This window comes from Salvia miltiorrhiza, chromosome 5 (assembly GCF_028751815.1).
Source record: "Salvia miltiorrhiza cultivar Shanhuang (shh) chromosome 5, IMPLAD_Smil_shh, whole genome shotgun sequence".
NCBI classification, from domain to species: domain Eukaryota; kingdom Viridiplantae; phylum Streptophyta; class Magnoliopsida; order Lamiales; family Lamiaceae; genus Salvia; species Salvia miltiorrhiza.
Window position 1 is genome coordinate 8171334 of NC_080391.1, and position 72089 is coordinate 8243422.

Below are 72089 nucleotides of genomic sequence, written 5' to 3' on the forward strand. Positions count from 1 at the left end.
GACGAATCTCACTCTGCATGTATCAACACGGAGATGGCTTCGGCCTTCCCCATTCCGAAACCAAGAGAAATTTGGTCTCGCTCCTCGTTCAACCCTATGCCTTGAATTAATCCTACGCACCAGCTTTAAGTAAACCAATAAAGAGATGGGAGTCCCCATGCCCTGAGTTTATTAGATTAGTTATAAGGTTGTTAATCAAGTTAGTTAAGTGTTGATATGGCAGCTGATTAGGGAGTTAGTTAATTATGGTGTAACCGCCTATCTTATGCTTCTGTAATTGCTCTATAAAAGAGCTCAGTTTATGGAATGGAGATTAAGCTTTTCTTATCATTTTCATATTCTAGTTTACATTCAACATGGTATCGAGCTCATTTTTTCCGATCCAAAACTAATTTTTTGCTTTCTTCTCTTTAATCTCCATTCCACACCATGAATCAAACTACCCAAACTTCATCCACACTACCTGCTATGCACCCTATTACACTCAAATTGGACAGATCCAATTACAGTTTTTGGAAAATTCAAGTAATAGCTACAACTCGTGCTTATGGATTTGAAGATATACTTATTCACCATAAATCTCCTCCACAATTTCTGGAATTAGAATCAGCAACAACAGCATCCGAGTCAAATCCGGAGTATCTCAATTGGCTGCGTCGTGACCAGTTCATGTTTAGCTGGTTACTTTCCTCCATTTCTCCCCAAATGATGGGGTACATTGGTCGCTGCATTACTGCGGCTCAGATCTGGAGCACGTTTGAGACACTTTTCCATTCTCAATCCAAGGCGAGAGCTATGCAATTGCGTACTCAACTGCAACTCATGAAGAAAGGCGATTCATCCATTGATGAATATATTCTCAAAAATTCAGAGAACTCTCCGATCAACTCTTCAACATCGGTAAACCGATGTGACACCCAAATTCAATTTAAATTTAATGAAAACGCACGCGAAAAATCATGACTATAAATAAATATTTAATGTGAAAATAAAGAAATAAATATCTTATTTTAAAATACTTTACTAAACATAACATTTTTAAGTAAAACTAAATTTAAAATATTTGATTCGCCATTCGACCTTCCACGCGCCTTCGGCCTTTAAAACTTGAAAATGTTAAGTATGGTAATGGGATGAGCATACATGGTACACTCAGTGTGGGAACATGCAATCATTGTCCACTGTTCGCTAATATTTTCACCACGCCGCAAGTATACGGGTAGTTGTAATATATGGAAGCAAGGTCGTATCCCACAAGGATTAGTAGTTCAATCTAGTGATTATCCTAATTCATTATGCTAGAGCTATTTAGACTAAACAAGGAGGTGAGTGGTTTGATTAACTAACAAATTCAAAGACAAAATAAGAACAATCAAACAAAGTGGATTAATTAAGTGATGAAGGTGGTTTAGGGATTAGGCATCGATGGATTAGCAATGGACTTCAAATTAGCTCAATATTAGTCTTGATATTCCTATTTATCTAGAGTGATCTCCCCACTAGTTCTAGCCCCCTCCCGGACGACTAAAACGGTAGATTACGGGTCATAGTTGCCGTCCCCGGTCAACTTCTAACCTATAACTCCCAAAAGCACAAAGGATCGGTAAACTCTCACCCAACTCTCAACCTCCCGGTTTATTGAGTCAATATGTTTCAAGCTCCTAATCTATTATGATTATCCTCTCCCAATTCAAATCACAAATTAGAAATGCATAGAAAGTGACCAACAATCCATACAAGAATTAAAGCTAGGGCTTGAAAAGATAATAACAAGGAAATAATCAAGACATATATTAAGCATAATAATCAATCCATCACATAATCAACTAGCCTAATCCCCAAACCAATGGGGGATTTTATCCAAACATGTTCACAAACAACAAACCTAAATCAAAGAAATACATAAATGAAAGAGAGAGTAAGAAGTGACAAATCCTATTAATGAGCTTTCTCCAATCTTCTCTCCTCTTCAATGCATTCAATCTTGGTAAAAAGATGTGGTAATGGAGGCTAGGGTTTGGTGTGGAGGAATTGGGGAAGATGGAAAATGGGTGTGTTGAATGTTGGGGATGATGAATAATGTGAGGAAAAGGGGGAGAAAGGGGTTTAAGGGGTGAAAAACCCGACTGGGGCCCACTTGGGGAGGCTCCGCCCTTTTCCCGCGGTCCTGGCCCGCGCCCGCGGCCGGCAAACGTGGGGGAGAGTCAGGGGACCCGCGGTCCCACCCCGCGGCCGCGGGTGGTGACCGCGGGTGTCTCCTGAGTCGGGGGCAGCTGACCCGCGGTCCCACCCCGCGGCCGCGGGTGGTGACCGCGGGCTACTGGGCGTATTGCGCAGGCCGCTCGTTTTGCTCCGTTCTCCCTCGTCCGGACTCGGATTTGGTTGCCGTTTGCGCTCACGGATTCCTCTCGAGATGTACTTCAATCTCATATCTTCAAAATCCTCCAATTAATCATTGATGGTTCCTGAAATTACTCCAAAACTACACCAAGATATCAAATCTTCATAAAACTAAATATTCGGGCACAAACAAGCATTCACAAGCAAAACATGAAGGGAAATGACAACAAAACATGTGGAATTGAGGTACGAAAACCATGTTTGTCATCCACGTTAATAAAATGGAAACACATATGATCAAACATTCGTAACTGAAAGTCGCACGGCGGCATACCAAGGACCTTTCCGTCCTGGACCGATTCAGCAGGCCCCTGACGACTGGTTGCACCATAACTTTAACATGTATATCGCATTGTGGCATACCAAGGATCTTTACCATTCTGGACCCATTTAACGGGCCCCTGGCAATATAATTTAATGTAACTCACATATGGTAAACACATAATATTAAAATGGACAAAGATTAACCACAGCATGTACTGAAATAAATCCCACACCTGAAACTTGAGCTTTGAAAGATAATTCTGATAATTCAAATTAAAATCCATGTCCTAGTCGCGCCGCACCTAGTCAAATACATTCAAATAATCAATATAAGGGCCTAATTAAAATTTAGAAATAATATAAACATTAAGAATTTATTTTAAAAGATCATTAAAATCCTTTTATAAGATATCCTTTATTATAAATATTGGGTTCAATGTATAATAAAAATCTGAGGCCCAAATTACTAAATATAAATAAAGTCAAATTTTGGCTCAAACTATCCCATTAATCAAAATAAAAGCCTAGCCCAACTTTTTAATAGTCTAAGCCCAAGAATTTGCTCAAAACCCATTCTTTGTTTCTTAAATCTACATCTCATTCTCTCCCTCTCACATTCTGCACACACATGACACACCAGCCCCCAAACACACACTCACACCTCAAACACACACCAGCGCACCCTCTCTCCCTCCCTCGTCTTCCGCCGCCGCCGTCCGACGGCGGCGCTGCCCGGCGTCTCCCTCTCCTTCCCAGCCTCCCTTTCCCTCTCCCTGACCCCTTTCTTCCCAGCCTTCCTCTCTCCCCCAACCTCTCTCTCCGTCGCGGCCAGACAGCCATCTGACGCCGGCCCCCTGCTCCGGCGAGCAGCTAGCCGCTGCCGCCTCTACTCCGCCGTCAACAGCGCAGCTGTAGCGCCGCTGGGACAGCAGCACCGAAGCAGCCACCAGACGCCCTCTCTTCCCCTTCTAAACCCTATGCCCCAAATCCTCTTCAACTTCTTCTATTTTCTATTCTGCTGAAATAGAAATTTTATTAAAAAGAAAAGAAAAAAAAAAGAGACCAGAGACAAAGGAAACAAGCAAAAGCACCCGCAAGAAACCCCGGGTAACCAAAAAAAGAAACCAAGACTAAGAGAACATTTTAAGAGGGTCGTCCTCGTCTAAAACATCGTCATCTTCATCGTCCAACATATCGCCCCATTTTTTAGAGGCCACAACCGACATAGCATGGGCTGCATCGGTAGAGTTAGAGGAGTTGATCACAAAGTTTTGCAGAATCTGTCCTCTAGACTGAGCATACTTCACTTTATTCAGGAACTCCACAGGCGAAGAAGTGTCAAGACCTGGGCCCTGCATATCATCACGGCGTGCTGAGTTTTGGAAATCCGAGGACATGCCATTCATTATGATACGACGGAGCCTGTGCTTGATAGAAGAATCAGAAACTCTCCCCTTCTTGTTGATAGCCCCTTTCGGACGCCCTCGTCTACGAGAAATGGGTCATGTCGTCCCAGTCAAAGTTAGCAAATCGTTGTTGTCAGTCATCACAGCAAGCGGCTGAACAACCAAAGGTGCAGAAGTCCTCTCGTGTTCCTGGTCCACTACCTCAATTTGGCTCTTTTCGTCATCTGACTCAAGCTGTTCCATATCCTTTCTATCCTGATTGTCCTGATAGATGCAAGCATCTGAAGCTCGGCCTCCATCAGATGGCGGCTTTTCCATGTTATCATCACAAACAAGTCTATGTTCATCTTGCAACTCTAGAGAAACCAACACAGCAAAGGGATTGGATGAGGTAGGAGAGTCTGAAGAAGAGTTCAGTTTCTGTCCAACCTCAGCAAAAGCCTTTCCAGCCCTTGCTGGAGATTCCTGATTTCCGGTGTAGGGACGAGGATGAACCCTGTGGTCATCTACCTTGGACTGACCACGTTCCCGGCCCTGATGTTCCGTGAAGCCCTCCTCGGTCGTGTTTGTTTTCCTCCTTCTGCATTCGTTAGAAATATGTCCCACAACCTTGCAAACCGAGCAGTAATAAGGCAAATTCTCATATACAAACTTGACAGTAAAATCAATGTCGCCACACTTAATATCTAAAGCCTCAGGAATATCAGCCGAAACATCTAACTCAACAAGAATTCTAGCAAAGTGACCCACATGAGCCTGTGCAGACTGACCATCAATCAAGATAGGCGTACCCACTTCTCGTGCGACCCTGGAAAGAACCTCTGGGTGCCAATATTCATGTGGCAAGTTAAAGATTCTAATCCATACGTGAACAAGGGTTGAATTCGCTTTGTAGGGATCAAAATTCGGCACCCAAGCCTGGAGATGGAGTATACCTGAGCGTAGACGCCAAGTCATTTTAGCGAAGGCCGCTGCCCTATCCTCGTCGGTGGCGAAATTAAAAGTGAAGTAACCTTTTCCGAGAGGATGAATCGACCAACCAACAGACGGTTTCCAAAGCTGCTGAAGTTCCTGCCAAAGATCCGCTGCAAACCGAGGTGACTCACTTTTGCGGAGGATCAGCCGGCCGTGAACCGCATGGGCGAAACGCCAGACTTGTCGTTGGTGGAAAGAAGGCTCTAAAACAAGGCAACGTTTGAGATCCACCAACTCTGGCCGGAGGATTGTAAAGTCATGAGCGGGGACGTCCCTAGGCTTGGAAACTTGCTCTGTCGGACTGCCATCCCTAGCTTTCAGTTTATCTGCAAAAGAGACCGGCGACACCTTCGAAGCAGACGGTGGACTGACCACATTCGGATGGGCAGTCCCGATCGAGCGAGGTGGGATCAGGCCCTTAGGACCATCGGCCTGAGTAGAGACACCGACAGTATGGGCAGTCATCACCGCAGTGATTTCCGGGAACGAAACATCAGCAGTAGCTCTAGCATTCTCCGCCGAACTATCTGTGACAGTGATGCTCGGAGGCATCGTGATCCCAGACTCGGGGAAGAGAAGCGCCGTCATTACTGTCGTAGAGTTCATTGTCGTCTGATCAGTAGTGGTGAAATCCCTAGTAGAACTGTGGAGTGGCGATGATGATCGACTGACAGGAGCAAAGTTATTAGACACAATCGGGTAATTTTGGAGGGGAGGCTGGAGCGATGCCATTTCTCACAAACGGAGGCAATCTGTGACGAAGTCGCCGCTTTCCTTCGACGCAGCTTTGAGCCGCGAACGTCGAGGCCGCGCGACGTCGATGGCGTTGCTTCTCTCAAGCTGCGGTGAGGTTGCTCCGAGCGCCGGGCTGACGGGCACAGCAGCAGCGAACTGAGACGGCCGGTGTGCAGCGAGCGACGCCGGGCTGGTGGCACGGCGAACTCGCTGCTGCCCGGCGATGAGGCGGGAGCACCGCTGCTGGACGACTGCTGCTGGATCGGCGATGAGGCGGATCGGCGATGAGGCTGTATCTCCTGCTGGATTTCTCGAGCTCCGCCACGCCGAGCTCCGGACTGGAGGCGCTGCTTGAAAAGTCGTCGCTGAACAGTAAATGTTCGACTGCTGCTTGATCTCTCCGCCACGCCGAGCTCCGACTGGAGGCGCTGCTGGATCGGCGATGAGTCGGATCGGGCGGATCGGCGATGGGCGAAACGCCTGCGTGCGAAGTCGCTGAGTTAGGCAGAATACGTTGATTCCAAGTTTTCTAATTTCCTTTCTGGAAAAGTAGTAGAATTTTATTCTATTTGTTTTTCTCATGAATTAGGTGAATGATTTAGGAAAATTGTTTGATTTGAAGCATGTGTATGCTGAATTTGATTCAAGAACAAAATTATTTAGAAAGGCCTGTTATGTTTTTGTTCAATATAAAAGAGGAGAAACTAGAATTGCTTCGATGATTTAAAATCACAGAAAATAAATTTACCATCTGAAGTTCTATAGTGGGAGACCGAAGAGATTTGAGCAAATTTGAAGTTTCACAGGAATTTCAGAGATGAGATGAGGTAATTTAAATGAGATAAGAATTGGAGTGATACGTGGCTGAAAAATGTGGTGAATAAGATTGCTGGCTGATGTAATTGAGCAACACGTTAAAACCAATTTTACCAAAAAAAATAAGAGTGAAATGCTAATTATCTACACTACGTTAATGTTGGGCCGATAATATGCATTGGGCTTATAAAAAAAAATGTAAAGTTCTAATCCAAAATATAAAAAGGCCCAATGTTAATAAAGCCTAACATAATAGATTATTAGGCCCAAATTTAAATTAGAATTTAGAATATAAATTTTAATAATTATAGACATAATCTATAATTCAAAGTTTTATTCCTAACTAGGGGCGCGATTAGACAATTTCATAAATTCGACTCATAGATATATATATTAATAACTCGAAACTTTAATAATTTTCAAATAAAATTTGCAAAGGAAATAAATGGTTTTGGGCTGTGACAACCGATCTCATTTCCTATATTCTTGAAGGCTTAGGTGCAGAATTCGAAAGTATAAGTGTCTTACTATCCTCTAGATCTGATGAGATGTCTTTACATGAAGTGCAATTTGCATTGCAAACTCATGAACTACGCCTGCAGAATCAGGCTTTTGTGGTGACTAACACCATTTCTCAATCTATTGCTCCTCAAGCTAATGTTACTTATCAAAATTTTGGAGGAAGAGGAGGTAGATCTGGTAGAGGATCTAGCAACCGCGACAGAGGAGGAGGTAGGTACTCTTCAAACAACAAGCCGATCTGCCAACTTTGTGGCAAATCTAATCATGTAGCACTCAAGTGCTACAAACGGTTCGATGTGAGCTTTACTGGACCGGAGCCAAACTCAACTCAAACATCTCACCCTCAGGCTAACACTGCTCATGTTGATTCTTCATCTAATCAGTATTTGCAGCAAACTCCTTCCTCGCAGGTGGCTAGATCTATGCCTACTCACTCCACACCTACTGCATACACTATGAACTCAAACACTACTACAGCTTCCTCATCCGATTGGTATCTGGACTCTGGAGCCTCTGCTCACGTTACATCAGACCTGAGTAATCTCCAAATCCAAACTCCTTACACTGGCTCTGAATCCGTCACTGTAGGTAATGGATCTCAACTCCCCATCACTCATGTTGGATCCACTATTTTACCTTGCTCTCAGTCCACACAAACTCTTGCTCTTAATAACATCTTATATGTCCCTCATATTACTAAAAGCCTACTCAGTATATCTCAATTCACTCATGATAACAGTGTATATCTTGAATTTACGGTGAATAAACTGAGCCAATTCTTGCAAGCTCCGACCGAGCTTCAGTGGAAAGCATGCAAGCGCCTCTTACGCTATCTTAAAGGCTCTCTTCATTACTCTCTCAAGTTCACCTCCTCTCAATTTCTCCATTTTACTGCTTACTCTGATGCTGACTGGGCAGGGTCGATTGATGACCGCAAATCCACATGAGGTTACTTCATCTTTCTAGGCTCCAATCTTTTATCATGGAGTTCTAAGAAACAAGGTATTGTCTTTCGAAGTTCCACAGAGGCTGAGTATCGCTCGCTTGCAGACACTTCTATGGAATTGGTCTGGATAAGTTCGTTGCTTAAAGAAATAGGCTACACTACACCTCAACTCCCTGTCATCTGGTGCGACAACCGCAGTGTCACTGTCATGGCGTCTAATCCAGTTCTTCACGCTCGTACAAAACACATAGAAATTGATGTTCACTTTGTTCGTGACAAGGTCTTGAAGAAAGAACTGGATGTTCGTCACATATTTGCTGAAGATCAGCTTGCCGATATTCTTACTAAACCTGTTACTACTCTTTTATTTCAGAAACTATGTAGCAAACTTCCTTTTGAATTAATCCTAAGTCTATGTTCAGTGAGGGTTGTATCAGATTAGTTATAAAGTTGTTAATCAAGTTAGTTAAGTGTTGATGTGGCAGTTGACTAGGGAGTTAGTTAATTATGGTGTAACCGCCTATCTTAGGCTTCTGTAATTTCTCTATAAAAGAGCTCAGTTTATGGAATGGAGATTAAGCTTTTCTTATCATTTTCATATTCTAGTTTACATTCAACAAAGTTCAATGCATCAGACCTGAATAAGGATACTCGTTGCTCTTACTTTCCACATTAATTTTCATGTCATGCTCCTTAACTTGTACTCGGCCCTAGACACTTCTATGAACGGTAGTTTCTCTTGTCGCGTGAATTAAACAAAAATCTTTTATATGAAGAAGATTAACTAGTGCAGCCTTGCTATACTGAATCTTTCGTACGTGTAGAATTCTCTCAATGTCACCGCTCATGTTTGTACTACTCCATTTTAATTCTATAATTATAGTAAAACCTCTTTAAAATAATATTTATATAAATTAATAAACTCTATAAACTAATAAATTTCTTTCGTCCCGACTTAGGTCAGTTTAAAAAAATCAATTTAAATAAAATAATTAATTAATTTTTTTTATAGAATTCCTTTATAATATATAGGTCTTGTTAAATTGGATTTGCTTTGTCGGTTGTTGTGGTGAGCGGCAATGGGTTCCGGATGAATTTAGGGGCGATGGTCAGGCCGGAGCTCCTGAAGATGCATCCACCGTTTCTCACTGTGTGGTTTGCAGCTGTTTTCTTGAGCTGTTAGACGGGCACTCTTTTTCTTGCTAATAGTTTTTCCCACGGGGTTTTCCTTAGCAAGGTTTAAATGAGGACCGGCCCTTAGTCTGCTTTTTTCTGTGCTCTCAAGGGTTCTTTTTTAGGTTTATTTTTTCAATAAAATCTCATTTTAATATAGGTCTTGTTAAATTTCTTATTTAATACTGTTAATTTATATATAAATATATATATATATACTCCCTCCGTCCCTGAAATGGCTTCCTCTTTGGGGACGGCACGAGTTTTAATGAAAAGTTGTAAAGTGTATTGATAGTGGAGAAAAAGTGATATAATTATTATTGGAAGTTATGAAAAGTGTTATAATTAGTATTGGGGGTGGTGAAAAGTGAAAAGTAAGAATAAATAAAGTATTATTAGTGGTGAGGTAGGTGTCCAAAAATGGAAAGAAAGAAAGAGAAAGTTATTTGGGGGACGTCCCAAAATGGAAAAAGATGAAGTTATTTTAGAGACGGAGGGAGTATATATATATATATATATATATATATATATATATATATATATATATATATATATATATAGGTCTTGTTAATATTATAATTTATTAATTATTAAAATATAACAAATTGAATATTATATGATAACTTATTAAATATGAACCTAATAATCTTCAACTTTATTATCATTACGATCTCCAGTAATATCGGCCACAATGAATTGATAGATACATGTATTTATTTAATTTAAATAATATCTCTCATATATTTTTTCACGGGGTTATTGCCGGAAAATACTCATAGTTTGCCAATTTTCTGGTTTATAACATGACCTTATAATTTGATCAAAAAATACATCAATTTTTCAATTTAATCGCAATTAAAACATGACTTTGTAGCTTGACCAGAAAATACACTAATTTCATAGATGTTATAATTGAGATTAAATTGAAACTTGATGTATTTTCTGGTCAGACTATAAGAGCATGTTATAATTGCGATTAAATTGAAAATTGATGTATTTTCTGGTCAAATTATAAGGTCGTATTATAAATCAGAAAATTGACAAACTATATATATTTTTCGACAATAACCCTTTTCTGACAATGTATTATTAATTTATCGATATATTAATATCTCTGAATTAATAAAATCCTTGAGTCCGAATTTTTTTCATTTATCTAAAGTCAAATAGAACAACCACAGTGTACCGAACAAGGAAAGAAGGGTAGTGGCTAGAGCTGTTAAAGTCAAAATTAACAACTAAAGTCAAATCGTATGGGACCAGATGGTACACTAACTTTTATTTTATATTTGTATATATATTTACAGCACAAGTCAAGATTTTAATACATTGCTTCACCAATTTAAATTCTATAGAAAATAGATAACCTATCGGACCATTTATATGTTGTTCATGTTGATTATGTAACTTCTAATAGAAAACAAACGTATCGGACCGTTTGTATGTTGTCCATGTTGATTATGTTGTCTTTTGTATCTTTCATAGCAACACTAGGTTTAATCATCAATGTATTTGTTTACGTAATTAGCTTTCGGACAGCTTGCTTGGTCGATTAAGTCAAAAGAATCATTAAAAATTTTCAAATTAATTTCATAACTTGATTATATGTGTCCAATTACTCCTGCTGATGCGGCAGGAGTTTTACGAATGAAGAAACACACAATATATAATTTATACTTTCTTTTACGAATGAAATTTAACATTGTAAAACTCCAGGACGTTATAAAAACTTTACCGACATAGATTTAAATTAAAAATATAATAATTAATATTAGAGTTCAGTGGTATTCCTTAGTTTAAAGAAGCTCAGTGACTAGAATTACAAATCTTGATCCCTCCCCAAAAATATTAAAGTATAAAAGTCGCTTTGAAATTGGCCTTTTAACTAACTTCTCGATTTTCGGCACGGATTAGATGATCTGAACTTAGATTAAAATAATATAAGGAGAGTCATACACGAAATTTATCAGATTTACGACATGGCTAATTAAGTTGAGATTACGAGAGTATATAGTTATGGAGAATTATATTTTTTGAGAGAATTAATGTAGAATAATGAACAAATTAATAATTTTACAAATAAATAAGCATAACTCATGAACAGACGTAATATGGTAAAAATCTCGCTCTTTCAAGATTCGAATCCACACCAAAATGCTTATTCATATGACATTAATTGCACTAATATGGTCATACCATTCGTGCAACATTGAGTATATATATGACACTAATGACACATGACACTAATAGTGCCATGTGTGCCTAACCCGCGCGCAAATTCGAATTCGATCTAAATCTAATCCGCCCTAGTTAAGGGGCAAAACAGTTCTAAAACGTAAAAAATGGTCAGAATTTGTATTTTTTTCAATTAGAGATAAAATATTATATTTTCTTCTTTAAAATGGTCATGCAAGTATATTGTTTTTATATGGAGATACATCACAACGTATGGAGTTAATAATAAATGAAAGCAATCAAAATCAAAAAGTTTTAACAATTTCAAATGTTAACGAAACCAAATTTATTAGAATATATATAGCAACTTGAAGTAGTCTAACCAAAATTCATTAGGTATAAATATGATGTTGATAACATAATAAAATTATAAAGCAGAAAGAAAGTAGAGAGAAAAAAACAAAAATGAATAAGAATTAGTAAGTGATCCGTCGAATTTCGACGGGGTCTATTAAAATATAAATTTATGAAATTATTAATATATTTTTTGGTTCATGAATTTTTTCATTAAAATAAAGAATTTAATGAAATTATTTTAAAGTAGAAAATTATTAATATTTATTTGAAATTGACCGACCTAATTTAAATATCTTATGAAATTTATATGTAAGCAGAGTTTCAATCCAACATTATTGTGATTTTTAAGGGATCTGTAGTATTTTTCTATAGTAGTTTTTTTTATTCCTAATATACAGTTAGGGGTGAGCAAAAAATTCGAAACCGAATAACCGAACCGATCCAAACCGAAATTTTAAAATATGGTTCGGTTTTTTTGGTTTTTCGGTTCGGTTCGGTTCGATTTTTTTTTCATAAAATTTCGGTTTTTCGGTTCGGATTTTTTAAAACCGAACAAAACCGAAAAACCGAATTATATTTATAATATATATATATATATAATACTTTAATTATAGTTTTATAATATCTAACTTCTAATATTTTTTTAATTTTATAAGTTTTTTTTAGAATTTTCGGTTCTTTTTCAAAAATTTCGGTTAATTCGGTTCGGTTTGTTCGGTTAATTCGGTTAGGTTCGGTATTAAAATTTAAATATAAATTAATTTAAATAGTTTTGATAAAAATTAATTAATAAAGTGCTATATTTAAATATTGTAGAACGATTATTTCTTTCAACAACATAAAAACGGACATTACATAATACTCTTAGAATTAAATAACAACTCTAGAGTTTATTAATATTATTAGTTTAATGTTATTGTATTTTTATGTTGTTGTAATTTTATGCAATTGTCTTTTTATAATGTAATTTGTATTTTTATATTTTTATGTTGTAATTTTATGTTCTTGTGTTTTTATAATGTAATTTATATTATTGAATTTTAAAATTTTATAAAACATCTTTTAAATTTTGTATATATCATATTATTTTTAAAATATAAACAATACACAAATTAATTAAATTAAATCTAACATATTAAATCAAATAAAATAAACAGTTTTCTAAAAGTAAAAGACAAGATAAATATAATGAAAGAAAGAAAAAAAAATTTAAAACTTACCGGGTGAACAGTGCCCGCCACATGAAGCGGTGCACTGTTCACCAACTCTATTTTACAGTAACGGCCAGGAGACTGTTGGAGAATGCACCCACGCCATATTAAAGTTGAACGCCACAATGAAGTGTCCTTTGGAGTTGCTGATGCTATCTTTAATGGTGTTTCATCGGATGTGGATAAAATTGTGGAAGGAATCAAGATTCGATCATGGAAGTGGATCCGATCTTATTTTTTCTCTTCTTTTATTTACTCGGTTCATGATTGGTGCTCTCAACCGCTTGCTTGTTTACCGTCTTAATCCAGATGATCTTTTTGTTAATCCTTCATTGTAAGGGTTTGAGTACCCCTTGTACTCACTTTTTATATATTTTCTGACTTTTCAAATAAAAAAAACATAGCCCCTTTGACTAACATTATTAACTCCATGTGGTGTACCCACATCTGGAGACTATAAATAGTAGAAGCATTCAATCTTAGCCTCAAACCGGTGATCAGTCGTATATATATATTCAGGCGATTCTCATCTCTCATACTCACATTTCGAACAACTATATAGCAATCTTTCAGTATTTGTGAAATACTGATCTCCACATCTAATCACAGCACAGGTCTGCAAGAAATCCTTACCTATTCTCTATTTAATTCGTTGTTTTAATTTCGAGCGCTTACAACATTTGATTCGTTGTTTTAATTTGAATCGATATATTAAGTTCCTAATTAATTTCCAGCTTGTTAAGATCGAAATTGATCATGGAGGAGGTGAGGAGGTCAGCAAACCTTGGGGCAAGTATCTGGGATGACGATCACATTCAGTCTCTCACAAGTTTATACACGGTGAAATCACAACCATTTCAAGCCTTGTATATAATCTAAATTTTATGCCATGTTTCTCAATTTGTTGGACATGCATGCAGGGGGAAAAGTACGTAGCTGAAGCTGAGAAACTGAAAAATCTGGTGAAAATAATGATAGACGAAACCGAAGACGAGCTGGACCAACTTGAGCTTATCGACAGTCTGCAGAGGCTGGGTTTATGTAACCACTTCGAGGATCGAATAGCTAAGATGTTAGACAACATTTATGAGGCGGAAAAATGTCGAGACGATGAAAACATGGAAAAGAACTTGCACATCACAGCTCTCAGATTCAGACTTCTCAGACAACATGGATATCATGTTCCTCAAGGTTAAACATGTATATTTTTGAACGGAACTAATTATAGTATTTCCTTGACAATTATTTAATTGATCAAGTAAGCCCTTTTAAATTTACTGCTGCAGAGATTTTCTGTAGTTTCATGGACGATGTAGGAAATTTCAAGGCCTCCGTATGTGAAGACGTGAGAGGAGTGGTATCTCTATATGAAGCTTCGTATTTATCCGTGGAAGGGGAAAGCTTACTGGATTTAGCCAAAGATTTCTCACTGAATAATCTTACTCGAAGAATCGACAAAATTACAGAGCCACGTCTAGCGGAGCAAGTGAAGCATGCTTTGGAGGTTCCTCGACACTGGAGAGTGCAGAGGCTAGAAGCCAAGTGGTACATTCAAGCTTACGAGAGTAGATCTTCAGCAAACCTTATCCTGGTTGAGCTGGCTAAGTTGGATTTTAACATGGTACAGGCAACACACCAGCAAGAGCTCAAGCGCATATCAAGGTAAGATTAGTAGCTTCGGTTTTTACTAAGACTAAGAGTGCACGCTTTGATTTACAATTACGCAGATGGTATAAAGAGACTGGTCTCCCGGAAAAGTTGGGGTTCGCCAGGCACCGATTGGCGGAGTGTTTCTTGTGGGCTTTGGGATTTGCTCCGAAGCCTCATTTTGGATTTTCCAGGGAGATTTTGATCAAAACTGGGCAGCTCATCACCATAATAGATGACATGTACGATGTATATGGAACCTTGGAAGAACTCCAATTGTTCACCAACACAATCGAGAGGTAATTTCATTTTATACTTAATTCATTCACATGTAACATATATATATAGGGTGTGGTTATAATGAGAACCACACTTATCGTGAGAATATAAGAACTACTAAAATCAATGCATCTGCTATATAAATTAATGCATTCGCTATTAAATTTAATGCATTCGAAAATAATAAAAATTTTGCTCCCTTCAAGATTCGAACCCAGGATCTGCATTCATCCACCAAGATGATGCATCCACCGTAGATCTTGATGATCGAATGGCTTAAAATGGTTCTCCGTTCTAATTTTATTTAGTGGTTCTTATTTGAACCTCTCCCTATATATATATATATATATATATATATATATATATATATATATATATATATATATATATATATATAGGGAGAGGATCAAGAAAGAACCATAAATAAAAGAAGACTGAAGAACCATTTTCAGCCATTCGATCATCAAGATCTACGGTGGATGCATCATCTTGTTGGATGAATGCAGATCCTGGGTTCGAATCCTGAAGGGAGCATTTTTTTTAAATTTTTTTAGTGCATTAATTTTAACAGCGAATGCATTAATTTTTACAGTGGATGCATTAGATTTGATGGTTCTCCTGTTCTCACAAATAATGTAGTTCTCTCTAGAACCACACCCTATATATATATATATAGAAGGGTTCAACAGAGAAGCTAAATATTGTGGAGAATAGAGAATTCGTAAAATAAAAACGAACAGATCTATAATTTTAATGAACAGATCAATGTACCGCATGAACAACAATTTGCCCCGGGTTCGAATCCTGCTGGTGGCGAGTTTTTCTATATTTTTACTAAATACGTCTGTTCATTAGTTATGTTGATCTGTTCGTAAACTATATAGATTTGTTCATGATGAATAAAAAGATAATTCTCTGTTGAACTCAACCCTATATATATATATATATATATATATATATATATATATATATATATATATATATATATATATGGAGAGGTTCAGGAAAAAACCATAAATAAAAAAAGAACGGAGAACCATTTTCAGTCATTCGATCATCAAGATCTACGGTGGATACATCATCTTGTTGGATGAATGCAGATCCTGGGTTCGAATCCTGAAGGGAGCAATTTTTTTTATTTTTTTGAGTGCATTAATTTTAACAGCAAATGCATTAATTTTTACAGTGAATGCATTAGATTTGATGGTTCTCACGTTCTCACAAATAATATAGTTCTCTCTAGAACCACACCCTATATATATTTGTGAGAACGGGAGAACCATCAAATCTAATGCATTCACTGTAAAAATTAATGCATTCGCTATTAAAATTAATGCACTCCAAAAAAAATAAAAATTGCTCCCTTCAGGATTCGAACCCAAGATCTGCATTCATCCAACAAGATGATACATCCACCGTAGATCTTGATAATCGAATGGCTGAAAATGGTTCTCCGTTCTTTTTTTATTTATGGTTCTTTCTTGAACCTCTCCCTATATATATATATATATATATATATATATATATATATATATATATATATATATATATAGGGTGTGGTTCTAGAGAGAACTACATTATTTGTGAGAACGGGAGAACCATCAAATCTAATGCATCCACTGTAAAAATTAATGCATTCGCTGTTAAAATTAATGCACTAAAAAAATTAAAAAAAAAATGCTCCCTTCAGGATTCGAACCCAGGATCTGCATTCATCCAACAAGATGATGCATCCACCGTATATCTTGATGATCGAATGGCTGAAAATGGTTCTCCGGTCTTATTTTATTTATGGTTCTTTCTTGAACCTCTCCCTATATATATATATATATATATATATATATTATTCCTATGTATGTTAACTATACCACTACCTATTATCTTCAGGTGGGATATTAATTCGCTGGACAACCTCCCAGAATATATGCGGATTTGTTTCTTAGCTATCTTCAATTTCTCGAATGAATTGGCTTATCATATTCTCAGGGATCAAGGTTTCAACGTTATCCCAAATATGAGGAAACTGGTAAAAACATGTGCATTCTTATACTAAGAGTTTCATAATGTCTGAGGAATTGTAATTATATGTTAATTTGTTGTCTTTTCAGTGGGCAGAACTGTGTAGAGCTTATTACTTAGAAGCGAGATGGTTTCACAGCGGATACGTCCCAACCACAAATGAGTACCTAAATACAGCATGGATTTCCATTTCGGGTCCTCTACTTCTATTTTATGCTTACTTCTCAACAAATGCTATAAACAACGAGGAACTACAGAGCCTAGAACAATATCCTGGTATTATTCGTTGGCCATCCACGGTTCTTCGTTTGACAGATGACTTGGGAACTTCATCCGTAAGAAAACTATATACATATATTCGACAGTACAAACAATCTCTGATAATAGTGATAATTAAACAGGACGAAATGAAACGAGGGGATGTTCCGAAATCCGTTCAGTGCTACATGATTGAAACAGGATGCTCTGAGGAGGATGCTCGCAAGCACATAAAGCATTTGATCGAGGCGGCACTGAAGCGCATGAACAAAGAGATACTAATGGAGAAGCCCTTGAAGGATTTCAGCCACATTGCCATGAATCTTGGGCGAATCTCACTCTGCATGTATCAACACGGAGATGGCTACGGCCTTCCCCATTCCGAAACCAAGAGAAATTTGGTCTCTCTCATCGTTCAACCCTTCCCTATGCCCTGAATTCCTCTACGCACCAGCTTTAAGTAAACCAATAAAGTGATCGAGTCCCCATGCCCTGATGATCATTTCAATGCATCAGATCTGAATAAGGAGACTCTTTGCTCTTACTTTCCACATTAATTTTCATGTCGTGCTCCTTAACTTGTATTCGGCCATCGCCATTCTATATATTTATAAACTTCTGGTTCATGAAGGTATACTCCTTATGTGCTCCATCCGTCCCATTACAAATGTCTCACTTTCTTTAATAGGATGTCTCATTCTTTTTACGTCAACATATTCTCTCTCTATATCTAATATTTAAACAATTTCCATCAACTCACCTTATCTACTAATTATATTTCTCAATCTACGTGCTAAAAATAATACTTACTCCGTCCCGGACCAATAGTCCTCTTTATTTTGGGCACGGAGATTAAGGAACTTGCCTTTTGAGTGTAAAAGTGTGTGAGACCATATATTTGTAGTGTAAAATTATTACCAAAAATAGAAACATGACTATTGGAATGAGACGTCCCGAAAAGGAAAATATGACTATTAAAGTGGAACGGAGGGAGTATGGCACTTTATCTATTAATTACGCATTCATTAATCTCCTTGCCTAAAAGTAATTGGACATTTGTAATGGGACAGAGGGAGTAAATAACAAAGAAAAATAGTAAATTGATACTTATTTTATATTATTATTTAAATAATCATTGCTATAGTTGTCACGCCCCAATTTTTGAAGGAAGGCACGAATGCCGAGACATGACTAGTTGGATTTAAGAAGCGAGAGCGAAAGGGGAATAATAATAATAATAATAATAATAATAATAATAATAATAATAATAATAATAATAATAATAATAATAATAATAATAATAATAATAATAATAATAATGGATAGCTTAATTAAGTAGTAACATATTTAATATTAAAGTTGGAAAGCTTGGCTCAGCACGCTGGTGGTTTAGAACTAGTCTACAAATACGTGCGGCTAAGCAGTCAGACATTTAATAACAATTTTAATAAAACAATAAATGATGGGGTAACCGAGTCTAGCTCGCCAAAAGGAGTTGACCGACCAGCTCACTCATGAGGTTGTCATAGCACCAACATGTTCATGAGGGCTTTAGTCAAGCATCCAAGAGGGGCCGATTACATGCACTCTCCATCAAGTGATAAATAAATAAAGAAATAAATTATAATAATACCAAATATTTTATATAGGGTTAAGGTGCAGATAAGCCCCTTAAGTGTGAGCCCTTATAGCGTTTTACTCCCCTTACTCACTATGTGTGCAACTTTCCCCCTAAACTATCAAAAATCGCGCATTTAGGCCCCTCTGACCCGACGGCCGTCAGTCAACGTTTGTCTAATTTTTTTTTTATTCAAATGGTGAGGCCGTCAGTCAACCTCATAGCTGCAGCCGGAAAAATACTACAGAAGGAGTATGTATGATGGAGCGAAGCCGCTGTCACGAGCGGAAAAGACTACAGAGGCAGTGACGAGAGCTTTTTATCACGCACAGCCATGAGAGAGATCGAGAACGAGAGGAAACGATGTTGAGATTGTTCACCGACGTCGCTTCACCGGAGGGTATTGCGGCTGTTGGTTCGAGAGATGTAGAGAGTTTTTAAGCTTTTCGATTCTTGTCGGTGGTAGCCTGAAGATGGGTGAACGGCTGCGCGTTGCCGGTTCGTGGCCTAGTGGTCGATCGGCGATGAAATAAACCTGTGAAGAGAGCCCACTTGAGCTCTTGTTTAAGTTTCAGGCGAGTGGGCAGGGGCTTTTTTGGTGTCTCCCTTGCGATTCCACGGCCTCCTTGGTTGGTTTTGCGAGGGTGGCGGTGTAGGAGGATCGTGGCGGCGGCAGGGCGAGGTGGCGGCGCGACGAGGGCGGCGCGGCCGAGTTCGCGCGCTGCTGTTGCGCTCGGCGGCTGCTGCTATTTTACTTTCTAAGATAATGAGATTGATTCAATTAAGATTGCCGATGTTTTGCATTTTTCGATGCACTAATTCCTCAATTTACTTTGCTAATTATATCCCAATTCTCTGAACTAACTAATCAATTACAAAATTTCTTTTAGGGCTTTTCTCATTCCATGCATTTCAGACATCTCCACACCACCTATTCGGCTGTTGCGGTTGCATCGTGGAGGAGCGGCTGGTGGCGGCGGCGGTGGAAGGTGGCGGCGGCGGTGGAGTGGCCGAGAGAGAGAGAGAGTTGAGCGAGAGAGATGTATGAAACGTTGAATTAAAAAAAAATTAAACTAACGTTGGCTGACGGCCGTCAGATCAGAGGGGCCTAAATGTGCAATTTTTGGTAGTTTAGGGGGGAAGTTGCACACACAGTGAGTAAGGGGAGTAAAACGCTATAAGGGCTCACACTTAAGGGGCTTATCTGTACCTTAACCCTTTTATATATAATCTTTAACTAGCACTTTACATACTCAAAAGTATAACAAACTTTTTATTATAGTATTTATTTCAAAATATTGCAGCCAACCCTCCACAACTGCTTCCATCTCCACCAATTTATTAACCTGAAAAGATTAAAAGAATTGTGGGCTGAATACTAACTAACGAGATGATTATTCGTGTAAATTTTGTCGATATTATTTACCAATTATTGATTTATATACATATTTTATAAATTTAAATAAATTCAAGAAATTAATTGGTATTATACACACACACACACACATATATATATATATATATATATATATATATATATATATGTAGGGTGTGGTTCTAGAGAGAACTACATTATTTGTGAGAACGGGATAACTATCAAATCTAATGCATTCACTGTAAAAATTAATGCATTCGCTGTTAAAATTAATGCACTCAAAAAAATAAAAAAAATTGCTCCCTTCAGGATTCGAACCCAGGATCTGCATTCATCCAACAAGATGATGTATCCACCGTAGATCTTGATGATCGAATGGCTGAAAATGGTTCTCCGTTCTTTTTTTATTTATGGTTCTTTCCTGAACCTCTCCCTATATATGTATGTATATATATGGGTTTGGGACGATAATAATATTAATATCATCACATATATAATTAAAAAAATGGAATACTCCTATGTAGCATCACCATATTTTTGCATTTGTATCTATCCTATTTCTCAAAAAAAAAAATCATATTTATTAATTCTTATTTATCTAAATCTTCTCATCCCACATTGATTTTTTTATGAAAATTTACCAATTGAAATACTAAATAAATTGATATAATATAATTTGAATCCCGTATCAATTATTTTAAGCCTTAGACGAGATGATTCTCAAAACTTGGTTATGGTCTTTCAAACTTCAAACAAGATGATATGCTTACTAGCCAGTTTTATTCTTTCAAACTCCAAACGAAATGATGCTTGAAATTCAGTTATTCTATTTGAAACTCAAAATGAGATGATGCACATAACTATGTTATGGTTTTTCAAGCTCTATATAAGATGATGTTTAGAAGTTAGTTATGGTATTTTAAACTCCAAATGAGATGATGCACATAATCATGTTATGGTTTTTCAAGCTCCATGCAAGATGATATTTAAAAGTTAGTTATGATCTTATAAGCTTCAGATTGTATAATATCACAAATCAATCCTGGTCTTTCAAGCTTCTAATGAAAATAATGTTTAGAAGTAAGTTATGATATTTAAAGTATCAAATAGTAATGTTCAAACGATTGATGCATAAAAGTCAAATATATTATTTCAGGGTCCAGACGAGATAATCCTCAAAAGTTTGGCGTTCAAAAGTTAAATATTGTCTTTCGAGTTCTTGATGATCCTCTGGTCTTATAGAGTTGAGATGGGATGATGCTTATATGGCATATGAAATCTTAAATTAATTTTTATCCGTCAATATAAAAAAATTGTACAAAATTTATATCAAAGAGTATTTTTATTATTCTAGCAAAAAATGAACATTTAATTGACGAATATAGTTGAAATTAATATAACGTAAACTCCAAGTTAAATTAATTAAAAATAATATAAATAATTTAAATCAAAATTTAAAATTCCGTAGAATTTTGACGGGTTATACACTAGTAAACGATTAATTGGTACTAACGTTAACCATTCACAAATTAGGATGTATGTTCTTTTGTTTTCCTATACTTATTACAAGTCAAATAAACGATTAATTGGTACTAATGTTAACCATTCAATTCCTCACATCATTAAATGTATTGGGGCAAAAATTTCACGTGTGTAATAGATTTTTCTATACCAATTAAGTAAGTAGCGGTCTAATGTTATTATTTTTTAAAAAAATTAACAAAAAAAGATTAAACTGTATATTTTGCCTAAAAATTTTGCGTTAATCATGAAATTTAGAGATGAAAGTATTAGTCTACAACCAAATAGTACCAAATTTTAATAAAGTAATTTTTATAGAAATTCTCATATATAGATGTTCGTGCAGTGAGATCATTCACATACTCTAATAAAATACTTATAAGTATCATATTAAATTGCCTTACAAGTTACTATAGTACAGAAAACTTCCTTATATTCTTAATCCTACGTGCACCAAGTATATCTCTTTGGTACTTGGAAGGTGTTTGGTAGATTTCCACAAACAAAACTTTTAATTGTCATAATGCATCATAATAAAGACCCAGAAACAATAGGAACACTATTGTATTGTGCTATATATCAAGTTGGACAACTAGGGTTTGGTGCAGCCAACATTGTGATAATGGGGCAAGGGGATTGGAGGCCCGCCTGATATTATTTTTTCTTTAATATTGTAGTCTATTGGAAATTAATGGAAAATATTAATTAATAGTATTAATAAAATTATTAGACGCAAATAAGTAAAGAGGCTGTTCACTAAAAATCACAACTTTCTAAAGTTAAATTTTGGAAAATTTACAATCTAGTTTAACTTAGTTCTTTACAATATACAACACAATCAATTTTAGAATAATAAAAAAATTTACATATATATATCTAAATTTTGTTATAGTCACCACAGAAAAATTAACCAAGAATTCACTTGGTTTTAATGGCAAAATCTATTTAATTATTTAGTTTCAAATACAATGCAATAAATTAATCGTATATATGACAATTATTTGATCAATAAAAATTAAGATAATATTAAAAAATAATGTTGAAAAAAGGATTAAATTAAAATAATGTTGAAAATAATTGTTGGCACGCTGTTATTTTCCTTTTAATATATTAGTCAATATTCACCATCGAAAATCCACAGGAATCATTAGTAGTTAATAATAGTATTAGTAAAATTATTAGACGCACATTAGCAAAGAAATTGTTCACTAAAAGTCACAGCTTTCTCAAGTTAGTTATAAATTGTAAAAATAATAAATGACTAAAACTAAAATTAAAGGTATAAGTTTGAGAATTATATATAAAATCATTTTAGAAATTATTTACTCATAGTAGTCTCAAGCACGATTAAAAATTGATTTACTATTTGTCCCTTCCCAAAAATTACAAAGTTCAACTTTTAAATCCGTTTAGAATTAATTTATTAAGGGGACTTTTAAAAAAATAAAATATCTAAATTGAGATAGTAAAAATAAAAAGTATTCACTCATAAAAGATAACCATAGTTACGTTGTTACCCCTGTAATTCACAACTTAGAATACTCTTTGGTTGTGAATTCATGTTTTTATCATTTTATGCTATAATTCGCAACTAGGAATTCTCTTAATTGTGAATTCGAATTTTTATATTATAATTCACAACTCAAAATACTATTAGTTTTGAATTCAAATTTTTATACTATAATTCACACCTCTAAATACTTTTGGCTGTGAATTCGTATTTTATGATATAATTCGCAACTCGAAATATTCTTGAATATGAATTTAAGTTTTTTATGCTTATAATTCACGAACAATATTCAAGTTTTAAATAAATTGTAAATTTAAAAATTAGTTGTGAATTTAAGAACATTAACAATACAAACAGCACAAGACTCATCATTACAAAGCCATTAGAGCATCTCTAGCAGGCGTGTCGAAGGAGGCGTCGATCCGGGTCGCCAAGGTGGTGGCCGCGCTGGAGATGCGGCGTGGTTCGAAGCAGTGGCGAAGCAAAGACTCGGGGCGAAGGCCGATTTTGTGCGGAGCGTGTATATCACGCTCTGAAATAAAAAAAAAATGAAAAAAAGAGAGACAATTGCAGAAGGGAAGAAGAAGAAGAAGAAGAAGAGAAAGAGAGGCGGTGGGAGACAGTCGCAGAAGGGAAGAAGAAGAAGAAGAAGAGAAAGAGGCGGTGGGAGACCGTTGCAGTAGGTAGAATTTTTTATTTTTGTTTTTTGACTTTGATTCGATTTTTTATTTTTTTAAAATTTTAAAATTCTAATTTTTTGTCATAATTTTTATTTTTTTATTGTATTTTAATTATGTCTTTAATTTTATTTTAATTATTGTAATGTTGAATTTTAAAAATAAAAATGTAGAAATGTGAATTTTGTGGAAATGGAGATTTAAGACCCCCTCTAAGACACAATGTATTGGAGAGATGTGTGTCTTAGGTGGGGATCACCATCTAAAACCCCTCTAAGACCCAATGCATTGGAGATGCTCTTAAACCAAATGCAGGATCGATAGAACTCACAAGGAAATTCGCAAAGAATTTTCTTGACATTATTCTAGCATAAAACACTTAATAGAAAATTAAGTAAATAAATTTCACAATAAGAAAATAGAGGAAGAAGAATAAAAATTTGATTTTGTTGATGAAATCGAAAGAAGTCGTTTGTGAGCATGCATGGCTAGAAAAATGACGCCACTAGAAACTACCATGAAATATTATAAGAAAAAGTAACATTAAAGAGCGAATTTAAGTCAGTCGTTAAGATTAAGAGGGGGTTTGGCTAAGGTTATAAGTTCTTTAAAACAATTTATAAGTTCTTTTAAAGTATTTGGCAGAATAAGCTTCTAAAGAGCTTATAAGCTGTAAAAATAAGGTCTAAGAGCTTATAAGCTCCAAAAAAAAAAGTTTCTCTACTCCAACTTATTTTCTCATTATCTTATAAGCAACACTCATTTTACAAAAATAATTCAATTATGATTTTTTTAATTTTCATTATATATCATTCTAATTTCATTTTTTTTTTTTTCGATTTTCTCTCTTTAACTGAAAATTTCTCTCTCCAACTCATAAGCTCCATTACCCAAACATTTTGACAACTTATAAGTTTTTAAAAAATTACATCTTATAAATTCATAAAATATTTTATAAGCTCTTTAAAATAAGTTAGCCAAACACCCTCTAAATATTAACAATTGATTAAAGGTCAAAATAATTTTCAATTTTCTAACGAACAAAAATTTCAATAGACATTTTTTTAACAATCCAAAAAGTTAATTTTAACAATCGAAATTTTGATTATTAAAATTAATTTTTTTAAAACATTATTATGTTAAAATCGATCGTCATTTCAATCGTTAATATTAAATTTTTTCAAAAAAATATTTTAATTAAAACCGATCGTTATTTCGGTCGTTGATATTAATTTTTATATTTTTTTAAAGTTTATCATTATTTCGATCGCTAATATTATTTTATTATATTAAAATCTCTCGATATTTCATTAATCATTAATATTATTTTTTTTAATTTAATTTTATTATATTAAAATAAGTCGTTAATATATTTTTTATTAAAATCGATTTTTATTTTGATCATTAACATTTTTTTCTTTAAATAATTATTTTAAAATCAATCGTTGTATCGATCTTTAATACTCCCTCCGTACACGAAAAACTTCCTACTTTTTCTTTTTGGGACGTCCACAAAATAACTTTCTACCTATTTTTGGACTATACACCACCACTTATAAATATCTCATTTACCCTTACTTTTCACATTTTCACTCCTCTCAATATTAATTAGAGCTGGCAAAAATTGACCCGGCCCGCCCGTGTTTTGGGCTGGTTGGGCTGTACAAAATGTAGGCCCGAAAAAACCCGGGTCTAAAAAGCCCGCCCAATGAGCCCGCCGGGCTAATCGGGCCCGGGGCTAAAAAGCCCGTGGTTTTGGGTTAAAAAGCCTGCCCGGTTAATTTTAATATTTTATTTTTATTAATTACTATTATTCTATTTTTACTTAAGTTTTTATTTGAAAGTGGAAGAGTTTCAATATATATATATATAGGTGTATTACCCATTTTAGTTGGAAGAGAAAGAAAATTATCTTCTCTTTTCAATATCTCTTATTTTAATTAATGTTTAGAGTAGTTGTACCATTCCATAGAAAAGAAAAAGAAAAACTTAAAATATATGTATGCAGAAATATATATGTATATGTTAGAATTGTTGGGACCAATTGTTAGGAAACATAAAATGAAAATAGTAAAATAATGCAAATTGTTGGGAATAATTTCTAGTTATACAAAAGAAATGTTGTAATTAATGTGATATGAGTTGTTGATTGTAGTAGACTAATATGATTTTATATTTCTATATTGTTTATAATTATTATTTAGATTTATCTTAGTTTATTTAATTTTGTGTAAAAATAAAAATAGAATTTAGTGAAAAAAAATCATTGGGCGGGTTTGGCCCGACCGCCCGATAGCCCGGTCAAGGCTGGGCTGGGCTTGAAAATTGGCAGCCCGGTCGAATTCGGGCCGGGCCGGCCCGACCCGGTCAATCTCAAAAGCCCGCTGGGTCGGGCCGGGTTGGCCCGGCCCGCCCATTTTGCCAGCTCTAATATTAATTAAAACACTCTTTCATCATTCCCAATACACTCAATAACTTTTTTTCCATTATCAATACACTCAACAATTTTTTTAAAAAGTTTGGGTCACTCCCTCCTAGGTAGGGCTGGTAATCGGTCCGATTCGGTTTTAACCAAACCGATTTACCGGTTAATCAGAACCGATTATCACCCAAAATAGTAATCGAAAACCGAACCGATTTACGGTTCGATTAACCGGTTAATCGACTTTTTTCTCATCTGCTACTTTTTCCCCAATTAAATTATTCCAAAAAAGAGCTGCAAAAGCCAAATATAATTTCATGATTTTCGAGTTTCAACTCACACTTGCAGTCATCCATGTTTCTTCAAGCAATTGCCCACAACTGAATTTAAAAAAAAAAAAAAAATCACCCAAAAATCCCCTCACAAATACCTACCAGAGTCAGATCCAGGCTGCCGCCGCCGGAAAAACCGCGGCCCAGAACGCTACCAGACTCAGATTCAGGCTGCCAGCCCAATCCCGCGCACATTTCCTCAAGCCCGTGGCCCAACACCAGATCCGCGTCTGGACTAGGATTGTGCGCCGCACATCCCCGATGACTAGGGATGTCAATCTAGCCCGAAACCCGTGGGCTGGCCCGATTAACCTGCCACCTGAGAGGGTTAGGGTTGAATATTTTCAATCCGATAAAAGTTACAACCCGATTAGCCCGTAACCGAATAGCCCGACACCCGATAGGACCGGCCCGACTAACCCGATGGGCTAGCCCGAAACCCGAATACTTAATACTCCCTCCATTCCATGGAAAGTGGTGCGCACTCCTTTTTGGGCTGTCCCACCGAAAGTGGTGCATTTCTTTTTTTGGCAAAAAATTAGACACCCCTTATTTTTCATTAATCACTCTCTTATTACATTATCTCTCCTACTTTATCACTTTATTACATTCTCTCTCCTACAACTTTAAAACACTAATCTACAACTCCTTAAATTATGTGCCCAAAAGAAATGCACCACTTTGCACGGGACGGAGGGAGTATTAAATATTTAGATATAAAAATAAAAAAATAAAAAATATTATAAAGTCTTATTATTTCACTTTTCTGTATTTTTGAGATGATTTGCTTCTATGAATTCAAACTATTGTTAGATATTTTATTGTTTTTTCGTTAACAAAGTTGAACATTTTATTGTTACCAACATTGACGTAGCCAGAGGGGGGCAGTGGGAGCACTGGGCCCCCATGGAAATTTCAAAAAACACTAGGGGTATTTTAGTAATTTTATATTTAATATTAAATAAATACATAAATATTCTTATTTTAGTAATAATCCCAATTTTTCTCTACGTGTAGGAGATAAGCTATTGAACGATTGTAAAACTAGTGTTTTAAGGGTGTGTTTACTTTGGTTGAAAAAAAATTTATTGAAAAATGAAAGATAAGAAAAGGTGAGAAAATATTTTTCTCCTTTTTTTTATCATATGTTTTGCTAGAGATGAAAAGATGATAAAATGTTGAAAAATATTTTCACACCCATATCTTAGAATAATATTATCTAATATTGGAGAGAAAATGAGTGAAAAGGGGATGCCCGATAAAATATTTCACACTGGCCAGAGAAAATTTTCCATCATAATAAACATGTGAAAATGGTGGAAAATGGATGAAAATGTATTTTTTTCTTTGTTTTCCATCAAAATTAGTGTATTTGGTAATAAAATGAATAAGTGATTAGATGTTTTTTGCTTATATTTATTCCATATTAGAAAATTGAAATAAATTTAGTTGGGATGGTCCAAAAATGAATATTAATTAAATTAGTTGGGACGAAGAGAGTATTTGGCCCCCCCTAGCTAAAAAGTCTGGCTACGTCACTGGTTACCATCTTATTTTATATGTTATGCAATCTTGATGTTTTTTTCAATATCTTATATTTTTGCATTTCATGCTTGATATATAATTTATATCTTTGATTTCTATGTATATTTTATACATTATACATTAGATCATTAAAAATAACAAAATACAAATGATTATATTATTTTACGCATTTAAGCCGACTAGCCCGATGGGCTAGCCCGAAACCCGAACGTTTAGGGTTAGGGTTGAAAATTTATAACCCGACAAAATCCCCAGCCCGATTAACCCGAAATCCGATAGGGCTGGCCCGATTGACATCTCTATCGATGACGCCTCTGCCCCTTCTCTTCTCCAGTCGTCCACCTCCGATTGAAGGTCCGGCATGAGACCAACACTGGATAGGGGCGAGAGGAACCGCTATGAGGCCTCCTTCCTCCACCCCCAAAAACTCGGCCTCTACTAGGGTTTTGAAGCCGCCGCCGCCTCCTTTGATTCCACTGCCAGCCTTCTAAACGCCTCCCCTTGTGGTCGCCGATCAGGTCAGAAGCAGGACGCCAAGAACCAAAATCGCAACCGCATAGAAGTTGGCAGCTGGAGATGGAGATGGGCAGCAAGGCACAAGAGGCTGCGAATTGTAGTAAATGAAAATATGAAATTGAAATCTGCCCTACTAATTAGAATTTTTGGGTATTTTAATTATTTTTTAAATTCTAATATAATAAAATATAAATGAATTAATTAATAAATTAATAAATCGGTTAATTCGGTTTAACCGGTTAACCGACCTATTAAACCGAGTAACGAAAAATACTATAATCAAAAATCAAACCGAACCGATAAAAACCGGTTATCGGTTAACCGATTAAGCGGTTTTCGGTTCGATCACGATTTTAACCGGATAATCGGAACCGATTTACTAGCCCTAGTCCTAGGAAATTCTTTTGTGGACGGAGATAGTATTATTTTCTTAATTTATTTTGTTATTTTAAATTCAGTCACAACTTTTAAAACATTTTTAATAATCACTTTTCTTTAACTTTTATAAGGATTAGAGATCCTATTTTTTGAACTAGGCCATTATTAATGAGACATACGAAATAAGAAATAGATCATTATTAATGGGATGGAGGGAGTAATAATTATTCTTTCAAAAGTTGTGGATACTACCATTTTTAATCAATTTACATATTTTTCTTAATTTCTGAATCAAAAGGAAATGGGACAAGTAGAATGGGATGGAGGAAGTATTATTTTTCACTACTTATTTACTCCCTCAGTCCCAATATATAATAACTTTCCAAAAAAAAAATTAGGCACGCAAATTTAGAAAATGCAGATAAAGTAAATGGAGAGCGAGGGAGCAGTGAAAAAGTAAGAAGAGAAATAGAATAAATGAGGAGATAGATAAAGAGAGTAAATAAAGTAAATTATTATTTTTTTTGAATTGAGACATTATAAATAGGGCGCCATAAAAAATTAAAACATTATTATCGAGACGAAGGGAGTATATTTTAAACCAATTTATGATACTTGACAATTACTGTGCAATGGATGAGGAAGAAAAAATTATTGTGCAATGGTCAATGGTGCACAGTAAAGAAAAAATTAAGAGACGGAGAGAGTATATTTTAAACCAATTTATGATACTTGACAATTACTGTGCAATGGGTGAGGAAGAAAAATTATTGTGCAATGGTCATTGACGTAGCCAGAGGGGGGGGGGACAGTGGGGGCACTGGGCCCCCCTGGAAATTTCAAAAAACACTAGGGGTATTTTAGTAATTTTATATTTAATATTAAATAAATACATAAATATTCTTATTTTAGTAATAATCCCAATTTTTCTCTACGTGTAGGAGATAAGCTATTGAACGATTGTAAAACTAGTGTTTTAAGGGTGTGTTTACTTTGGTTGAAAAAAAATTTATTGAAAAAGGATAGATAAGAAAATGTGAGAAAATATTTTTCTCCTTTTTTTATCATATGTTTTGCTAGAGATGAAAAGATGATAAAATGTTGAAAAATATTTTCACACCCATATCTTAGAATAATATTATCTAATATTGGAGAGAAAATGAGTGAAAAGGGGATGCCCGATAAAATATTTCACACTGGCCAGAGAAAATTTTCCATCATAATAAACATGTGAAAATGGTGGAAAATGGATGAAAATGTATTTTTTCTTTGTTTTCCATCAAAATTAGTGTATTTGGTAATAAAATGAATAAGTGATTAGATGTTTTTTGCTTATATTTATTCCATATTAGAAAATTGAAATAAATTTAGTTGGGATGGTCCAAAAATGAATATTGATTAAATTAGTTGGGACGAAGAGAGTATTTGGCCCCCCCTAGCTAAAAAGTCTGGCTACGTCACTGGTTACCAACTTATTTTATATATTATGCAATCTTGATGTTTTTTTTCAATATCTTATATTTTTGCATTTCATGCTTGTTATATAATTTATATCTTTGATTTCTATGTATATTTTATACATTATACATTAGATCATTAAAAATAACAAAATACAAATGATTATATTATTTTACGCATTTAAGCCGACTAGCCTGATGGGCTAGCCCGAAACCCGAACGTTTAGGGTTAGGGTTGAAAATTTATAACCCGACAAAATCCCCAGCCCGATTAACCCAAAATCCGATAGGGCTGGCCCGATTGACATCGCTATCGATGACGCCTCTGCCCCTTCTCTTCTCCAGCCGTCCACCACCGATTGAAGGTCCGACATGAGACCAACACTGGATAGGGGCGAGAGGAACCGCTATGAGGCCTCCTTCCTCCACCCCCAAAAACTCGGCCTCTACTAGGGTTTTGAAGCCGCCGCCGCCTTCTTTGATTCCACTGCCAGCCTTCGAAACGCCTCCCCTTGTGGTCGCCGATCAGGTCAGAAGCAGGACGCCAAGAACCAAAATCGCAACCGCATAAAAGTTGGCAGCTGGAGATGGAGATGGGCAGCAAGGCACAAGAGGCTGCGAATTGTAGTAAATGAAAATATGAAATTGAAATCTGCCCTACTAATTAGAATTTTTGGGTATTTTAATTATTTTTTAAATTCTAATAGTAAAATATAAATGAATTAATTAATAAATTAATAAATCGGTTAATTCGGTTTAACCGGTTAACCGACCTATTAAACCGATTAACGAAAAATACTATAATCAAAAATCAAACCGAACCGATAAAAACTGGTTATCGGTTAACCGATTAAGCGGTTTTCGGTTCGGTTACGATTTTAACCGGATAATCGGAACCGATTTACTAGCCCTAGTCCTAGGAAATTCTTTCGTGGACGGAGATAGTATTATTTTCTTAATTTATTTTGTTATTTTAAATTCAGTCACAACTTTTAAAACATTTTTAATAATCACTTTTCTTTAACTTTTATAAGGATTAGAGATCCTATTTTTTGAACTAGGCCATTATTAATGAGACATACGAAATAAAAAATAGATCATTATTAATGGGATGGAGGGAGTAATAATTATTCTTTCAAAAGTTGTGGATACTACCATTTTTAATCAATTTACATATTTTTCTTAATTTCTGAATCAAAAGGAAATGGGACAAGTAGAATGGGATGAAGGAAGTATTATTTTTCACTACTTATTTATTCCCTCAGTCCCAATATATAATAACTTTCCAAAAAAAATTAGGCACGCAAATTTAGAAAATGCAGATAAAGTAAATGGAGAGCGAGGGAGCAGTGAAAAAGTAAGAAGAGAAATAGAATAAATGAGGAGATAGATAAAGAGAGTAAATAAAGTAAATTATTTTTTTTTTTTTGAATTGAGACAATATAAATAGGGCGCCAAAAAAAATTAAGACATTATTATCGAGACGAAGGGAGTATATTTTAAACCAATTTATGATACTTGACAATTACTGTGCAATGGATGAGGAAGAAAAAATTATTGTGCAATGGTCAATGGTGCACAGTAAAGAAAAAATTAAGAGACGGAGAGAGTATATTTTAAACCAATTTATGATACTTGACAATTACTGTGCAATGGGTGAGGAAGAAAAATTATTGTGCAATGGACATTGACGTAGCCAGAGGGGGGACAGTGGGGGCACTGGGCCCCCCTGGAAATTTCAAAAAACACTAGGGGTATTTTAGTAATTTTATATTTAATATTAAATAAATACATAAATATTCTTATTTTAGTAATAATCCCAATTTTTCTCTACGTGTAGGAGATAAGCTATTGAACGATTGTAAAACTAGTGTTTTAAGGGTGTGTTTACTTTGGTTGAAAAAAAAATTATTGAAAAATGATAGATAAGAAAAGGTGAGAAAATATTTTTCTCCTTTTTTTTTATCATATGTTTTGCTAGAGATGAAAAGATGATAAAATGTTGAAAAATATTTTCAAACCCATATCTTAGAATAATATTATCTAATATTGGAGAGAAAATGAGTGAAAAGGGGATGCCCGATAAAATATTTCACACTGGCCAGAGAAAATTTTCCATCATAATAAACATGTAAAAATGGTGGAAAATGAATGAAAATGTATTTTTTCTTTGTTTTCCATCAAAATTAGTGTATTTGGTAATAAAATGAATAAGTGATTAGATGTTTTTTGCTTATATTTATTCCATATTAGAAAATTGAAATAAATTTAGCTGGGATGGTCCAAAAATGAATATTGATTAAATTAGTTGGGACGAAGAGAGTATTTGGCCCCCTAGCTAAAAAGTCTGGCTACGTCACTGGCAGTGGTCAATGGTGCACAGTAGAGGAATCAACTCTAATCCCACGTTTTTATTTTTCTAGAAAGAACAAAAGATACTTTCATTCTGCAATCGTGTTCACACCTAATACCTAGCTAAGACATACATTCCTAAGATTCATTAGAAAAATTGAATAAAAAAGAGATTTATTAGAAAGAGTTTTATTACACTTGTACATATAAATACGAGCACAAATGGGAGCATTTTAAGCTCACCGTGATTTGTCAGTTTATGAGCAAGCCAAGGGAACCATTTTAATTTGCGCTAAGGATATATACTGAAGTCTGTTCGGAAAGTACTCTTTTGTGCGCTACATGTCTGTTTTTGTATATATATATATAGGATCGACATTCATGTATAACTTGTATATCTATTTTCTTTACGTATCTGCTTCGAAACATGTATATTTATCAAATTTTTGGTAATTGTGAAAAATAGTGTACAGGTCTGCATGCAATCGCTACGGACTACGGTTGCTCTGTTGAACTCATTGTTAATTTGCGTTAACGTGATTATTTACAACATTAATAACATTTGCTTCGTCTACTCAATTTGACTGAGTTTAAGGTTTTTCCTTTCTTTCTTTTCTAATATTCAGCTTCGGGTTGTTTGATCATGGAGGCGAGGAGGTCAGGAAACTTTGAAGCCAGTGTCTGGGATGACGATTACATTCAGTCCCTCACAAGTCCATACACGGTAAAATCAGAACCATATTCATGCCCTAACTAGGCCTCAAGATCACGACTTGTTATTTAATTTGTGAGAATCTTTAAAGCTAGATATAATTTAAGTTAATTACTAGCTAGGACACTGAATTAAACATGGATATGTATTAACTTGTGTAGTCGCACCTTAACAACGAATGACTTGGACATGCAGGGGAATAAATACGTAGGTGAAGTTGAGAAGCTGAAAAATCAGGTGGAAATAATGATAGACGAAACCGCAGATGAGGCAGACCAACTTGAGCTTATCAATAATCTGCAGAGGCTGGGTTTATGTAACCACTTTAAGGATCGAATAGCAAAGATGTTAGACAACATTTCTAAGGCGGAAGATGACGAATACATGGAAAAGGACTTGCACGTCACAGCTCTCAAATTCAGACTTCTTCGGCAAAGTGGATATCATGTTCCTCAAGGTTAATTTATATATGGACGGAAGTCACTTGACAATTAATTGATTTAGTAAGCCTTATATTAATTTATTGTTGCAGAGGTTTTCTTTAGTTTCATGGACGATGTAGGGAATTTCAAGGCCTCCGTATGTGAAGACGTGAGAGGAGTGGTATCTCTATATGAAGCTTCGTATTTATCCATGGAAGGGGAAAGCATACTGGATTTAGCCAAAGATTTCTCACTGAATAATCTTAGTGGAAGAATCGACCAAATTAGAGAGGCGGATGTAGCTGAGCAAGTGAGGCATGCTTTGGAGGTTCCATTACACTGGAGAGTGGAGAGGCTAGAAGTCATATGGTTCGTAGAAGCGTACGAGAGTCGATCTGACGCAAACCTTACCCTGCTGGAGCTAGCTAAATTGGCTTTCAACGTGCTACAGGCAACACACCAGCAAGAGCTCAAACTTATATCAAGGTAAACTTACTTAGTTGCATATATATATATTACAGTTACAGAGCACGCCTTTATTACAATTATAATTACAGGTGGAGTGAGGAAACCGGTCTGGCGGAAAAGTTGGGGTTTGCGAGGCACCGATTGGCAGAGTGCTTCTTGTGGTCTCTGGGATTTGTTCCGGAGCCTCATCTTGGAGAATCCAGGGAAATTATGACCAAGGCTGCGGTGTTGGTCACCTTACTCGATGATATATACGATATATATGGAACATTTGAAGAACTCCGATTGTTCACCCACACAGTCGAGAGGTTTCATTACTTAATTAATTCATCGATTCACAGCCATTATAGATATATGCATGTTACTACTTACAGTGCTAAACTGCCTTCAGGTGGGATATTAATTCGCTGGACAGCCTTCCAGAATATATGCGGATTTTCTTTTTAGCTCTCTTCAATTCCGCGAATGAATTGGCTTATCGCATTATGAGAGACCAAGGTCCCAACATTATCTCAAATATGAGGAGAATGGTAAACATATGGCATGTCCTAATTTGTCATCATATCCAAGAATTCGATCGTCAGTGATCTTTCATGTTTCAGTGGGTAGATTTGTGCAAAGCTTACTACTTGGAAGCGATATGGTTTCACAGCGGTTATGTGCCAACCACAGAAGAGTACCTGAGTACAGCATGGGTTTCCATTTCGGGTCCTCTAATTCTTGTTTACGGTTACTTGTCAACAAATCCAATAAACAAGAAGGAACTGCTGAGCCTAGAGCAGCATCCTGGTATCATTCGCTGGCCATCCATGATTTTTCGTCTCACAGATGACTTGGGAACTTCATCCGTAAGAAATCAAACTCTATGTATATCCAAGTCCAACACATGGATGGATGCTTGTAATTCATCTCTCATGATAATAACTGTATATATATGTATATGTGTTACTAACTAAACAGGATGAAATGAAACGAGGGGATGTTCCGAAGATAGTCGAGTGCTACATGAAGGAAACAGGATGCTCTGAGGAGGATGCTCGCAAGCATGTAAAGCATTTGATGGAGGCGGCATTTAAGCGGATGAACAAAGAGATACTAATGGAGAAGCCCTTGAAGAATTACGGCCTTACTGCCATGAATCTTGGACGAATGTCTTTCTGCATGTATCAATATGGAGATGGCTTCGGAATTCCCCATTCCCAAACCAAGAAAAATTTGGTCTCGCTCCTCGTTCGCCCTATGCCCTCAATTTCTTAGCAGCTCATTTAAAATATACTCAACCAAATAAGGAAGGAGAATCCTTATGGGAACTCTATTTCAATCCATTGAATACGTACTTTACATATTTTCTATTCATGCTCTCTTGTCGCGTGAATTAAGCAACCATCTTTTATACTATGAATAAAATTACTGCATATGCAGCTACTAGTTCATCCTGTTTAATACTCCCTCTGTCCCGGCTTTTGGTATCCAGTTGAGAACGGCACAGGTTTTAATAAAGTGATTGATGTGTTGTGAGTGGAATAAAGGTCCCACATTTTATGTGAGAGTTAAAATAATTAAAGTGGAGTAAGGGTCTCACCTACTTTTACCAAAAATAGAAATTGATACTAAAATGTGGGACGGCCAAAAAAAGAAAGTTGGATACTAAAAGCTGGGACGGAGGGAGTATTTTACTAGTAAAATGATACTTCTGTTCCGTCCTTAAAGTATATGTGAAAAATGTATAAATTTTATCATAATATATATATATATATATATATATATATATATATATATATTAAATTACTAAATTATTTTTAAAATTTTAAATACAATGAACTACTATTACAGATATAATTAATAAAAATTCAAAAATACACATTTCTATAATAAATATTCCCCCATCCATGGAAAAAGGAGAATATTTTTTGGGCACAAGTTTTAATAAAATCAGTAGTGTTCTTTAGTGGAGAAATGGTCCATTAATATATAAAATGAATAGTTGAGATTGAATTTAAGATGTGTTTTTTTTTTTGTAAATAAGGGTATTTGTAAGGATAAATGATAAAAAAAGATGTGGGTCCATGTACTTGTACCTAGTTCTCTCTTCCCAAGTTAGAAGAATTTTGAACTTAAAATATTAAGATTATTCACACCAGAGAATGAAAGTGAATTTATTTTAATTCCAATAATTATAAAACTTTTGTAAATTATAGTTATTTAATTTGTATGAGTTGCATATTAATTAAATTTGATTATGTGAATATGTAGATTAATTCTATATGTTGGTACTAATTTATACAAGATTTAAATTAAAATTTATATTGAACTTTAATCATTTATGTGTGTTGAACTTTGATGATCTAAAAAATTAAAATTTCATCATAATTTTCAAAGGATTTAGATATATATATATATATATATATATATATATATATATATATATATATATATATATATATATATATAGGGAGAGGTTCAAATAAGAACCACTAAATAAAATTAGAACAGATAACCATTTTAAACCATTCGATCATCAAGATCTACGGTGGATGCATCATCTTGGTGGATGAATGCAGATCCTGGGTTCGAATCCTAAAGGGAGCAAAAAATTTATTATTTTTGGATGCATTAAATTTAATAGCGAATGCATTAATTTATATAGTAGATGCATTGATTTTAATAGTTCTTATGTTCTCACGATAAGTGTGGTTCTCACTATAACCACACCCTATATATATGTATATATATATATATATATATATATATATATATAGGAAGAGGTTCTAATAAAAACCTCTGTTAAAATGAGAACTAGGAACCTAATCTTGACCTTTTAAATATTAGATCTAGTGGTTAGAATTTAGTCAACAAAAGAAACTGTGCATCTATTATATTTTACTGTGCAATTAAAAAATATGCAATTTATGCAATTGAAACCAACAATGCAAAATACTCAAGCGAATCGAAATTGTGCATCTATACAATTGAAACTGTGCATCTATGCAATCGAAATTGTGCATCTGTAGTTTAATCTCAGCCCTCTATTTTATATAAATCAATGGTTTTAAATTGGTTCCTAGTTTTCATCTTAAGAGGGGTTTTTATATTAACCCTACCCTATATATATATATATATATATATATATATATATATATATATATATATATATATAATCTTATCTTATACATATATATAGGGAAAAGATCAATAGAGAATGCTAAATGTAGAGCAAAAGAGAAAGACAATCTGAATAAGTCAATAAATTTACTGAATACGCCAACACTTTTATTAAACAGAATAAATTTACTGAAGGTCGTCTGGGATTCAAATTTTGACGGTAGCGTTTTTATGAATAAATATATATTCATGCAGTCTCTTGATTTATTCGATAAAGTTATTGACTTATTCAGAATTAATAATATAGAATTCTCCATTGATCTTAACCCCCCCCCCCCCCACACACACACACACACACATATATATATATATATATATATATATATATGTGTGTGTGTACACTATATATTGAATTACTAAATTATCTTTTAAATTTAAAGTTCATGGAAATATTATAGATATAATAAAAAATTAAAAAATGCATATTTCTATAATAATAATAAGGCATTTGCAATGAAACTGAAATCAAGATAAAACGTAAAAATGGCAGGGTGTGGGCTTCTCTTGAACTGCTGAATAACCAAAAACATTAACACAAACATGTTCAACTCCATGATTAGTAGTTGGCACAGAAGTTGGAAAGTAGCTGAATGATAAATCAGCACACGTTGGTTGACCATGTGTTGTTCAGTTAATAATTATTCCATGAACAACTTAGTTTACTCCCCTAAGCATAGTAATTTATGATGGGCACAACATAAAAACAATTCGGTTCACGTCCTTTGGTCTTCTTATAAGCGCAAGCATCTGGCTCCATGTTGCACAGCTCCAGATTTCATTAATTCTTCCAAATTATGCTGACAGAAAAGCGCCTCGCACAATGTAAAGCTTCACAGGCTTCCTCCCACAACCTCTTCGCCTCGACTTCAGTAACCATTGATCTGAGGCCTCGGTGTTGGGCCCGTAAGTCTGGAAAAAGGCATCTGGTTGCGACCAGGGATGCCTCTAGGGCCAGAGAGTCGATCAGCAGCAGTTGGATCTGATACTGATTTTGAAAAGGCCTGGGCCAGCTCAACTGCAGATGCTGCTTTCCCATATCGTATGGGGGCATCAGTCGGTGCTGGCTTGCCATGCTCAATTGGTTTTCGCCACGTCTCTGGAGATGGAGCCCTATCCTGTGGCTGTTTCGGTTGCTGATTGCGGTGCTTCTCGGCATCCTTATTATTTCTCCAAATTTCGTTTTGCCTGTTCCTCCTATGTGAATCGCTTCTCTCAACATCCAGCTGGTTTTCTCGCCTGTTAGAGTATTTACCCATCCTTTGATCAGTAGGAATACCTTCAGATTTTTCACTGTAGCGTGCAGAAGATCCATGCGTGAACGTGTCATTCTTTGGAGAAACTTCCTTCACCCTATAAGTGTAAGAAATGCAAATAAAAAATGAGTTACATTCATAATTGCCTGAATATCAAGTACGTCCGAAGCTGCATACAAGTACAAGATCCAAAATACCTCAACACAGGTTGACCCTCATAGTTGTTTAAGTCATCTTCAACCCCACGTGCCTTAAGAACCTGCCACCATGCCAACATTTCTTAGCAAAAGAAAAGGCAATAGTAGCTTCGAAACAATTAGAACAGATTTGATGAGACATAACTCATGAAAGCAACACATTTATGGAGGAGCAATACTAATTAAAGTAATAGACTGCATGACAATAGAGTGTTTAATACCTAAGGCCAAAGGTCTTAGGTTCGAGACCACCGGAGCGCGATCTTTAAATTTACGTAGTTAGTTGTTCATTTATCCCAAAAAGAAAGAGAGAAAATGGTCAAATACACCCTGTGCATTGAAATTATAAACTAAAAGTATCCAGATCCTTTGTTTTCTGATGGTCTTGAGTTTGAAGTATTGAGATTTTTTATTTTATAAATAGTCCTATGTTCCAATTGCATGTGACAGGGTCGAAATTTCCCAATCTTGAATTTTTTCTTATCAAACATATAGCTCGACACACTTATGATTCAATTACTCGACCAAAAAAAAAGCCTAAATCAATTTATGATTCAGAATTAAATGGATTCGAACATAGGTATATACTCCATCCCTCGCCAAAATGAATAATTACAATTTTCCATCCAAAAGAAGGAAAGGGATAAAAAGGCTACAATGTTAAGAAATTTTTGAATGGTTCAAATACTTTTCTCAGTTCTCTTTTCAAAATACAACCAGATATATTTATTTTAGTTGAATTTAATGTACAAGAACTTTATTTTTACAAAACAATACCGATAAACAAATAAAAGTAGACGAACCTAAAATTAATGTGCATACCTGAAGTTTTAGGGAAGGATTGGTAAAAGCAAAACAAATAGTGCTCATAATTTACAAAGGGTTCCTTTGTATATTGACAGAAACAATTAGGTCTATTTGTACCAAAAAGAACTATCAAAGAGGGAAATGTGAATGTGATGGATGTATTTGACCCTTTTTCCAAATAAATGAACTATCAATCCTCAAGTACTTAGAGATGCAAAACAACATTCAAAGACGAGCCAATTAGTCACTTTCGGCTACAGGAATAAATAAGCTCTCAGAAATAAGACACAAGTGAACTCACCAATTCCCGTGGGCGAGCTTCCCCAAAAACAGTCCCTCTAGAGTAACAAAACAATGCAGATTATAAGTCAGAGAAGGTATACCAGTTTAAATAGAAACACAGACATATAGTAAAGTTGTGGTAGAACAAAATAAGTGCAGCCAGTTTAACCATTTTATTCCATTGCAAAATCAGGTCAAAAACCCAATTCAGTTAAACCTAACTACTTGTGTTAAATGGGTAAACGACAAGCAATGTTAAAACAAAGGCTTCAAGGAAACCATACATTTTCTGGCTAGTTTAACCCAGCTCATCCAAATAAAATATCTAACAAGCTTTCAAATAAACAAGGATCCTCAAGAAAAAGCTACAACTCAATTTGGGCCATCCCAAATGGCAATAGTATCTAGAATTGCTGCATCTAATTCTCTTATAATCATGAAGATTATATTATAGAATTTGAAGAGTATAAGAAAATCAGATAAAGATGCTCCATGCTCATGATGTGACTCAGTGCAACATCATCATCCAAGTATTTTTGTTTAAGCACATTAATTTCTCTTTTCCAATGACTAAAGCCACCAGATTCAATACACCTCAACACTGTCAATTTATATATATAACTAGACACATTTCTTTGCTTTTTAACCCTCCATCAGTTTGTATGATTTCATTGTTGAATAAATGAAAGGGGGGTAGCTGGCAATAAAAATATACAAATAAACCTGATATCAAGCCACCAATCAGGCTGCAAATACTATTAAGGGGGAAAAATGTGGATAAACAAATTTATTTCAACTAAAATTGCCCACCTCACTCCCTTTTATGTCAATAGGTACTATTTCAAAAAAATTTATAGGTCATAATCCTGAATTTAATCTGCCACCCACAACCTATATAAAGGGACAGAAATGACACCCACCACAAGCGAAACACGCTTGTGGCCATAGCCAGAACAATATGCTTCCTATTGAGCCTGTAAATGGGGATTTTTAGTCAAACTAAAGAATTACACAATCAACCCCGCACCTCGTGCATATTTCATATGTCAATTATGCTTAAGGATACTAGATTATCTATGCCAGCAACAATTTCAAAAAGTACAGCCCAGCAATATCAGCACACTAACTAAATTATATTACTCCCTCTGTCCACTTTGATAGTCCCCTATTCCTTTTTGGGATGTCACAAGATATAGTCCACTTTCTAAATTTAAATTGCATTAAAATTGTCTTGTACTAAAATAACCTTATTTAATGTTTGTGAAGATAATATGTGGAACAATAAATAATGACCAAATAGAACAGTTATATATAAATTATATTTTCCAAAAACATTAATTGTATTTTCTTAATATGTGCGAAAAGGCAATGGGGGCAAAATAGAACAATTATATAAAAATTACATTTTCCAAAAACATTAATTATATTTTCTTAATATGTGCGCAGAGGCAATGTGAACTATCAAAGTGGGACGGAGGGAGTATAAAATTCTTATAAAGTATATATTTCTTCACACCCCTCCATACATTCCATTAATCTCTCTATTTAGCAGCACAGGTTACTAGGAATATATTGATTATGAGTAACTCATCTTGGGAGACATCTGACAATCAAATAGAAGATTTGACAAGGAAAAATAAATGTATAATAACATATTAATAAAAATTCTAAACGAAAAGAAAATACGAACTGTGAACCTTTTGACTTCTGTGTTTCCTTCAAGTTGCTCATGGGTTTGTGATCGTGGCTTCAAATTCAGTTTTGGGCGCTCTGGAGCTCTATCGCCAACAATAGCATTTTTAACTTCATGGATATCCTCCATATGGAGATTATCACTAGTCTGCTCATATCTCTGAACTCAAAAATGAAAAAGGGAACTGCAATGCTGAAGCTAAAATATAAAATATAAAATATTTAAATAAGATTTACAGCCTGTTTCACAAATTTACCTGCTTGTGCTCACTTGGTGATTCTATATTCTCCAACGGTTTTGATCTTGGAAGTAATTTGAGCTTTGGTCTTTCTGATGATTCTGAAGATAACGTTGACTGAAACTCAGCCCCAACAGGTTTCAAAGAGGACTGAACAGACAGGAAACCATTAGCAGTAGCAGCAGCGTTTTTCTCATATGAATCCATACGTATGGCAGATTTAGTCCTCTCATAAGCTTGCGGCACCTCCTTTACACCACTGTGAATCCCATCTCCGAAAGTTAGACTTCTTTCAGCATGCATTACCAAGCCAATGTCTTGATAGTCAGAGTCAGCAGCTACATCTAACCTATTATAGGTTTTCCTAATGTATGCATTGCTAGAATTATACTCAAACTTCCCGTCAGTTTCATGAAGTCCATGGACTGCAGCATCTTTTCGAGGATTAATTTGTTGTTTTGAGCTCCACCGACCAGATGAGACCTTCTCAAGAGCACTGGCATGGGCTAACTTTGTCTCGGCATCTGGAGCTGACCATGCAGCAGATGCAGGCTCTTTCATACTAGAAGCCTCCTTCCTTATCCCCCATGCATTTGGATGTGATCCAGCCACTGCTTGCCCAGCATTTCCACCAACAACTGGATAACTTGACCCATAACTGCGACTACCACTTAAAGTTTGATTGTTGAACTTTGAATTTTGCACTTCAACAACCCTCCCTGCATAAGAGCCACCAGTGGAACCAGTTGATAGCTGAGACACAGGAATTGAAGGACTACTACCAACTCTAGCACCAGGCGTAGTATTATCTGTCTTATGCTCGGCCATGCGACTAGGTTGAGCACGAAAGCTTTCGTCTGCAACTGTTCGGCGAGGGCCTGAAACTCCATCCAAAGGCTTCCGCTCATCCTCATCAAAATTGAGGCCTATGTGGGAACTATGACTTAGAAATGGAGATTTTTCATCAAGGGTCCTAGCTGAGCCAGCAGATGCTGGCCGCAACCGATGTTCAGACCTTCCTGCTGAGTTACCCCATGACATCTGCCTATCAAATCCACCACGATCAACGGGCCTCACAGTTCTGTCAAAATGTTATGTATAAGATAATTGACTAGAGGTCCAAGTGCTAGTTTGCTCTATAATTTCTACAATAAGGTAATTTCTTAATTAAGGCTCAGCCTTATATACCATCATACTTCACACGATTTAGTCAAGCTAAACCACTATCAGGGTTTCGGCATTTCAACGTTTTAGAAAAGAGAAACCAGCATACCAAATAGTGAGATCAAATCCAAAGCCTAGTTTAAGACTGTTTACAAGAAACTTAAAGACTCTCTTCATCAAATATAATAATGGCACACATACCATAAGGTCTATTGCAAAAGGATCAACCGAATAGAAAAGTAATCATAAACGGCTACTTGAGATGGGTTAGAAGACAAAGATATAGCAAAACGCATTCCAAAATAAATTGTGGAAAACGACCAAAATGCAAATAAATTAACGCAAAACCAGACTCACACGCCGGGTGCAGAGGGAAGAGGGAGATCGGAAGGAATAGAGCCGCCATGAAAATCCTTCAGCGTCATCGTTGCCTTCTTCTTCGACATTTTCCCTTCACTTTCGCTCTCCAAAAATATCGAATAAATGGGTTTGTATTATACCTAGATATATATAGTATAATATTAAATAAAAAAGAAAAGCCCTTCTCCCCCTTCTTCGATATTGAATGAATGAATCTCTACAAATCGAATCGTATATTTTTTTTAGTATTTTTTATGTTTAAAGACAAGAAGGAAAAATCCGGGGACAGATATATCTGTCACGGAATCAACAGATAGCAAATTTATTGAATCAACTGCAGAAGAAGGTTGGAGGGAGAAGAGATTAGGGATTGGGGTGAAGGGTTTGGAAACTTTCGCTTAGCGTTGCACTCACGGCTAAATCATAAATGTCGTAGCGCCGCTTCAGAGAGTTGTACTTTTAGCGAGGGTTCCTCCGTTTTCCCGTGTTGTACTTTACTGGTTTCACTGACCACTGCACACGCGACCACGCGTTCTCGATTTCCCTGGGTAGTTGCTCAAAATCTCATTTCTAATTTTCCTTTTCGTTCGCTAACAATTACATCATTAAATAAATATTAGTACTAAAATTAAGGGTGCCATTATTCTAGCGATCCTCCTTTGTGTAAAATTGGAAAATCTAGGATTCAACCCCGCATTTGTCTGTCCCAACTAATAATAAACAAAATTCCAATTCCTGCTCCAATTAATTATACTACTCCACCCTTCATATTTTCTCTTTTGAAGGAAAACAAAAAAAAGTAAATTACATTTTGAGACGTTTCAACAATGGTTTCAACATATTGCTTATCTTCGGGAAGCAGATCAGTATTATTATATCCCATTAAGAAAATTATTAATTTGTACTATAAGGGTGTGTTTGCTTTTTATCCCTCTAAACGGAAGGATAACAAAAATTTGTGCCTTTAAATATTTGTTTTCTTATCTCATATTTTACATGGTAAAACATAAATGAACGGATAATCATTTTATCGGTGAATTGTTGTTGAATTGTGAATTATACCTAGTGGTTGATCAGAAAAGTGAGAGATAATTGCTAAATTGCTGAGAGCACGAGAACAGAATGCAATAGTATTGAAAAGTAGAGATAGCGTAAATTACAGAGTGCGTGTGCATGAGTATTTATAGAGTACGTGATAGGGGTAAAATAGTAATTTCGCCTGCAAAGCATGCTTCCCGCGCGGTCGAGGGCATAATAGTAAATCTGCCCCTAGGCGGGCGATTCCTCTGCTCTTTTGATGACCTCTCTGGCGAAGGCCATTGCTCTGGCAAGGGCCATTATTCTGGCGATGATCGTTTCTCTGACGACATCCGTTCTTCTGGCGAAGTCCGTTCCTCTGGTAAGGGTTAGTTCTCTGCTCTGTACATATTACTCCTCATCATTACACAAACACCATTTTTCCTTCCTTATTTTCACTTGAAGGAGGGATAATATTATCCCTCCATTTTTTGTATGATAATATTATCCCTCCTTGAAGTGAAAATAAGGAATGAAAAATAGTGTTTGTGTAAAATGTGGGATAAGAAAACAAGCATTTAAAGGCACAAATTTTTGTTATCTCTCCATTTAGAGGGATAAAAAGCAAACACACCCTAAGAAAATATTGAAAAATAGATAAAACTTTACTATATATTTTAGGGGTTATTGTCGAAAAATACATATAGTTTGTCAATTTTCTGGTTTATAACATGGTCTTATAATTTGACCAGAAAATACATCAATTTTTAATTTAATCGTAATTATAAGTTGACTTTATAGTCTGACCAGAAAATACACCAAGTTTCAATTTATTCTCAATTATAACATGACCTTATTTAGATTATTTTTCATCATAGATGTATTAATATTTATTGTATTCATATTAAATTGTTATGTATAAAATATTGTTAATTGATTGATTAATTTTTATAAAAATTAAGTTAGATGATTAATTATTTTATAATAATTATTTCATTATATATATATATATATATATATTCAAAATACATACATATATATATATATATATTTGATTTTAAAATTCTATTAATATATTACATATATAATAAGTATTTATTTATTTAAATTATGAAATTATAAAATATTAGGACCAATAAATAATTTAGGTACATATATAATAGTAATTATGTTAAAAAGTAAATAATATTATATATTATTTACGTATAGATGTATATTTATCAAATATATATGTATATATATAGTATATTGTGAGATGAAAATAAAATTAAAAATATTTAATATTAAACTTTGATATTATTATACTAAATTAATTACAAGGTCATGTTATAATTGAGAATAAATTGAAACTTGATGTATTTTATGGTTAGACTATAAAGTCATGTTATAATTGCGATTAAATTGAAAATTGATGTATTTTTTAATCAAATTATAAGGTCATGTTATAAACCAAAAAAATTGACAAATTATGTGTATTTTCTGGCAATAACCCCTATATTTTATGTTGCAAGAATAATAGTTCTCACTTCATCATTAGAACTATCAAAATGAGTGGGCCGGGACGGGCTGGTCCATCTGGCTTTTGGATTTACGAGCTGGCCTAGACTATCGGGCCAGATCTGCAGGACAATAACAAAATAAATAGTCAAATTAATAAAAATAAAACTTAAACAATTTCTAGTTACAAGAAGATAGATCTTAATCATTGTACTGTAAAGCCACTATATATGTTATATAATTAAAATAAAATAATATATATTATATTATTATTAATAAATACTGGGCGGACTTTTTAGCTCAAAATCCTCAAATATTTAGCTGGAAACCTAATCAATAAAAATTTTTTTCGGGCTTGTATTTTCCTAGCCTAATACAGTTAAATTCAGGTAACCCGGGCCGGCCCGTCTAGCCGGACCAATTTTATCTGCTCTCCTCACATATAATTACATGGTTTATTATATGATCGCTACTTGTTGTTTCAATAATACTAGTATGCTCGTTTGATGCACGACAAGCATCAAAATTAAACTATATGTTAAATAAATAAATATAAATATTAAATTTAATGAAAATATAAGCAAAAATGAAAATTAATATTTAAAAAAAATCATCCACATCAATTACTTAATAACGATTGAAATGGGCTTCCAAAATTATTGGACCAGGTGAGAAAGGAGAAGGAAAATTTGGGGTTTTGTTAATAAAGCATTTATTTATTTTAATGTCCGAAATCATACATTAATGATCAATTCATGCATCTATATTCATAAATACTTTCAGGCAAAGATAGAACGAAGATTCAACGATACAAGATGCATGTGAAATTTCTCGTATAATTGAGAAGTGATTATTGAGAGAGGTGCAGTGGCTTAATCAAGCAGGATAAGACTTGGTTCTTGGTGTCTCGATCTTGAACCCCAAATCCATCTCCATTTTGATAAATGAAATTAGCAACCCTTGCAGTGTTGACTATATATCTCATCATGCTCTGCTGGGGACGAGGACACCTCATCAACGCCCCATTCATTCTCATCCATGAATCCGATATGAGCTTTCCAATATGGGCGCGAGCTTCTTCCTCTCTCACATTTGCCTCTCTCATGTGGCATAAGATTGAAGACGGTGAATCGCCTCGCTCCACTTCCGCCTGCATCGCATCATTGAGATCGCTATATATATATATAGATCCAAATTAAAAGGGGAAATTAAGAAAATTACTTTAGAAGTTCCTTGATCATTGCAAAGGCGAATAATGAGGGAGGCGTGGTGGATGATATCTTGGTTGGTATCGAAAGCCGCCACGGCTTCATCCATGCCGCGGCCGACGCCGAGCAGTACATGAAGAGAGAGCACAGGGCCGGACGATGATATCCACCCGTTCTCCAGATATTTCACAAGAGATGGAGATTCGCCCATCCAGTACCACTTTGCTTCCACAAGCAATGCCTTGCAAAATCCTATCCACTATATACCAGCAAATTAAATTAGGTCTATCAGTATGACTGCAAATTTATACGATATGATTTCATCTACACACCACTTTCTTCAAATGAGGTAAAACTGAGGTCCAGCCCTTTTCTTTTTGGATTTCACGATCGATGTCATTTGCAGTATCATACAGCATCCAAAAGCATCTCTTTATTGCTTCAGGAAGCTGTTCAATTTCACTCGGGTCCCACCTATTCATGCATATAATTAATGGCACAGTAAAGTAAATTAAAACCCTTTTGTGAAAATTCGCAGGTTGGAGGATTATTTAAGTACGTAGTATGGCAGCTAATTAATTAGTTAAAATTAACTTACCTTTCAACTGCAGTAGTGAATTGCTCTAGTTCATCCATGGAGCCATAAATGTCATAGACATCATCAATTATTAATACCAACAAGATGGCTTTTGTGAGCCATTTTCTGAGGCTTCCATGCTGAGGTTCGTAAGCAACGCCCACCGCCCACAAAAAACTTTCAACCACTCGATCCCTTGAGAAGGTTAGAACTTCTAACAACCCCAGATTCCTCCACCATCTGCTTAAATAGAATTGTTAGCTAGTATACGCACACACAAATAATCCTATTCTTTCAAGCCAATTAACAATTGATTTCAAAAAAATAAAATAGAAATCAAATTAACGATTAATTTTAAAATAATAAAATAATATAAATAACTAGATATTATCAATCGAATTAACATCAATTTTAAAATAATACTATTTCCGTCCATGAAAAACTTCATAGAAGGGAGTGACACGAGATTTCAAACATTGTACTATTTTAGTCAACAAGAACTTTTGTTGTTGACATTTTTGCCATTGGACCACGTAGAGCATGTATAACGGAGGGTCCTCTTGGGAGCTCCTCTACAATGAGGGCTCTATAGTTTTTAAGAAAGTTTTGTATTATATTTAATACCCATATAGAGCTAGTTTATTTCACCGGGCGATGCACATATTGGTGAAAGTTACTACTAAAAATTCACCTTAAAATGTCCTTGAGATCATTCTGGTGCTGAACTTGAATGGTGTTAAAGCTGAGTCCTGCCAAGCGATGAATCACCGACTTGTTATTAATTTCATGCATGTACCTTCTTACGTTAAACCACCTCACATTTCGATGACACGAATACTTGTTTTTCCCAACGTCGTCGTTTAATTTCTGATCAAACGTACATTCACCCTCCACGCCCAGATGGGATGCTTCAAATATTTCAACCCTGGCTTTCTCATCGTCCCATTGCGCAACTAGCTTCTCCTCTCCATCTAATAGCTCAAGAATTCCATCTGTACGTAGTTTTTTCAATTAAGTAGAAGAAGTTGGGCACCATCACCATGAGTTAGGATGAATATGTACCTTGTGAAACATGATAGCCATGCTGCCTTAGAATCCTGAAATACAATGCAGCAGAGTATAGATGAGCATCCATGCTCAAACTAGTACTATGCGCGTACGCCATCTCCTTTACAGACTTGCTGATTTCTTCCTCAAAGTAATGGGAAAGAGCCAGTTTATCAATCCAATCTATGAGCTCCAGCTTCTGCAATGGATCTTTCAACACACCAAACTCGCTGCAAACTTGGTCTTTCAGTGTCTCAGCTTCACGTAAGTGCTCCTCCAACTCTTCCTGATCATTTGAATCATATATAATTAATTTATCATTAACAAAACCTAGACAACGAAAAAATTAATTTATTATTAACAAAAACTAGTCAAGGAAAAAAGAACATATAAATAGGAAGGAGTAATGTTGACTGACATGGTATTTAGTAGTAAGCGAATGCAAGTGGTCGTAATTCCATATGTTGGGCTTGTAATTGGCTGTCCGCCTGGGAAGAGTCGCAGCTGCAGATCCTATATTCATCTGGATCACTACCTTAATTAATTAATTCTACTTTGGACCGCAAGATGTATATGTAGATTCCTCGGATATGTACATATATATAGTGATAGGAGATATTTTTGCATAACTTCGACTGTCGATAGCGAAAGATCAAATTAATATTGAACTACTGGCGGAGAGTCTAGCACGTACGTAGTCACAAGACTCGCAACTTATCATAGAACGATTTATCAATTTAGTCAAAACATTGTTTATACCATGTCCTAGCTAGCCATATTTATAGCCACAATTTTTTATGTACTTCCGCGATAAAATGTTTTCCTAGCTAGCCATTTTTTGTTAAAACCACGATTTTTTATATCCTTAATTTAATAAGAAAGGAACTGGTCGAGTTTTGAGTGAGAAACAAATGTAATACATGATGATGTATTTAAGTTATTTAATTTGTTTGTCCTTCCAATTATAATTTTTTGTAATATTAAAATTGATTCAATTTAACAAATCTTTGCATAACAATGCCACAATTTACGTTTTGAAAAACATTGGTGTAATTAAAGTGTTAATTGTGTAATACATGAAGTATACCCAAATTTTAATTTTTAATTAAAAATATCTTTTAATTAGTTATTTAATACATGAATTTTTAACATTTTGGAATTTGCTTGAATTAAAATTATGACAATCCTACGTGGATGCCAAAATTTTATTACATAGCATTTCAACCGATAATTAAAACGTTGTGTTTTTTATATAACATAAAAAAATGGCACGATTTTTTTTTAATCTTTCATATTAAGTTTAATCAAAAAATGAGCGAGTACGCAAAATATATATATTAATGTTAGACATAATTCATGAATTTATTGCTAAATATAAAAAATACATTTATTATCCATCAACTATATTTTAGTATTTAAACTGACATGCATAAATTATACTTCATCCGTCCCATTTGTATTGGCCCCTTACTTTTGGACACGAAGATTAAGAAAGCCTTTATTTATGAGTTAAGTAGGTAGAGTGTTTTACTTTTGCCCACTTAAGAGTCCTTATTTTTGCTATTTTAAGAAAAGGGCCAATACAATTGGGACAGTCCAAAATGGCAAGGGACCAATACAAATGGGACAGAGGGAATAGTAATTTATTATCTTGCTTTTATCTTCATCGAAAAAACATTCTTGAGATTCAACTTTTTTCTTTCTCCGAAGAATCTGGTCTAAATCGAACCAATAATTTATTAGAAATTGTAAAATTTGTAGAAGAAGAAAGAAATTTCTTGTATTTTATAGTATTCTCTTAGACGCTATCGTATTAGTAATGTCCCATTATTTTTTGACGCGAAGATTAAGGAGTGTGTAATTAACAGATAAAGTGTGTAATTAGTACTCCCTCTATCCACTAATTCATGACCTAGGGGAGAAAACACGGGTTTTAAGAAAAAATGTATTATTTATTAGTTGAGTGGAGCAAGGAACCAACAAAGTGTATTGTTTATTAATTGAGTGGAGAAAATGACCCACAAAATGTATTATTTATTAGTTGAGTGGAGAAATGGACCCACTAATGAAAAAAATGTATAAATACTTACTAAAATTGGGTAGGACATGAATTGGTGGACGGACCAAAAAGGAAAGTATGACATGAATTGGTGGATGGAGGGAGTAATTGTTTAAGCATTATTTTAAAATACACTAATTATTTAACTATTTTAACTAAAATAATCTCCACTAATTACACTTTATTTATTAATTACACACTCTTTAATCTCCATACCCAAAAGTAATGGGACGGGGGGAGAATTTTTTTTGAACGACTGATTGAATGTCCCTTTACATTTGAATATTTGTTTCTATATATATATGGGCTAATATCTGAACTTAATATATATATATATATATATATATATATATATATATATATATATATATATATATATAGGGTGTGGTTCTAGAGAGAACTACATTATTTGTGAGAACCATCAAATCAAATGCATCCACTGTAAAAATTAATGCATTCGCTGTTAAAATTAATACACTAAAAAAAAATTGCTCCTTTCAGGATTCGAACCTAGGATCTGCATTCATCCAACAAGATGATGCATCCTCCGTAGATTTTGATGATCGAATAACTGAAAATGGTTCTCCGTTCTTCTTTTATTTAGTGGTTCTTTCTTGAACCTCTCCCTATATATATATATATATATATATATATATATATATATATATATATATGTATATATATATAGGAGTGGGCTACCGTGAGAGCACATCTTAAAATAAGAAATAAGAGCAATTTTTAAAGTATGAATTTTATGTAGAACACGTATGAATTTGTTGTATAAAGATATAAATTGTGAAAATAAATTTTGCTACCTTTGGGATTTGAACTCAGGACCATAAATCCATCCAACAGGATTACGAATCAACCGTAGATCTTGATGATCTAAGGGCTGAAAATGATTCTTATTTTATATCTTAAGAAATGCTTTTATTTTAGCCCTTCTCTCTCTCTCTCTCTCTCTCTCTCTCTCTCTCTCTATATATATATATATATATATATATATATATATATATATATATACCCCCTAGGGTTAAGGTACAGATACCCCCTAGAGCGTATACCCCCTCATTCTCCAACTTGGTACAGATTGCCCCCCAAACTCGACGGAAAGTATACATTTAAGTCCAGGCGTTAGACGGACGTCTAACACCGTCAAGAAAATAATTTTTTTTTAATTTAATGTTGGGCCCGGAAGTGGAGCAACGGGGATGACCGTTCGCCGGAGAAGGTCCTTAACAGCGGCAGCAGCGTAACCATCCCCGAATCCAGCAGCAGCACGGCTGTGTCGAGCCGTCGACCAGGAGAAAGTAGCAATGACGGACCTTTCTCCGCTCGCCGGAGAAACGCAGCAGCCGTGAGAATAAAGAAGGGAGCTACACCTATAAGCTTCGCCGGAAATCGTATGAAGAACGGAGACACTATCATTTTTAATCGGTGGCGCTAGGTCCAGAGAGAAAGAGAGGAGGACGAATGACGACTGACTATACCAGATTCCTCGAGACGACGCCGGCGGCGACTGAGATGGCCGGGAGTTGCAGCGGCGATCCCAAATTTTAGAAAACTGGGGCTCCATTCGAGTCCAGATTTGAGGCTTCTCTTCGTTTCTTCGGTAGATTTCGAGAGAGAATAAATGAAGATGGGATGGAGATGGAGATAGCGAACTCTCGCCGGAGTTCAAAAAGGGCGACACGGCGGCGGAGATCCCAAACCCGGAATTGCAGCGGCGAAAAAAAAATTATTTTCTTGACGGCGTTAGACGTTCGTCTAACGCCTGGACTTAAATGTATACTTTCCGTCGAGTTTGGGGGGCAATCTGTACCAAGTTGGAGAATAGGGGGGTATATGCTCTAGGGGGGTAATGTTTAAGGGGGTATCTGTACCTTAACCCATATATATATATATATATAGGGTGCGGTTACAGTGAGAACCACAATTATCGTGAGAACATAAGAACCAATAAAATTACTGCATCTGCTATACAAATTAATGCATCTGCTATTAAATTTAATGCATCCAAAAAAAATATTTTTTTTGCTCCCTTCAGAATTCGAACCCAGCATCTGCATCCATCCACCAAGATGATGCATCCACCGTAGATCTTGATGATCGAATGACTTAAAATGGTTCTCTGTTCTTATTTTATTAGTGGTTCTTATTTGAACCTCTCCCTATATATATATATATATATATATATATATATATATATATATATTGTACTTGGGGGAAGGGTAGCGGCGGAGTTTGAACTTTAGACCTCGTTGATCACCGACAGAAGTTTGCACCACTTGAACGTCCATTTGAAGACATCTAAATTTAATATTAGGACTCATTGGCTAAGGCCTATTAACCCCAAAGATAAGATAAATGCAATTTCAAATGCACGTATTTATGTATTTCAAATTAACAATGCTCAGATTTGATCAATCTTTGAGTCTGCTCGGTGTCTTTGTATTTTCTTTGAATTTGACTTTCACTTTCACATTTGACTTTTTTATTTAGGTATAACTTATTTCTACAGATCTGATCTTTTATTCTTGTTGCGGTTCTTTCGATTCGTATGTCTCAGCTTAGAGTTTGGATTCTTTGTTGTTGTAAACCTGCAACAATATTAAAATAACACGTGTAAAACAAATTATTTATAGTCGTTTATGAATGACGAGCCCAAAATACTCTTTTGTGCGTTGTGTCTAAGTCTAAATCACAACTAGAATCTGGCCGAACACCGACGGAATATTTCCTCGGTAAGAATCAAAATTCCGTCGGTAAATGGAGATACCGACGGATTACCGACGGATTTCACCCGTCGTGAAAACGCTCGTCGGTAAATGATTTAACGACGGATTTTTTCTGTCCGTCGGTGGATACCGACGGACATCGCCGTCGGTAAGTCTCCGGCGCCGGCGTTGGCCGTTGTAGGTGGCGCGTTTACCGACGGATTACCGACGGAAAATTCCGTCAGTAAATTATTTTTAATTTTTAAATTTTAATTTTTAATTTATCAACCTATCTTCGTATTCTACAAGTATTTCGTATTTCTATATGTATTTTGAACTTAATTGCATATGATTTGGCCAACTTCCCAGTGGGTCACCCATCTTACTAGTGCTCTGAGTCAAGCACGCTTAACCTTGAAGTTTCTTTCGAGTGGTCGCCAGTAGAGAACACGCGTATTATTGATATAACTAGCACCTATTAATTCATTTAAACTCTATTTCAATATACAATATCATTTATTCATAACCTTAGAATATGTCGAGATGATATCTAAGACTTGTGGTGCCGGCGAAAAAATGACAGTAAATATATGATCAAATTTAAGATAATAAAAAAAATTAATATTATCGTTTATTAAAAAGAGAAAATATTATTGCTAAAAATAACTATCAATTTTAAAATATTTTCAATAATTTAAAAATAATAATAATATAGAAAATTAATTTAAAATAATTTAAAATAAAAAATAAATAATAAATAATAAAAAAATAAATAAAATAATAAAAAAATAATTTACCGACGGACTTTATCCGTCGGTACTAATTTTAAAAATAATTTAAAATAAATAAAATAAATAAAAAATTAAAAAAACAATAAAAATACAAATAATAATATTTATTGAAATTACCGACAGAATATTCCGTCGGTAATCCGTCGGTAAAACATAAAAATAATTATTAAATTCGAAATTACCCAATTTTTCGACGGAGTTTAATCCGTCGGTATTCCGTCGGTAAAAAATAAAAATAATTATTAAAATTGAAAATACCGAATTTACCGACGGATATTGTCCGTCGGTAGTCCGTCGGTATTTTCATCGGAAATAGATGCCGGCTCCGGTGATGTTGCCGGATGACGGTCCGTCGGGGATCCGTCGGTATCTACCGACGGAAAATAGTCCGTCGGTGATTTCCGTCGGTGTTCGACCAGTTTTCTTGTAGTGAATAGAGTCTTTTTTTATGTGTTTTTATCTATTTTTGTGTATGTGAAGGCACCTTTCAAGACAGGGGCTCATGGAAGCTGAAAATTATTTTAATTACACGAGAAAATGTTCATATTGAGATAATTTTAATTTTTTTAACGGATATATATAAATATATTAATTAATCAACTTTATATATATATATATATATATAGGGAGAGGTTCAAATAAGAACCACTAATAAAATAAAAACGGAGAACCATTTTAAGCCATTCGATCATCAAGATCTACGGTGGATGCATCATCTTGGTGGATGGATGCAGGTGCTGGGTTCGAATCCTGAAGGGAGCAAAAAAATTATGTTTTTCGGATGCATTAAATTTAATAGCGGATGCATTAATTTGTATAGCAGATGCAGTAATTTTATTGGTTCTTATGTTCTCACGATAATTGTGGTTCTCACTATAACCGCACCCTATATATATATATATATATAATTTATAATTTATTTGTTTTTTTACTATGTCTGATAAATTATCCAATACTATCTTGAAGTAAAATATTAATTTTTTTATTAAATTAATATTTATAACATAATATTTCGTGGAAATTTGATAGACTATTCACTAGTTTATACTAATAAGAAATCTGACTCTTGCCATCTCTTGTGATAACTTAGCTTTTGTACATGTACGAGTACGACGAATTCACGCCAACCACAAATCTTATTGCACGTAAAATAACACGCATGTACAGTAGTTCTTAACATTTTCTTTGAGTGCTAATAGTTCTTCAACATATGACACGTAAAATAACACGCATGTACAGTAGTTCTTAACATTTTCTTTGAGTGGTAATAGTTCTTCAACATATGCCACGTAAAATAACACGCATGTACAGTAGTTCTTAACATTTTCTTTGAATGGTAATAGTTCCTCAACATATGGCCGTCAAAAAAAATCATTAACATAGATTTATACAGTGGAAAATGAGACATGCAGTCTCGTGACTACATGTGCATGCAAACGCAAAATGACGCATACATGCAAACGCAAAATGACGCATATACCTCTGCGTCGACCACAAAAAATCAATATATATATATAGAGGGTGCGGTTATAGTGAGAACCACAATTATAGTGAGAACATAAGAACCAATAAAATTACTGCATCTGCTATACAAATTAATGCATCCGCTATTAAATTTAATGCATCCGAAAAAAATAATTTTTTTGCTCCCTTCAGGATTCGAACCCAGCACCTGCATCCATCCACCAAGATGATGCATCCACCGTAGATCTTGATGATCGAATGGCTTAAAATGGTTCTCCGTTCTTATTTTATTAGTGGTTCTTATTTGAACCTCTCCATATATATATATATATATATATATATATAGGGAATGGCTAAAATAAGAGCATTTCTTAAGATATAAAATAAGAATAATTTTCAGCCCCTAGATCATCAAGATCTACGGTTGATTCGTAATCCTGTTGGATGACTTTATGGTCATGAGTTCGAATCCCAAAGGTAGCAAAAATTTATTTTTCACAATTTATACCTTTATACAGCGAATTCATACATTAAAAATTGCTCTTATTTCTTATTTTAATATGTGCTCTCACGGTAGCCCACCCTATATACCCCTATATATATATATACACTACAAGAAAACACGCGTTTAACGACCGAAATTAACGACCGAAATTTTCGGTCGTTAATTTTGCGGCCTTAACGACCGATTTACGACCGTTTAACGACCGATTTTATTTTTTATTTATTTTTATTTTTTAACGACCGAAAATTCGGTCGTTAATTATTTTTTTAATATTTTAATATTTATTTTTATAACACTATTTTGAAAATGATTGTTATTTTCATAATATTATTCTATAAAAATAGATAATATTGATTATTAATAAAAATGTGATATTATTTGCAAATAATAATAAATTATTAGATTTATTATAATAAATTATTAGACTTATTATAATAAATTATTAGACTTATTAGATTTTCTAAATTATTAGATTCATTATTTTCAAAATATTAATAATTTTATTATTTTAAAATAATAAAATTATTTTTCAAATATTAATTTTATTAATATTGATTATTTGATTTAATATTGATTTTGTTGTATATTTGATTGTTATTTTTCATACTCATATTTTCTTTTCTTTTTTTAATTACCATAATATTAATTTTTTATTATTTTAAATTCGATCGTATATTTATCGTCAATGTTTCGCCGACACCACAAATCTTAGTTATTATCTCGACATATTATAAGGTTATGAATGATTAATGATATTTTATATTGAATTAGAGTTTAAATGAATTAATAGGTACTATATATATCAATAATACGAGTGTTCTCTATTGGTGACTACTCGAAAGGAACTTCAAGGTTAAGCGTGCTTGACTTAGAGCACAAGTAAGATGGGTGACCTACTGGGAAGTTCGTCAAACGGTATGCAATTAAGGTCAAAATACATTAAAAATACACTAAAAATACTTGTGGGATACAAAGATATTAAAAAAAAAAATTTATTTTTTTCGAAAAAAAAAATATTTTTTTTTATTAATTTTTAACGACCGAAAAGTCGGTCGTTAAAAATAAAATTTCGGTCGTTATTTAAAAAAAATAAAAAAAAAATAATTTTTTTATTTATATTTTTTATTTTTTTTCTCTTTTTAACGACCGAAATTTCGGTCGTTAAAAATAAAAAATCGGTCGTTAAATTTAAAGACCGAAAAAACGGTCGTTAAAATTCGGGCGACGATGCAAACAACGACCGAAAAAAACGGTCGTTAAATCGGTCGTTAAAAATATTAACGACCGATTTTTGGGTTTTAACGACCGAAATTTCGGTCGTTAGAGCCGCATTTTCTTGTAGTGTATATATATATATATATATATATAGAGAGAGAGAGAGAGAGTGGTTCCAGTGAGAACCATAATTTTCATGAGAACATGTATCTGATATATAAATTAATACATTTGTTATTAAATTTATTGTATTCGAAAAAAATAAAATTTTTGCTCTCTTCAGGATTCGAACCCAAATTCTGCATTCATCCAACAAGATGATGCATTCACCGTTGACCTTGATGATCGAATGGCTCAAAATGATTTTCCGTTCTTATTTTATTTAGTGGTTCTTATTTGAACCTCGAGATCAATAGAGAATGCTAAATATAGAGAGAAAGAGAGACAGACTGAATAAATCAATAAATTTACTGAATACGCCAACAATTTTACTGAACAAAATAAATTTACTGAAGGCCGCCCGAGGTTCAAATCCTGAAGGTGAAATTTTTATGATGCATCTACCGTAGATCTTAATAATTGATGTGTGTATTTTAGTTACATAGTTTAGTGTGTGTTTGCTATGGTTTTATGTGATTTTGCATGGTTTATGATATTTTGGATGTAGGAATTGAGCGGAAATTGGAGCTGATCTTGTGGATGGAAGAAATCGAAGGAAGTCAAGATTTTGGATGAAATTGGCGTGGATTTGATGAAGACGATGGACTGTGAAGAAGAACTTTGGAAATTGGGCTTGGAATTAATTGTCTAGAATTATTTAGCCCAAAACTCTTATTTAATTAAATTTTGAGGCTTTGTTTTGTTAAAGGCCGAAGCCCATGATGATGTGGGGGAGCGGTAACCTTAAGGGGTTTTAATTCCTTAATTCTAGTTTTCAACGAGCCGCCACTAATATATAGGATTTAGGTTGACTTTGGAAGAGACCCTTTTTTTTGATTCCCTATTTTCCCAACACTTACGCATTATTGCTTAGTAGTGGTTAGGCTAATTTAATTGCTCACCTTTTTTATTCCTTAATTTTTAGTTTTCACGTTTTGGTGACTTAGTGTGATTAGGTGGATTTTAATTGTTTAGCTTTGCTTTGCTTTGGATAGTGGCGGCTACTTGGAGATCAATTGTGGCAGACGAGTTCTTTTATTTGTTTTAATTCAAGTGGTGATTTTATTTATTTCGCAATTTAATTTATTTTCTTATTTCATGTTTACTTTAATTTATTTGCTTGTTCTTAGTTTAATTATGAGTAGCTAAACTCTTAATTCGACGAGAATAATGAAACACTAATTTATTAATCTGTGAGACCTAATTGAGCATAAAATTGATTCCTATTGATTTTGATTTATTCCTAGGGTTTAAAGATAATTCTGATTTTATTTAAGCCTGATCAACTTAGATTAAATTGGATTACAGTCAATTAGCACCTCCAATCCGTAATTGTTGGAATAGGGCTGATTAGTGATAAAACTACATTGTTCGTAGTAGAAATTAATTGGTGTATTAATTATTACTAGCGTATCTAGGATAATTGATATAAATTGGGTTCATTCATCTTAATGCTATTAGAATATTAAATCTAAGACTGGCGTATCCAGCTGGGATATATTTTAATAATGGAAATAGGCAGGACTAGCGTATCTAGCCGTTAGGGCTGTCAAAATGGGCCAAAAATGGGCCAGCCCACCCGTAGTTTTGGCCGGGCTGGGCTAGGATTTTCAAGGCCCAAAAAAAATCGGGCCTCCCTGGCCCGGCCCATGCGGCCCGCCGGGTCACCTGGCCCGCGGGCCAAAAAGCCCGCCGGGCTTTCGGGCCTAAATCGGCCCGTCAATATAGAAGGTGAAAATTTCAAAAATTTATATCTCCTCCCAAATTCCAATGGACCCAACCCAATCTAAGTTCATTTCTTCAATTGACGACAATGACAAGTCGAAGTCTAACTTAGGATTTAAATTAGCAATCAATATTAAATTATTTTTACTTGAAAGATTTATTCATTTTTGGTGGTTGTTATTTGATTCCAGTTGATTTGATTACTGTATTAATTAATTTTTGAATAAATCGTTTTCAGTTTTTGTTGTTTTTGCATTAGTTTTTGTTTTTTACTTGTATTCATATTGTTTACATTTAGTTTTAGTCATATTTGTTTACATTTAATTTTAGTCAATTACATAATTTAGATGTAGATTGTTTAAGGCCCTTTTTGTTTCATCGAATTTGTCTTCAATTTTTTTCTTTAAATTTGATTTAATTTATTAATTTTTGAAACTATATATATATATATATATATATATTAATTTATCAATTTTTGGCCCGTTTTGGCCCGACCCGCCCGGCGGCCCGTATAGGGCCGGGCTGGGCTTCAATGTTCAAGGCCCGCTGAAATTTTGGGCCGGCCCGACCCGGCCCAAAAAATTGCCTAGGCCCGTTGGGTTTGGCCGAGCCGGCCCGGCCCGCAAGGTTTGACAGCTCTACTAGCCGTCTATCGACAGTAAGTAGGAATTGGGGTATGTCAGTGCGTATCACGGTATCCTATAACTAGTTGGTTGATAGGGATTAATTAATTATTGTGTCGATGATCAGAGCTTTGAATTAGTGTGGATTTATTTGAGCCGAATTACCTTTCTATTTATATTTTTCTAGAGTCTTTTATTTGATTAATTTTGTTTTCTTAGTTTAATTAATATTTTCTCCAAATTTAAGGCGTGGTGGCATCACCAAAAATATAGATTTTAGGGAATTGAATGATTTTACCTGCTCTCTGTGGGATCGACCTTGCTTGTCATTATACTAATTATTTTGATAATTTTGCAGGAATTATTTGGTGGAAAATGACGACCACCAATAATCGAATGGCTAAAAATGATTCTTTGTTCTTATTTTATTTAGTAGTTCTTAGTTGAACCTCTCCATATATATAAAAAGTTGAGTTTTGGTAGTACCATGTCCTTAGCTAGTATGTAATACTAAATCTGGACCATACTTTTTGTGTATGTGTTGTGCTAATAACGAGATATGTGATAGAGGATTTCCAAAGCCTTCCATGGAAAAATATGCACATGGGTAAAATTTGAATAAATATTTCGAATATTTAAAAAAAAATTATTAATCTCTCCGTGCCAATAGTAATGTTCCACTTTCCTTTTTGGGACGTCCCAATATAAATATCTCATTATCGTTTTGGCAGTATATTCTATCTCTATACCTAATATTTAAATAATTTTCACTAATTCACTTTATCTACTTTTTATACATTTCTTAATCTTCGTGCCCAAAAGTTATGCGACACTATTATTGTGACGGAGGAAGTATTTTTTATTTTTTTAAAAAGCTAATATTTTTTTATTAATGCATATGTATAAATACAAATAAGCATAACATTGCACATAAAGATGCATGCATTTTTTGCATGGTTTAGGCGGGGAGAGTCAGCGGCGAGAGGTACTTAATCGAACGCATAATGCAATATATTTTTGTGTACAATACTATGTATTTTTGTGTGTAATGTTATTCATTTTTATGTGAAAAATTATGTATGAAACACATGACAACTTAAAAAAAATAAAAATAAATGAATAATAGATTTTATTTTTGATATCACAATATTTTATTTTGATTTTACTCCTACGTGTATTTTGCATTGAAATACTTTATAAGTCCTCTGTCACGTGACACGTTCTTAGTGATCTACATAGACAAAATGTGTGGTCCAGAGTTGATACTACATACTACGTAAGGATGAAACCAGTCTTGATTAATTGAACCATTTAATCTAAAAAAAATCATCATCTGTTTACTATCAAATCCTAGAATGAAAACGTATTAGCTACACATAGATATATGAACTAGCAATGAACAATTAAGAACAAAATAAATCATCGAACAATAAAATCCGTAAAGCTGTGATGAATCTTCAGTTCTTGCTTTCAATCTTCAAGTTTTTCGTCTCTTCAAGTTCTCCAAGTATAAATATGAGCAAAGGTCTCTTCAATATGTTTCTTGGGGGTATTTATATGTCATATGTCGTTTTAAAATATAGGTCAAAAGACTCAAAACCGTGTATAATCGAAAAATAGGTTAAAAACATGAAAAATGCAAAAAAAATCGAGCTAAAATGCGGTCGCGCAACCAACCCGCGTTCGGCGCCGAATCGCCTCGCGGTATGAAAGCAATAGATAGAACCAAGTTAGTCCGAACGAATGAGTGCACTAATCGGGAATGCAATAAACAAAGGACAATCAAGCAGAGAAAAAGATAGTTCTCTTGTCAGCTGAAACAACAGAAGAGAGAACGAAGAAAAGAAAAGTTAATTTCGAAATGTAAAATCAGGATAACGATAATATTGAGCATAAACTCAAAGAACTAAAAGAACAACTAAAATGTTCGGGTATATCATGTATCAAATTAAAGTCTGTACCGTAATCTTTATTTCAAGATGCATATTGCATATATTTTCTAAACAAAATAGCATGATTATGAGAATAAATGAATTATAGGAAAAATGAAGAAAAATAATTTTTTTTTCCTTCACATAATAATCGACCAACTATGCTAATAGTTAGATTAGATGTAATTGTAATTAAATTAATTTAATCCAATCTTTATATGCATATAATTATTATTATTTTTAAAATATTTATAAAATTTTTATTCAAATTATTTTGAAATTAAAATTATCTTTTCTAATATTCTATAAATAGCCTTGATGAAAAAATTATAATAAATTACAATTTTTAGAAACTAACTACAAAACTGACTTATCAAACAACAAAATATCCTAAATAGTACAAAAATATGAAAGAGAAGGCAGTATATCTTTTATATTTGTGGCTCATCACTAGGAGGTTGTTTGGTTGAGCTTATAAGTTCTTTAAAATAATTTATAAGTTGTTTAGAAGTTTATAAATTTTTTCGAAATGTTTGACAAAATAAGCTTCTAAATAGCTTATATGCTGTAAAAATAAGTTTTAAGAGTTTATAATTAAGCTCCCCAAAAAATAAGTTCCTCTACTTCCAATTTATTTTCTTATTATTTTATATGCAACACTCATTTTATAAAAAAAAATATTAACTTTATTTACTTTTTTACGTTTTCATCTATCACGCTTAATACATAAAATATTGACTTTTTAAAATTCGTATCGAAAAAAAAAATTGATCAAGATTCGCGGGACGGAGAAGTAATACGAAGGATAAGGCATGCAGTATATCTTTTATATTTGTGGTCCATCACTAGTTACATTAATAAATAAATAATTATACGCCATCCGTCCCTGAAATAAGTTCATCTTTTTCTTTTTTGGGACGTCCCCCAAATAAATTCATCTTTCTTTCTTTCCATTTTTGGACAACTACTTCACCACTAATAATACTTTATTTATTCTGATTTTTCACTTTTTCACCACTCTCAATACTAATTATAACACTTTTTCACCTTTTCACACTCTCAATACTAATTATAACATATTTTTTTCACTATCAATACACTTTACTACTTTTTCTTAAAACTCGTGTCGTCTTCAAAGATAAACTTATTTTGAGGACGAAAGGAGTATATGATAATGTTTGTGGCTGACGTGGCGATATGTGCCTTATTTTGCGTTTGCTCTTGGAAAATGAATTGCACCTGAATGCCAAACTCATTGTCTTTCGCATTCACAGTCACACTCACTGTCCTTCACATGATAAGATTTTTTGTATAATAAAATATGTGGTTGGCGGATCGGATCGTAGATGTACAAAAAGCTAAGTTATCACATTTATATCCAACGCTTATTTTAGTTATACATGTAGTATGTAGTATGTAGTAATATTATACTTTCTTCTGGATTAATTTGTAAGCTATAATTAAGAAACAATTCACATGATGCTTATGAATTCTGTTAAAGTTCAGTCATTTTAAACTGAAATCCGATGGTCAACCCGATTAGCCCAATAATTTGAGATAATTAGAGCATCTCCCGCCCTTGGCATTTAGAAGTTGCGCTAATTGGTGGTCCCCATCTAGTGTCACCCCTCTCCAGTGCATTAGCGCTTACAATGACGCTAAAATCTTCATTTCCAATTAATCCAAATTTCACTCTTTTAATTTAAAATTCTAGTTTTCATTAAAATTAAAATTTAAACATTAAAATAATTTAAATAAACTAAAAATTACAAAAATTTAAATAATTAGAATAAGCTAAAAATTACATTAATTTAAAGCAATCCTCTACGTCGCATCACTTCTTTAAACATGCTCTTGTGCAATGCCAATTGAGCCTCCGACATCTTCGACGTATCCGCAAATAGTATTTTGCTTTCATACTCTAACCGTCGTACTTTGGCTTCTTTGAGCCTCACCTCAGCCTCTTTGTCTCGTACCGCGATGTTTTTTTCCTTTGACTGGGCGATGGACCCGGTGTGAATAGCATGTTCCTTAATCCTCTCGGCGATGGTTTCAAGTGCCATATAGTACGACGACTTGTCCGACGATGATTCCTCCTTCTTTCCTTTTTTTTTTGTCGCGCTTCGCCGCCTTTTGGCCTTGGTGCCTCATCGTGATGCTCGGCTCCGATAATGTTGTAGTGGCCGTTCCGTCGGATCTCTTCAACTTCTTGGAGAAATGAACATCCTCGCCTTGAGATGCGAACTTTTGACATTCGTGCAAAATGTGCCAACATTTGATGTACTTGAATCGAGATCCATGGTTGAACTCGTAGATTTCTTGCACGGCTTTAGTGATTTGCTCGTCGCTCATCCCAATTGCCCAATTGCTTTTGCACTTGTCGTATATCGCCTCCTAAGTTTTAACACTTTTTTGAACGCATTGAAAGTGAGATTTGATAAGTCGGAGCTCATGGTGAGTAGTGCCCGGTGGCCTTCTCGCATTATATTTTTTCGTGATGCCACCCCAATATTCGAGAGCCCTTTGACTATCTCCCAATATGGAGTTGTGGGTAGCCTCCGCCCACAACATGCATATGAGCTCTGACTCGGCGGAGGTGTAGCCACTACAGGACCCCTTTGTAGCTTTCGGCTTCACTTCGTCGGCAACGGGGGGTGGATTCGCCGGGGGTGGAACGTTTCCCGCCTCAAACACGTTCGACGCTTGGGAGAAATGAGCGAACCCCATCATTGGGTTGGCACTCGAATTGCTCACATTTTGAGAATACTTCTTGAGAAAATAATCAAAACCTTCATCCATTGCTTGAAGTTGATATGGAAATTAAAGAGTGTGGAGAAATTGTAGAGAGATTATAGAATATGTGAAAAATGAAGAAGGGAAAGTGTAGTATTTATAGAAGAAAGGGGGGGGGGGGGGGGGAATTGATCGTTCCCAACGGCTTTATTCAGAATTTCAGATTTATTTATTTATTTATTTATTATTATTATTATTTTAAATCTCACGCGTGAACAACACGCGCCTTCCACCTTTTCCTTCATGCCTTGTCATGAAGGCTTATGCCGCTCTCGAGCCCCAACAGTGCGCCAGCCCACCACTTCTCCCTTCATGCCAACTCGATCCAGCCCTTAAAGTCAGGGTTGGTGATGCTCTTAGGACCGCAAATTTTCAATCCAATAAAATTATAATTTAAATAGTCCGATGTTCGATAGAGTTGACCCGAAAATAACCTGAACTCGAAATATATTGATCCAAAATTAATGTGTTTATCTGATTATATGGATTTTTTTTCTTGTTATTTAATTTTCAAATTCATTATTTTGCTTCTGGAAATTAGTAAAATAAGATTTTTTCCCCAAAAATTTATGAAATGTATTTTTACTCAATATTAGAAATTTATACTCATCATTTTACTTATTTATATTTTTAATTCAATACTTAACATAAAACATTTAGATGTAAAAATTTAAAAATTATAATCATATAACAAAAATTTATGCATCTTATATCTCTAAGAGTTATATATCAGTTACTATGTAAGTCGATGTTGAAATATATCTTAGTTATGCGTGTATTTATTTGTTATAAATATAATATTATAAAAAAATACATTAATAAAAAATTTCAATAAATTTCCGAGCTCGAATAACTCTATAGACTATCTCGAAACTCAAACATATAGGATTAAAGTTGAAAATTTCTAGCTTGAATTTTTTTTAATCCGATTAATTCGACAATCCGATAGAATTGATTTTTGCCCGAATGACACCCCTACTTATAAGTTGAGAACTTGAGATGATGCAGGTTATAAGTTCTGTTTGGAAAAAGAAAAGTTGAGGGGAGTGACAGGGGACCCAACTATGTGTGGTTCTAGAGAAAATTACATTATTTGTGAGAACGTGAGAATCATTAAATCTAATGCATCCACTGTAAAAATTAATGCATTCGCTGTTAAAATTAATGCACTCAAAAAATAATAAAAATTGCTCCCTTCAGGATTCGAACCCAGGATCTGCATTCATCCAACAAGATGGTGCATCCACCGTAGATCTTGATTAGGGCTGGAAAGTTCGGGATCGGGTATCGGGTATCGGGTACCCGAATACCCGACCCGAAAAAATCAGGTATCGAGTACCCTATACCCAAAAAATTCAGGATCGGGGTCGGGTATTTAGGGTGTGAAAAAATCGGGTATCGGGTATACCCGAAATACCCGATTTTTTAATTAATAGATTTTAAATTATTTAATTAAATTTATATGAAACTAAAACTAAAGTGACAGCTTAAACTAAAGTCACCGTTCCCGTTTGAAATTGAACTCCCAAATCCCAATCACAGCCCTAAGTACTCTCGCCCGGCCGCCCCCACTCCAGAAATCCCTCCCGTCTCTGACGAGTCGGCGACCCAGCGGCGCCCCTCGCCCGCCCGCCGTCGCCCAGACCAGAGCCAGTCGCCAGTGAGGAGCTCGCTCCCAGTCCCAGCCCCCCCAGCCCCGCAGTAGCCATGCCGCTAGTGGAGCTTCTCGCCAGTGGAGCTCCGACAACGTCACAACATGTATGCTTCTTCTTCTTCTTCTTCTTCTCTAATCTTTTTTTTAATACAAATTTCCTATGTCAATGTAGAATTTGCTGCTTTGAATTTGGTCATTGTCTCATTGAATTGGAATTGATTTGTATGATTTTCTTCATCTATATGAATTTCGGCTGAATTTGCTGATTAGCCTCATTTGAATTTGCTGCCCTGCTGCTGCTTTGAATTTGCTCCTTGTTTTTTGTTGGTTTAGGGAAAGGGCTTAAAATAGAGGGAAAATGATATTTTTTTTAAAAAATCGGGTATTAGGGTACCCGAATACCCTATTAAGCCAAATCGGGTAATTCGGGTACCCTAATACTCGATTTACCCGAATTCCAGTTTGACTTTGGAAATTAACATTTTGATCGGGTAATTTAAGGTACCCGACCGATTTCTTAATCGGGTTTGGGGTCGGGTATCGATTTCCGGCCTTATTCGGGGTTGGGTACCCTATTTTTTCGGGTAGGGTACCCGATCCCGACCTGATTTCCAGCCCTAATCTTGATGATCGAATGGCTGAAAATGGTTCTTCGTTCTTCTTTTATTTAGTGGTTTTTTCTTGAACAACTACATTATTTGTAAGAACGTGAGAACTATCAAATCTAATGCATCCACTGTAAAAATTAATGCATTCGCTGTTAAAATTAATGCAGTCAAAAAAATAAAAATAAAAATTGCTCCCTCCAGGATTCGAACTCATGATCTGCATTCATCCAACAAGATGATGCATCCACCGTAGATCTTGATGATCGAATGGCTGAAAATGGTTCTCCGTTCTTCTTTTATTTAGTGGTTCTTTCTTGAACATCTCTCATATAAGGTTAGTATCTAGTGTAAATTTAGTCTAATTGTGAAACTTAAGAACCATTCTACTCCATTGATTATTCATGATCCAAGGGTGGATATTTGATGCTGCATTTAAGTATTTTTCGCATAAAAATTGAAGATAAATTCGAATTGTAATATTTAGGGGTATTTTGGTGAACTGATTTTTGGATTACTTTATTTGATACACCAAATCCCTTAATTACCATATGTGCATTTAATTAGTGAAATCTTTTCAACTACCAACCATATCTATCACTATCACCGGTCATCTTCTCCATTTGCACTCTAGACTCTTCCATTTCCAGCGTCTCATGTTCCTCTGCAAATCTGTGAATAGGTTTGTTTTTATTTATTACTCCCTCCGTCCCAGCTTTTTGTATCCACTTTTAGTTGTAACAACTAAAAGTGGATACAAAAAGCTGGGACGGAGGGAGTATTTTTTTGGTTGATTTGTTCATCGCTTTTATGTTTTATCATCTTCGTTGAAAATATTCTTGCATTTGAACCTGCTTGTTCGTGGCGATGTAATGGGTTTCTGAAGTTGTGTGTGTGTGTGTGTGTTTTTTTTTTTTCATTTTGATAGTCCCGTTCTTCTTGTTCTTGCTTGTTTTATGTTTTTTTTTACCAATGGGTCTTAGGATCTGCATCTTATTGTTCGAATATTGTGAGATGTACAGTTGATATTTTTTGGGGTTCAATATTGGATCTCTCGTTCTTGCGAATATCCAAAATATTTTGAGATGTTCATAGATTAACCATTATATGTTCATGTGAGTATATGTATTATGTTCAAATGAGTGTGGCGGTGTTCATTTTTGTTCATCTATATTTCTGTGTGTTTCAAAAACAGAACTCTTTGTACAACTTATGTTAAACGATTTTGAATCTGAAATTCAGGGATTAATGATGAGAAAGCTGAAATAGAAATTTATTAAAAAGAAAAAAGGACAAGAAAACCCCTAAAAGCACAGACGCTAACAAATGGTCAGGTCACAAAGAAACCGTCTAAGAGCAAAACAAAATCACAAAAAAACCCGCAAAGGACCACAAGTGAACAAAAGAAAAACAAAACTAAGAGGAGAAATTTAAAAAAGTGTCCTCGTCCCCAACATCTTCGTCATTGATAAACATGCATTTTTACCTCTTGGTGTGTCATATTTGATGTTTAGTTATGAGGATTTTGTGTGTTTGTTGATTTATTTGAGCTTATATTCGTTTATGGTCAAGAACTTGTTACTTGCTTGTGTTCGAACGAATTTTCAGAAATAATGAAGCAGAATTTGGAAGAATTGGCTGAAATATAAGTTGTAGTTCGTCTCGAGATGAGTTCGTGAGCGCAAACGGATCATAAATCGGAGTTCGGACGAGAGAGAACGAGCCAAAACAAATCGCTGCGCAAAGCTGTCAAGAGTTCTGTTTCGTCACGCGGGCCAGCCATGCAGCCGCGCGACGTGGCCGCGCGAGTCGCCGTATTTCCGCCCAAAATTCGTTTTTTTAGCGATTTTGGGTATTTTTGAGAGCTACAAGGACCTAGGGCATATAAATACTCCCCAAGAACTTATTCTCTGCAGAACTTTTTTTCATCTTTTATCATATTTTACTTTTCCTGAGAGCTGAGAGAGACAGAGAACGGAGCCAGAGCAAGAACTGAAGACTCTCGAATTCTACTACGGTTTCATTGTTGAATGTTTATTTGTGTATTTGAGATATTGATTCTAGTTCATATGTCTATGTGTGGCTAGAATCCTTTTTTCCCAGGGTTTAGGGAGTAGACATGATTTGAATTTCTGACTATTTGGTTCAATTAATTGAGATTGTTTTTCCTTTTTATGTTCTTGTTATAATTGTTTGCTTTATTGATTGGCCACCAATTTAGCATAATCATAGGTTTTAATTTGATATCGGGAGATGATAATTATTACCTGAACTAAGAACATAAAACACATTTATTTTAATTCTAAAGGGAATTGATAATTGTGAGGGCATTAATCCTAGGAACTTTTAGGAGTTACATGTTAGAAGTGTGATCCGGGGACGGTAACCTTGCATGTAATCAACGGTTTGTATGCCACGGGAGTGGGTATAGACTAGTTTTGAGATTGCCTTAGGAATCATCTGATTAATTGAATTGAACATGTTAGTTAGGAGAATCTGTTGAAACCTTTGTCTTGGGAAATCTTGTCTTATCTGTTTCTCTGTTTCACAGCTTGATTTATTTTCTTTCCTGTTGTTTATTTATTTAGTTTTAAAACCAAAACTCTCAATTTCGTTTGTCCAGATAGAGTAAAATAATTTAGGATAGGAATTGATAAATTCAGTCTCTGTGGAATACGACCTTGCTTGCTACTGTACACAATTGCACTCGTACACTTGCGGCGTGTTAAAAGAAATTAGCGAACAGTCATCCAACATATCGGCCCATTTTCTTTTTTCATTTTGTAGAGACCACAGCTGACATAACTCGGGCTGCTTCAGAAGAAGAGTGAACCACAAAGTTTTGCAGGGTCGCCCCTCTAGCCTGAGCATGCTACACTTTATTAAAGAACTCCATATCGGCGACGGAGCATCAAGAACGGTGTTCTTGCAAAACGACACCAGCAGCACGGCCTGCTGGTTTTTGAAAATTTGAAGAACGTACCATTCTTGATTATACGCCGGAGTCGGTGCTTGATAGATGAATCAGAAACCTTTCCCTTCTTGGTAGCCCCCTTAGGTTCGCCCTCGGCCGCGAGGTATGGGAGGAATCCTCCATCGTCACCTTGTCTGGCGTCACAATCATAGCCAAATCTAAATTGCTACAGTGCATTGGGGTGACAACAGTGACAGTATCCGTCGGTCCATCAAAAGGATGAAAGTCCGAGGAATGAGGTGCCGAAGCCAAATCATTGAAGATGACAATCTTTTCGGCACCTCATTGAAGATGACAATCTTTTTGTTATCCTCCGACCGAGCCGAGGTCGGAGTGCTGTCCATATCATCATCCTCCACATCTTGAACGTACCCTTCAAATTCTCGTTCTCTTTAAATAGAGACCACTATTGCTATATTTCAACACATCTTCAAATTCTTCCATTTTCCTTCTCTACATATAACATCTAATATTTCTTTCTCTATTTTTTCAATGGATCGAGGCAATAATTCTTTCTTCAACTCTCAAAATTTCAAACCCCTCCCAAGACTATTATCCAAATTTTGCTGATATTCCAAGCTCCAATGAATTTCCAGAGTTTGATTATGCTATGAATTCAGAATTCTCGCAAAATCCTACTAATTCCCCTATTTCTGAATATCACCAAACCTCTTAAATTTTTTCTGCAAATCCTTCCAACAATGCGCAAAGTTGGACTGATATAGAAGATATATCACTAATGTCTGCTTGGTGCTTTGTCAGTAACATTCCAATTGTTGGCAGAAACCGAAATAGTAAGTCATTTTGGAAAAGTGTTGCAGATATGTATGAGCAAAGTCGCGCAGATAATCCAAGAATTGGAGGTCCAAGGTCCTTGGAATCATTGAGACAACGTTTCAAATGCCTCAACAAAAATGTAACTTTGTGGGTTGCTGCATACAAGAAAGCATATGAGCGATGAACGAGCGGTCAGTCCAAAGAGGATATCGAGAAAGCAGCTCAAACAATTTATGATAAAACTTAAGTTTACTCACCATGAGGTGTTTGAAAAATTATGAGCAGCTATCTGAACTGGGAATTGAAATTGCAAAGTACTGGTTACGTACGACGTTCTCACCTAGAACGATGAAGACAGTGTTGACGAAAGTCGCAGCAGCTCAAAAAATTAAGGATAGATGAAGACGTGAATCCTCCAACCAACTCCACTCCAGAAACTCCAGGTAGTGATGCTTCAAAATTCAGCGTCCTATTGGTAGGGATAAAGCTAAAGGTAAGGCAAAAAGAAAAGGAAAAACAAACAGAATCACAATCTTCGATAGTTTCAGATGCTTTCACTGTTGAACTACGTGAAATGAGGGATCACACGTGAAAAAGAAATGAAAAACATCTACGTTGAATACGTTGATGAAAAAAACTCAGTTATCTACAGAAGAGGAAACTCTCAAACGTCGGCTAATGGCAGAACTTTATGGAATGTAATCGAACTTATGATGCTTGTTTTAATTATTGTGTTATTTAAATTATTGTTGTATGGTTGATTTATGTAATTTCAGTGTAATTTTATTTTCTGTAATTTCAATGTAATTTCAGTTGTGCAATTTCAATGTAATTTCATTTTGTGGTAATTTCAATGACATTTCCAAAAGCCTTTACTTTCGGTGGCACCACCCATGTGATTTCTGAATTATTGTCACGATAGTTCCAAAGCATAACTTTCGGTGGCACCACCCATGTGATTTCTGAATTATTGTCACGATAGTTCCAAAAGCATTAACTTTCGGTGGCGCCACCCATGTGATTTCTGAATCATGCTCTTGCTTATATATTTATCCATGTATTCTTTCAAATCTCAGAACAATTATCTCTTCTATACTCTAGATAGAA

At 34.8% G+C, this 72089-nt stretch overlaps 5 protein-coding genes across 8 annotated transcripts in view; 3 read left to right on the forward strand and 2 right to left on the reverse strand.

Moving 5' to 3' along the window:
* LOC130985715 (exo-alpha-bergamotene synthase-like) overlaps positions 1 to 330 on the forward strand; it is a 2593-nt gene extending 2263 nt beyond the window's left edge. The window contains exon 8 of the mRNA XM_057908806.1: positions 1 to 330. This exon is cut by the window's left edge and continues 184 nt beyond it. Coding sequence (XP_057764789.1) covers positions 1 to 110 — 110 coding nt within the window. The 3' untranslated portion in view covers positions 111 to 330.
* Positions 331 to 13476: 13146 nt separating this feature from the next.
* Positions 13477 to 17844, forward strand: LOC130985714 (exo-alpha-bergamotene synthase-like). 4 transcript variants are annotated; one of them, XM_057908805.1, is made up of 8 exons: positions 13539 to 13594; positions 13715 to 13820; positions 13901 to 14171; positions 14267 to 14642; positions 14708 to 14926; positions 16794 to 16932; positions 17015 to 17201; positions 17327 to 17844. In XM_057908805.1, exons 2-8 carry the CDS (start codon positions 13737 to 13739, stop codon positions 17377 to 17379), a joined length of 1329 nt encoding a protein of 442 aa, XP_057764788.1. In that variant the 5' UTR covers positions 13539 to 13594; positions 13715 to 13736; the 3' UTR covers positions 17380 to 17844. The 4 variants fall into 4 exon arrangements, with proteins under 4 accessions (XP_057764785.1, XP_057764786.1, XP_057764788.1 ...); XM_057908804.1 differs by having other exon boundaries at positions 13542 to 13594; positions 17015 to 17260; XM_057908802.1 differs by having other exon boundaries at positions 13477 to 13594; positions 17015 to 17844.
* A 15685-nt stretch (positions 17845 to 33529) lies between these two features.
* On the forward strand, positions 33530 to 35866 carry LOC130985716 (exo-alpha-bergamotene synthase-like). The gene is made up of 7 exons (XM_057908807.1): positions 33530 to 33610; positions 33794 to 34055; positions 34131 to 34506; positions 34578 to 34796; positions 34880 to 35018; positions 35091 to 35336; positions 35449 to 35866. The coding sequence occupies exons 1-7, from the start codon at positions 33530 to 33532 to the stop codon at positions 35743 to 35745; spliced, it is 1620 nt and encodes a 539-aa protein (XP_057764790.1). The 3' UTR covers positions 35746 to 35866.
* Positions 35867 to 38123: 2257 nt separating this feature from the next.
* On the reverse strand, positions 38124 to 44239 carry LOC130985717 (uncharacterized). Its single transcript, XM_057908808.1, has 6 exons — positions 43642 to 44239; positions 42139 to 43201; positions 41887 to 42041; positions 40209 to 40245; positions 39101 to 39162; positions 38124 to 39000 (listed from the first exon to the last, which is right to left on the reverse strand). Exons 1-6 carry the CDS (start codon positions 43728 to 43730, stop codon positions 38517 to 38519), a joined length of 1890 nt encoding a protein of 629 aa, XP_057764791.1. The 5' UTR covers positions 43731 to 44239; the 3' UTR covers positions 38124 to 38516.
* Positions 44240 to 46961: 2722 nt separating this feature from the next.
* On the reverse strand, positions 46962 to 49576 carry LOC130985718 (alpha-farnesene synthase-like). Its single transcript, XM_057908809.1, has 7 exons — positions 49409 to 49576; positions 49006 to 49276; positions 48635 to 48935; positions 47965 to 48183; positions 47699 to 47840; positions 47380 to 47625; positions 46962 to 47308 (listed from the first exon to the last, which is right to left on the reverse strand). Exons 1-7 carry the CDS (start codon positions 49511 to 49513, stop codon positions 47009 to 47011), a joined length of 1584 nt encoding a protein of 527 aa, XP_057764792.1. The 5' UTR covers positions 49514 to 49576; the 3' UTR covers positions 46962 to 47008.
* Positions 49577 to 72089: the final 22513 nt, after the last annotated feature.

Bases quoted from the DNA above. Each gene is read 5' to 3' on its own strand.
- LOC130985717 (XM_057908808.1), bottom strand. From the start codon at position 43,730: ATGTCGAAGAAGAAGGCAACGATGACGCTGAAGGATTTTCATGGCGGC. The intron at 39,163-40,208 runs GTGAGTTCACTT...GCATGGTGGCAG, and splicing joins AAGCTCGCCCACGGGAATTG to GTTCTTAAGGCACGTGGGGT. The intron at 39,001-39,100 runs GTATTTTGGATC...TTACACTTATAG, and splicing joins GAGGGTCAACCTGTGTTGAG to GGTGAAGGAAGTTTCTCCAA.
- LOC130985718 (XM_057908809.1), bottom strand. From the start codon at position 49,513: ATGAATATAGGATCTGCAGCTGCGACTCTTCCCAGGCGGACAGCCAAT. The intron at 48,184-48,634 runs GTGAATTTTTAG...CTATTTAAGCAG, and splicing joins GATCTCAAGGACATTTTAAG to ATGGTGGAGGAATCTGGGGT. The intron at 47,626-47,698 runs GTGTGTAGATGA...GCTGGTATATAG, and splicing joins TACCTCATTTGAAGAAAGTG to TGGATAGGATTTTGCAAGGC.
- LOC130985716 (XM_057908807.1), top strand. From the start codon at position 33,530: ATGGAGGCGAGGAGGTCAGGAAACTTTGAAGCCAGTGTCTGGGATGAC. The intron at 34,056-34,130 runs GTTAATTTATAT...TTATTGTTGCAG, and splicing joins TGGATATCATGTTCCTCAAG to AGGTTTTCTTTAGTTTCATG. The intron at 35,337-35,448 runs GTAAGAAATCAA...CTAACTAAACAG, and splicing joins ATGACTTGGGAACTTCATCC to GATGAAATGAAACGAGGGGA.
- LOC130985714 (XM_057908802.1), top strand. From the start codon at position 13,737: ATGGAGGAGGTGAGGAGGTCAGCAAACCTTGGGGCAAGTATCTGGGAT. The intron at 14,643-14,707 runs GTAAGATTAGTA...ACAATTACGCAG, and splicing joins GAGCTCAAGCGCATATCAAG to ATGGTATAAAGAGACTGGTC. The intron at 16,933-17,014 runs GTAAAAACATGT...TTGTCTTTTCAG, and splicing joins TCCCAAATATGAGGAAACTG to TGGGCAGAACTGTGTAGAGC.